Source organism: Cricetulus griseus, assembly GCF_003668045.3.
Source record: "Cricetulus griseus strain 17A/GY chromosome 1 unlocalized genomic scaffold, alternate assembly CriGri-PICRH-1.0 chr1_0, whole genome shotgun sequence".
NCBI lineage: Eukaryota > Metazoa > Chordata > Mammalia > Rodentia > Cricetidae > Cricetulus > Cricetulus griseus.
Genome location: NW_023276806.1, coordinates 71,266,607 through 71,337,380, shown reverse-complemented (window position 1 = coordinate 71,337,380; position 70,774 = coordinate 71,266,607). Strand labels below are relative to the sequence as shown.

The window sequence follows — 70,774 nt, the reverse complement described above, 5'->3', positions numbered from 1 at the left end:
GACACATAATTAGTAAGACATGGAGATTGGATTCCAACCCAGGCACATGGACTCCAACACCCTTAACAACTATAAGTGATACACTTTCCAATTGGGCTTCTTACTCATTAAAATCTATGTTTTAATCGACCTTTTCCATTCAAATCAGAAAAGGCATCAGAAGTTGAGAGGACATTCCATCAGCCATAAGGAAGGTTGAATACTCAGTATCCAAAACAATATTCTTAGCAACAGCCAAGAAGTTATTATTAGCACAACAAATAAATCACTGCAAATGACCAACCATTGTGTACTTGGAGTGGATAATATATACATGGGCTCAAAACTGTAAAGGCACAGAATAAATATTCCAAGAAAATGAAGCTTTTCTCCTAATCTTACCCATCATGGCTCTCTGCTCCTTACCCCAGAGACAACAGTGGTAAGTACCAGTGCATTCTCTTGATAACATGAGCTGTGTGGCTCCGTGTTACTTATGTATTTAATCATCATTTTTTTCAAAACTGCAAATGTCATGTTTTTCTCTTTCATTTAACAGTAGATGAGGTGCCTCATTTACTTTTGCAACTTGGAAATTTTGAGAATTCCAGGAGTATTGGCATTAAAGGTAGTCTCACTTCCAGCCCAAGCAACAGAAGTCATTCAGTAATAGTTGAGCGTTAGCTATGGCTCTCTCTGTTGGTGCTGTTGCCAAACACTAAGCTTCCCCTGGTAAGTTGGTAGGGTATATAATGCAGGGCTCTATAAGTCCTACAAACATAGAGAGTTGGATCCAGTGCTATGGAGTGATGCTGTGTTAGAGGGGCCAACTTCCAGGACACAGGACTTCTGGCTTATTTGGGACATTTTTTTGGCAGTCATAAATTCAGTAGTTCCTATGAATATTGGCAAACCAGGCCCCCCAAAAGAGTAGAAAACAGGAAAACATAATCAGAAATGGGAGTACATGTTTCACAGGAGAGGATGTGATGAGGTTCATACAGGTGGGACTCGGGGATGCAAAAAAGAAAACGCGGCAAGTCTAGGAGGACAAGAGTGTGTTTTACTTGCACTGTGATGGGAGACGGGTTGTTAAGGGTCTTTAAGCAGCTGAATGGCACAGTCTGAGCTACTCTGTAAGAAGACTGGCAAATGGCTTGCAACAGGAAGTGACTGAAGTGGAGGGAGATCCAGTCAGGAAGAGAAATGGCCACATTTTTGATTAGATGAGCTCACTTTTTAAAAATGATTTCTGACTAATTACAGAGCACAAGCATTTCTTTGTTTTTAATGTCAAAGCAGACACTACTTTGTAAAAGCTTCAAGTCAAATAGCAAAATGTTGGTGCATCTTTCAAATTAGATGCATTTCTTCCAATCACATAGCTCATCACAGTTTGCAGCAAGCTTGGTGTCATGGGAGGAGGAGAGCAACTGCACGCACTTAGTGACAGTGCTGCAGCTGTTTGTCATTATCAAAGAGAAGTGACAATGCCTTTTCCCCACAAAGACAATGAACCTTCTCAGAGTCTCTCTCTGTCTCTTCTCCTTCAACAAGGCTTCTAATGAGGTATGTTGGAAGTGGGTTTCTCTGAGGCCAAGTTTTCTCTCTAAGAACTAGTTGGGGCTTCAGGACAAAGCACTGAACCCCTGACCCCTTCCTTCCCTTTTGCAGCAGATGGGAGCCAGTTTCTCTTCCAGCCATCAGACAAGTTGAGGCCAAAACCCAATGAGAATTGACCTGAGAAAAAAGGACAACACAGATTGGACAGGAACCCATTTCCAGCACGATTCATTCTTGGGAATACAGAAGTGAGGCATGGAAGGAGGAAAAGTCACCTCCTGTGATAGCCACGGGTTAAAAATGATAGTGTCACCTCGTCCATGTGCTAAGACAGATCTTTCAGTAGTGCCTGTGGCTGCAGCAGGCCAGACCTCGGAATAGTCTGGGTTTGTTATGGGCAGGTCAGAACACTGTTTGTTCTGGTGGAGGTGTACTGGAAACAGTTGCATCACGCAGCCTCCATCCCTCCTCAGAGCCAATGCTTTACTGGCTTTTGCAGATGCTTGTGTGTCTAGGGTTACAGGTTGGGCTGAGCCCAAAAGGAGGAGCTTAAACCTGTGTGCAAAACCTGGAAATCTGACAGAGCACAGCTGGGAGCCAGAATGAGCGGAAAGAGCCCACGCTTCTGGTAAAGAGGCCCCGTGACCAGTTCCAGCCACTCTTAGTCCCGCCCAGGCTGGGAACTCACATAAATGACCATGGAGAGCCCAAAAGGTCACAGTGCTGGCTGTGAGGGGCTGGGAACACCAGGTCACACAGACATCATGAGCTGGTCCTTGCAGCCCCGGAGTTTAATTCTCTGCTGCACGCTTTTACTGCTCTCTCCAACGGGCCTGGCAGTAAGTACCCTTCAGGAGCCATATTGTTTTAAAATCAAAAATGGGTAAGGATCAGAGCCACTAGCAAAATGTCTGTGTTTTCCTCCCACAGTACATTGCTACCAGAGATAACTGTTGCATCCTAGATGAGAGATTCGTAAGTAGTTTCTATGTCGTCCGTGTCTTGGGACTAGAGAAGGATGGGAACTTCTTAATCTATTGGGGAATGGTTTAACATTTATGGATAGGATTTAAGACTTCGCCTCTCGGGCTGTTCAATTGCCTCCTTATTGACTTACAGGGTAGTTACTGCCCAACCACCTGTGGTATCGAAGGCTTCCTGTCCTCTTACCAAACCGACGTGCACAATGACCTCCAAGCTCTGGAAGACATCTTAGCCCGCGCTGAAAACAGAACCACAGAAGCCAATGAACTGATCAAAGCAATACAAGTTTACTACAACCCCAACCAACCCCCAAAGCCAAGTGAGAATGCCCACTGAGGAATTACCTTTTCTGCTTTTAGTTGGGCTGTTTGCTTAAGTTGTTTCTCTGTCTCTGTCCCTATGTTACAGATATGATAGACAGTGCCACTCAGAAGTCTAAGAAGATGACAGAAGACATTATGAAATATGAAGCGCTGATATTGACACATGAGACAAGTATTCGGTGAGCATCCGGGTTTTAATTTACTCTCCAAGGCAGACTGAGATTTTACTTAATATTCCACATTTCACAGAAAGTGATCTTGGAATGTATTTTTTATTTAAAATATCAAATTGGTATTAACCCAGTAGAGCTAAGAGCTTTTAGTAAAAAATGAGTTGTACCAGGTTGTGATTTAAAAAAAAAAATGATAATAGGGTGAGGGGAGAGAGAGGGAGAAGGGACTTACATGTGAAACAAGCTTGTTCCCTAACTTGAACTAATAAATAAATTTTAAAAAATGATAATAATTACCACAAAGGAGAAAAGTTGCTGTAGACATAGTCAAATGCCATCCTGGCCCTGTTTGCCTAAATGGCCCCCATGCCCTTAAAATGAAGCCGAATGCATAGGAATTGGTGTGTGAAAAATACAATCCTCTATAAAATCATGTCACCAAATCAACATTAAGAAATCAGAAAACAGAGACAGAAGAAGAGTCTTGGCTACTGTAGTAAATCGTGTCAAAGATGGAGTAGGAAGTAAATGTCTTGGAGCCACTTGACCATAGTACATGGACCTGCCATTATACCTTGCCCTCTGTCCTCACTCTTGGGTGCAGCTTTAACTCCGTTCCCTATTTTTCCCCCAAACTGAACTCACAACACTGTTGGAAACTGAGTTAGATGGTAGCTAAGGAGAGGTGGCTCCAAACATATTTGTCCTCTTTCTGCTGTCAGAAAGTAGTGCTTGTTGTTGCTACAATTGTCATTATAACTTCCATTACTTTTGCTCATCATTAAATTATAAGGAAACCATGATGAGAAATCTTCTAGAACAGAGGAGCAAAGTGGTACAACAGTTTGTCCCTCTTTTTTACTTCAAAGACAGACACCGTGGTTTATGTGTTGCTCATAGTTATCTGTCATGTCTGAATATTTATAAACATCCATGTGAAGAATGACCAAGGCAAAATTTTCACTTTCCCCAGATGTTTTCTAGAGATATGGAACTAGAAAGGGAAAGAATCTACTGCTTCGTGTATAGTAAAGTATCCCAGGGACCTTCCCCATGTAAGTCATAGAACAGATGGAAAGCCCTAAATGGCACATGTGAGCTACGGCTTAACCAGGCATACCACCCACACATTATTCCCTGAGCCCCCTTATAGAAAAGGAAAAACTCAGAAAAGCCACCTACAGTGACCTTTGTTTATTGACAGGGACTTTGTTATTTGTGTTCAAAGTTGAGACCTGCCTGCCCCATCCAATTCCCAATTACTCTCCTGTTGAAATGGATAGGGATTTGGATTTATTTTTCTTTTCTCAAAAGCTTCAAATTTAATTTTACAATTCAAAAATTTCCCAATTTCCCAAGAATGAAGTCATTTATCGCAAAGGAGTGCTGGAGAAAATAAAGCAGCATTTCTGACAGAAAAGAATAAAAAAATGTGTTCTGTTGAAAGGAATGCTTATCCCCTGTTACTGCATTGCTCTCTTCCTAGGTATTTACAGGAAATCTATAATTCAAATAGCCAGAAGATCACAAACCTGAAACAGAAGGTAGCCCAACTTGAAGATCAGTGCCAGGAGCCTTGCAAGGACACCGTGAAAATCCATGACACAACTGGGAAAGGTATGGAAGAAATTTACCCTGGGATCATGGTCATCAAAGCAAACAGCAAAAATAAAAGCAATTATGCGTCAATGTGTTACAAGTCTGGAAAGCATCTGACCTTAAACCTAAGGATTCCAACTGCCCTGGGTTTTCTTGGGTACACATCAATAATTTGGAAGGCATGGCAGTGGGAAAGGCTAGGGAGGCGGCTACAACTGTAAGCACCCTACCTGGGTTTCAAGCCACTGCAGCAGTTTTATTTGCTTCTTCATCAGATTGCCAGGACATTGCCAACAAGGGTGCCAAAGAAAGTGGACTTTACTTCATTCGGCCTTTGAAATCTAAACTGCAGTTCTTAGTGTACTGTGAAATCGATGGATCTGGAAATGGCTGGACTGTGTTGCAGAAGGTAATGAACAGCCTCTGACTGCATATATAGGCATCCTGTGAGCATCAGCCCACATAACTCTCACTGTAGCCTCTTTGTGGTGAACACTATTGTTGCCTTAACTTGTAGAAGAGATGCTGAAGCATGATAGCCCCTCAGTAATGAGTAATGGGCAGGATTTGCATCCAGCAGCGTGGCTCTACCTTGCTTTGCTGCAATACCATGCTGACTCTGCTGTCACATCTGTCACATTAAGCATATTTTTTCATATTATATGGTCACATAAGCAAAGTCCTTTAGTGACAAGGCATGAAAGTGTTCTCTTTCCTCAGATTAAGAGATAAGGCTGCCCATTAACAGTAACCCAAAGCCTCTCAGAGGATGAAGCTGGGTGGCTCACAACAAAGCGGTATTTTGTTGTTGTTGCTGTCATCATTGTTGTTTTGTGGCATCTTCCTACCTAGTACCCACTGCAAAACTGGCTCCTTTAAAAAAAAACTTGTATACTTCCTGCCATCCTTACAGAGTCCCCTGCAGGACTGTCTGTTGGCAATGTGTTTGAGCAGTGCACTATAGTACCAAGTATGAATTCTGAAGACTTCTGAGGGTCTTCAAAAAACCTGCAGCAAAAACAAAACAAAAAAAAACTAAAAACAAAGAGGAAAAATACCCCTATCATTAATGTAGAATTAAGGATGTAGCAGGTGTGTGTGTGTGTGTGTGTGTGTGTGTGTGTGTGTGTGTGTGTGATGTGATGTGATGTTTGTAGTCCTCAGAACATCATTGTTCTATTTGGTAGGTGATGAAATGGAGGCAGCTCACATGAGGTCATTTAGCTGGTTGTTGGCTGTAATGATTAAAGTCTCTTTATTCAAGAAGACACCAAGGCAAAACACAGGCCAGAGCTAGGTTATAGAACCCAGCAAGCGCGGCCAGAACAAAAGGGTCCCGGGTCCCCACGTGCAACCCCTTAAGAAGCTCTCTTACGTCACCCCGGCTTTCCTTCACCACGCCCTTATGGGCGAGTCCCGGGTCCACCTGGTACCTGTCCCAGGACTATTGGGGGGGGGGGGGCTAGGGTGTCTCCCTACAGTTGGCAGAATCATAACCTCCATGTTTTGAATATTGTTTCTCTGTATGCACCAATCATCCATTTTCTCCTCTTGTCCATGCTGTTGTACACTAGAGGCTTGATGGCAGTGTGGATTTCAAGAAGAACTGGATTCAGTATAAAGAAGGATTTGGACACCTGTCTCCTACTGGCACCACAGAGTTCTGGTTGGGGAATGAGAAGATTCATTTGATAAGCACACAGACCACAATCCCATACACACTGAGAATAGAGCTCAAAGATTGGAATGGCAGGACCAGGTATGCTGTGGAAGGGGCTTCCACTTTTTGTTGTGACGTTTTGCTGCTAATGGACCCTTTGCAACTGGCAATGGAACAATGGCAAAACAACCTGACAAATGCAGAAATTGTATCCAGGCTCTTTCCTAGGAGGGTATTTGGTTCTAGGACAGCCTGAAGAGTAAGCTAAGCTAGGTCTCCCCAGTGTGGATCAGAATGCTCTAGAACAACTTATATACTTGGAAACATTGAGAGTGATTGATATGGGGTATTAAATGTAAACCAGAGATTGTGTGTGCAATTACACTCAATCAAATCCAACCATTCAGATTTCCCACTCATTTAATGATTCATCTTAAATGGATCACTTCCAAATCAACTGATTCTTGTGGTGACCTCCAGCCTTACTAGACTGAGAGATATCTGGATTTTGGGTTTTGAACACCTAATTTAAGTGAAAAATTATACAATCTTCTTATTATATATGAAAAATGAAATACATTCCAGTTCCAAACTCATTTTTTTTTTATTTTAGTTTAACCCCCCAAACTATCAGAGTCAGCGGGCCTTTTTCTATGTGAGCATCATCTGTTTCCCAAGTATGGGATATTGGGGAAGAGATCAGATATTTTTGGGAAATCTCTATTTATTCTCTCTGTTCAGTGTCCTTCACAAATTTTCCCAGAGGCGGTCTCTCTGGCTCTTATGGCACTCATTTCACGTATCACACAGAGTTCATGGTTTCTGTGATATTCTAAAAAGTCTCTTTTTTTGCCAGTACATCATTGCTTTGTAAAAGGAGAACCTTTCATGCCCTCACACTTCAGGTGGTACTGATGGATAATGGAACCCGTCTCCTTCAAATCTGGAGCATGAGTTCACACATTGTAGATAATTATTGTGATGCGTGATAATGTGTTTGTAGTGATAATAAAAGTTAAATAAAAGTAGGAATGATTAGATTTGCCCAAAAGTTTTCCTTGGATCTTAAGGTTCTGTAACTAAAAGTCAAGCATGTGGGTTTTAGTTTTTCTAGGATTCACTGAAGGCGTTTAGATCCATCCTGGATGGTGGGGATGAGCCCGGGACTGGTACACACAGCCATTGCATAGATTTGCAGAAAACTTCACTCCATTTGTCTGTTTTAGCCTTGTGACTCAAGGTGTCCTATCTCCGTTCCATCCTCACAGCACTGCAGACTATGCCATGTTCAGGTTGGGTCCTGAATCTGACAAATATCGCCTGACCTATGCCTACTTCCTTGGTGGAGAAGCTGGGGATGCCTTTGATGGCTACGATTTTGGTGATGATCCCAGTGACAAGCATTTTACATCCCACAATGGCATGCAGTTCAGTACCTGGGACAATGATAATGATAAGTTTGAAGGCAACTGTGCTGAACAGGATGGATCTGGTTGGTGGATGAACAAATGTCATGCTGGCCACCTCAATGGAATTTATTACCAAGGTATTTTTTTCTTCAGTTATGAGTAGTGTATAATAGATGTTTAATGGAAGGTGATAAACAGAAGCAGAGAGGTGAAGTATTATAATACACACAAATTTTTAAAAATTTTATAGCTCTTTATTTGAAATCAGAGTAGGATAACATTAATTATCCAACTGGCATTATCTTAAATAATATTAAGCTTTTGCCTACAGTGGTCACCTCTATAGTGTCCCCCCACCATTCCTAGGAAATACCAGGGTTTTGTTATTGTGCAGAAACTCTCATCGTCTGAGTTGGGATTTGACACAGTTGCGTATCCTTTACACCTGCCATGTGCATGGCATAGATTGACTAGAATTACCATATCTGTACTTGTGGACACATTACCTTGGCTCAGCTGTGCATGAACCCTGTGTCAGATACAAGCAGTAGGTAGTGAACAGATGTCAGGAAAAATGAAATAAGAGGCAAAGAAGTACTGGTGAGATCAAAGATACATAAAAGCTAGAATGAAGAGTGTAGCTAGGAGATTGTAGACACTTGTTTTAACGTGGGGGAGGTGATGGTTTCTGTATGGTGGAAAGGGTTTAGAACACTGATTTTACTGACAACCCAGCAGCTTTAAATGGAGATACACCAGGAATACTAAGGGGTTTTTTAAGAAATTAGAATATAGCTCTGTCTACTGCTGAGAAACTGCATGGTGATATGGAACAACTTTCTAGAGATACTGTCTAAAGGACTTAATAACATCTTCTATTAGCCAGAAGATCATGCTCTCATACAGTCAGACCACTTAATCAGGAATTCGTAGCTCCTACCATAGTAACCTAAATGCCTATTGGATTGCCTCCAATAGCTGAGACAGAGAGACAGCAAGACAGCGATAGAGACAAATGGAGACAAACACAGAGAGACCAAGAGAGATATAGACAGAGAGACAGACAGAGAGAGGTGTTCCAGCCCTGGCAATAATCAATAAACTTAAAGTATGTATGTGATCAGGAAAATGTCTTGTTGGTTTTTAGACCTCTGAGGATGTTTTCAGGCAGGAGGAAATGCTGTAAATGTGATAATTCTAATGGACTCTGAGGTATGGAAATGTAAGGATAAAAGACATGCACCTCTGACCCTTTGCAGGTGGCACTTACTCGAAGGCATCTACTCCTAATGGCTATGACAATGGCATTATTTGGGCCACATGGAAAACCCGCTGGTATTCCATGAAGGAAACTACCATGAAGATAATTCCCTTCAACAGACTCTCCATTGGAGATGGACAACAACACAACATGGGTGGATCCAAACAGGTCAGCGTGGAGCATGAAGTTGACATTGAATACCCATAAGTCATCTGTCTAGAAGTTTTAAAGCATATATACAAAGAGTTAACTATTAACTTCTATTAGCCTGTACAAAGTTCTAATGATTTCCTCAAATTTTCTTCCACATACTGTTATTCTATTTAATTTTAGTTTTTTCTTAAAATGATACAGTCCTAAATGGAAATGAAAATCCACCTTGGGCCATATTTCTAAGTTACTAGAATCAGAGTTATTAAAAGTTTATTTGAGGAGACAACATTTTGTTGGACCTTCCCCCTAAATATTAAAACTAAAACTACTGTTTTATTTTATGATCACTTGTAATTATTTTGTTGCTGTTTCTATTATTTCTTAAGTATTTTAGTGAATTCTAATAAAATAAGAGAAATTTTTCTAACTTAGCATGTATAATTTTCCCATCTGTCTTACCTCTACATCATTCATATTTAATTTTTCCCTTTAAACAAAAACAATTATATTTTTTAATATATCTTTTGTTTCATTATATATTCATAGGTTGGAGATGTTTAAAGAACATTTCAAAGCTGGTTTGCTTTTTTAAAGGACTTTATCCAAGCAGAGAAATATAATATTTTTCTCATGGGACAATGGACTTTCAAAGCCTCACTTCATTTTAAAAAGTTAACGGAATCCATGTTGAAAACTCCATTAGCAGTTTTATGTTGGCAATAATGTATCTACATGCATTTCAATAAACATTTTTTTCCTAAGAAGAGATATTTGGTGCCTTGCAAAGCATGACTTTCCCTCAATTATTGTTAGTTGCTGAGTTTACTTGCTATGCTACACATAGTGCCTGAGCCAAGGGGAATTGAAAGGAAACAAAATCCACAGCTCTTGCCCTCCAAGGGGTGTGTGTCTCTCAGAATTCGGTAGCTCAAACACACTGCTAGAGTTAGCTATTGGGGATTGATTCTTCTAGAAGAACCTCAGCTCCAAGCACATGTAGCCAATACCTCACATAGGACTGTCATCCAGAGCAAAAAGCTGAGGTGACAAAATGTCCATCTCACAGGTGAACAAGAAGGTGAAGAGAAGGGCCATTCACTCATTCTAAATTAGAGATAATTGAGATCCTGGGAGCTTGAGTTAGCTGGCACATCCTTTTAGGGATCAGCTGAGTCTGGGAAACTTGTACCAAGCTACTACACTGACTACTTTACTCATTGAACCAAGAAAAGATTGGCTTGTGGTGAAGTCCTCAGCTTTAGCTTTGGAGAGTCTTGCTTTCCACAATTTTCTTCCAAATTCGCTCATTTCCTGGTTCTTGTGACTCCCCATTTAAAAAATTCTGTAGAGATAACACCATTGCTTGACTTACTAGAATGAGTGTTAACTTTTGTGGTTAATTTCAAAAGCCAATGAGTTACAGAAAATGTATGTATTATGATTAACTTCAAATTTATACTTATTTGGTTATTAGTATACTGGTGAGTCCTGAGGGCTACAGTTTCAGAAATAAGGCATGAGACATATTTCTAGACTCAATTAGAGTATGTCTCTGCAGGTAATGGAAAAGTTTAAACATTTGTCTTGATAAATAAACAATGAAACTTCAAGTGCACAGACAAGCAGCATCCCTCTGCAGCTCAGAATCACTGGTAACTATTGCTCACCTCCCTCCTTCATTTCTCTGAGCACTGGGATGCTTCAAAACGGGGAAGCTAACTTCCAGGTCCCAGTGTCCCACCTCTTAGCTCCTGAAGGAAGCTTCCAAAAAGGAAAAGGAATACAGACCCAGGACAGTGGTTGAGCTTTTGGCGGCATATGTGACATCCTAGGTTCCATCCTCAGCACACACACACACACACACACCCCGCAAGAAAGTTGTTCCCATGGCTTTGAGTCATACAACTGTAAGGAAGATGTCTTGTGTTCACAGGCAGGAATAATTAATTACTTATTGGCAAAACACCATGGTATAAAATATACCTTTTCCCAGTCCTTTTTGTGCAGCTGTACTTTATGAGCAGGTTTCATGGGTGTGGGTGTGTTAAAGATGCATCAGAATTGAAAGGCTATAACTAGCCAGGTGTGGTGACCCATATCTACAATCTTAGCACTTGGGAGGCTAACACAGGAGGATCATGAGTTCAAGACCAGCCTGAGCTATAAGACTGCTGTCCCCACCCCACCCCCAAACAAGCTCAAGGGGTAAAAATAGAGTAGGGAGAGGGAGAAGGAAAAATGAAGAGGAAGAGGGTGGAGAAATGTACACCACATCTGAGAGCTTCACAAGACCTTAAATTCTTTCTCTCTGGCCCACATCAGCATGAATTAACAAAGGCATTTTTGTAGTAGACACTATGGTTTATTCAGGTGGTCAATGTGGAAAACTCAGGGGCACATTAAACTCTAGGAGAAATTTCTAGCTAATAGTTCCTTATTAGTTTGGTAAAGCTCGGTCTAGCTGATGGCTCAGTGGGAAATGAAATGCATTCCCAGGTGGTGGTCTGCATCTTCAGAACCAACATGGAGCCAAACTCACCTATACCTATCTGTAATCAGGGATATGGAGAGGCAAGACGAGGCTTAGGGCCTTCACGGGCCAGCCAGCCTGGAGAACAAGACCCTGTCTCAAATGATGTAGGAGGTAAAGACCAACACCACACACACCTCTCACCTCCACACACACACCCCAGCCCATACACACTACCCACGATCATATGACCATGTACATGCGCACGCGCGCACACACACACACACACACACACACACACACACACACACACACACACACTCGAGAGGGCAGCAAATGTTAAAAAAAATAGAGTGAGGTGAACATATTAAAGATCATAAATGCAGTCAAAGTAAATGACGAATACTGAGTGATGAGGGACTATACTTCATGTGCCTCTTTGTGAAGGTGCTCACTGTGGGAGGCAGAAGCTGAGAGACTTGTATTCTTAGCACACCATTTCTTTTGGCCTATTCTGGGTCAGAATCTAGATTTAATAATTGTTATTTATTCAGATTTTCTTTCCTTCCTATCTTCCCCTTTCAGTCAGTGTAGTAAGTCTAACAAGTATTACTTTGCCTACTCGATTTTGTGCTTATCATAGATTGTATGTGGGTATTGTATGTGTAATTGTAGATTGCATGTGTATATTGTTTTAAGTCAACAAATGATTTTTTTTCTATAAATCAGTAGTACTGAGACTGAGCCTCAACTTATCTGTAACTAGTCTGCTTCGAGTACAAAAAAAAAAAAAAAAACAGGATTATCATGTAGAAGAGACTTTTGTCTATATTATGTTTGCTTAGTTTAAGTTTATATTTATTGAAATGGTTTTGCCTTTTGTATCTAGCAAAAATTGAGACTTGTGTTTTATGTAGCTTTTTGGTCTGTTTGTTTTTCATTTGTTTGGTTTTTTTTTTGTTTGTTTGTTTGCTTGTTTGTTTTGAGACAAGATTTCTCTGTGTAGCTCTGGCTTTCCTGGAACTCACTATGTAGACCAAGCCTACCTCAAACTCAGAGATCTGCCTGCCTCTGCCTCCCAAATGCTGGGATTAAAGATGTGTGCCATGGCCTGGTCAGAGAGAGATATCCCCACCCATCTACCCATCAATGAGTAATGGGACATATGTCCCCATTACTCATCTGTCATGTGGCAGGCATGAGGGGGTGTCCTCTCTCAGGTGGGAGAGATGGCCCTGAGGTCATAAGAGCAGGAGAGCTGGCCCTGCCCCCTCATTAGCTGTGGTACTCAGAAGGGACTTGGCCGCATCGTAGAGCTGGCCCTGGAGTAGGTGGAGGAGAACCGACGACCCCTGCCCCTTGTTCATCGATGCAAGGGTGAAATAGCCAAGGCAATGCTGGGAAACTCACCCTGGTGGTGAAGACAGGGGAGAGCTGGCAGACTGACCAACCCTGCAACTACCCAGGTCCAGAACCAGGGTTAAGGATTAGCCCACCCCATCTGTGATCTGCTGGAGCATAGGTGTGGAATGGGGGTGAGGAGAGAGGGTCCTGTGGACCCAGGGCTACAGGATCTCCAGGACACAAGGCAGCAATGGGATGTCCAAGAAGAGTCCCAGTGAGGGCCCAGTGTCAATAGTACAGAAGAAACCAGGGGCCACAAACCAAACCAATGATTCTTTGCAAAGAATGCCTGCAAGTTAAGATGTATGGATGAAGGGGTTTACTGCACTGTGTCACACTGCAGCTTCCATGATGAGATTTTCCCTTTCTCCCTTTTTTTCTTTGTTTTTTATCTCCTATTTTATCTTAAATTTTATTTTGTTTTGTTAGGGGTGGGGCTTGCAGGGAAGAGGGCAGATATGAGGGGACAGAAGATGGGCTCTGGATGCATGGTATGAAAGACACAAAGAATACACAGAAAAGAAAATTTTAAAAAGGAGGTGTGCCACTACAGCATGCTGTTTTATGTAGCTTTTAAAAGTTTTGCTTATCTAGTAACTTATTTCTACTGTATTATATAAAAACAATACATCTATACCTGAGTAGAATATTAATAAGATATGGTTCTTTACCACAAGCAGTTTGAGAATCTCTAAAATCTTCATTGCTCCACTCTCCCCTTTCCTCCCAGTCTCACTCCCCCTTCTCTTTCCTTTTTCTTTTCGGTGGTGTGAACATCCAATTCAGGGTCTCGCACAGCCCAGGAGAGTTCAGCCCTGCAGCTGTGCCCCTTGTCCAGTAACTTTGTTGTTGTCGTAAGATCATCCCCCAACAGGAAAACTGCATGCTCCCTCGCCCCCTGGGGTTCCTTTTGAGTCCAAGAGTTATAAAGTAAATGTTATTTGTTTTCAAACGTATAACTTTTCAATTATTTTTTAAATTGCCATTTAAAGGCCACACTATGACCTGAGAACATAGCCTTGATTATCTTGATTTGGAGGAAGGCAGAGTTTGGCAAATTATTTTGGGGAAGAGGCTTGTCACTGAATTAGTCTACCCCATAAAAATGAACATAGCTCATAATCACTCTCCAGTATGATCTGCATAGCAGAGGCCTGTTTATCGTTATTTCCTTTAAGAAGGAAAAAAGAAACAGGCCAAATACAAATGGATTTACTTAAATTCACTGGTTTGTAAACATGTGCTTTGGCCCAACGGCACCTCAGCCATGATTGGATTATTGTGAAGTGTCACAGGTCCACCCATCTGAGCCATCAGGATTGCATTCTGGGAAGGCTGCTGGCATAGGGTGAAACTCTTGCGTATTTCAGTTTCACTGGGAAACACCGAAGGCAGAAATTGAGGTGAGTTCAGTATTGTGGCATTCACTCAAATCTACTAACTGGGTCACAATTGTGTCCTGCAAATGTAGACACCAGGTCTTTCTTTGGCACTGCCTCCTACCAGTCAGGTCATCACTAGATTTTCTCTTATTGGCAAGTGGAGGAAACTCACCATAAGTCTGACTTAAGAGCTGACTCTCCTTAAGCAAACATGGTAGGGCAGATTCCACTCTGGGATGATCCAGGACACACAGTTAAAATGTTACAAAAGAAAAAGAAAAGCTAACATTGAGTAGACTTTGGACTGGAGATATTTTTTCTTGGTTTTTGTTTTCTTTACATTGTAAAGCTGTGGTTAGGGTCACATGAGAGAATGTAGGAAATTGTTCCAATAAACAACAACAACAAAAGCTGAGTTTTTTCTTGCTGGAAACATTAGTATTGCTGCATGGCTTTGAACCTGATATTAAGTTTGGAAATAGAAATTTAAAACAACTTTTTGAAGCAGGGTCTCATGTAGCCTAGGCTGACTTCAAACTTACTGTGTAATCAAGGATAACCTAATCCTCTGGCCTCCACCTCATGAGTGCTGGAATGTGTGTGCCACCATGCCTGCAGATGCCCCAGGGTAACATACTTCCTTACTTGCCTTTATTCTGAAGGTTTTAGTTTTTTTTTTCAATTTAGAAAAATCTAATTTTATGTCCTTGCCAGAAATGTTGAAAAATGTCTTCCATGTAGGTTTCTCTGTGGTATTTCTCAGTATTCTTGCTGTTGCTGCTGAATTTTTATGCAAATACAACATTTCTACAAATTGGTGAAACCAGGTCAAGTAGTCCTTCAAAACTGGGCCACACCTTCAGAGTAGAACTTGTGTTTAGAATATGTTAGGCTGTCCCCAACACCACATAACAAACAAAATGCAATGGACCTTGGCAATTATCATTACTTCCCTTTGCATGTAATTCTTTTATTGGGACAATCCTAAGTGCCTTGTATATATCGTTTCTTAAAATTTCAGTGTAATATGTTCACAAATGTTAGGTTTTTCTGTGTTAATTTTTGTCTAGGTGAAACCAGAAGAGTTTGCCGACTATGGCAGACTGAAGATGAACACTTAGAATAAAGCCATGTTGTCTGAATTAAGGCATCAACTGACTGAAGGGACCAGCCCCCCATTTCGGCAGCCATGACAGTAACACGTGCTTGCCATAACCTTGTCTTGGTCACTTAGAGGTCAGACGCCTGCCTCCTGACAAGGAACCAATCAGAAGTTAGCTGGTGGCGCTATGCTTTACGACCCTGGGTGTACTTTACAGACAAGCACACAGCAATGACGCACAGAGCATAGCAACCACCCTGGGAGGGCCTATAGGCCATAACAACCGGTTGGCCAATCAACACAGGGCAAGCCCTCCAAGCCTGGAGGGCACACCAATCCTGAGCTTGTTCGTACCCCTAGACACTCCCCTTACGCTGCCCTACAAGATTTCTAGGGAGCTCCTAGGAGCTGTCTTTTTCAAGCCATCCGCCATGGCGGGTGGGTGAAAGACCCAAGCTAACATGGGGTTAGCTCGTTAAAAAAAACAGTAAAGCCTCATGCAGTTTGCAGCAAGCTCTCGAATCCGTCTGGTAATTGAAGTGACCGTGGTCGTGGCCTGGGACCCCGGATACCTGAGTTTTCTGGGGGTCTAACACTGACTATCCGTAGGATGGCTGTGCTTTATTTTGATCTTTATATTTTAAGTGTATGGGTGTTTTGCCTTCATGTATGTCTGTGCACCACATTTTTGCAGTGCCCATAGAGGCCTTAAGAGGGCATCAGATCCTAGGAGACTGGAATTACAAACTCTTGTGAACCACCATGTGGGTGCTGGGAATCAAACCCAGGTCCTCTGGAAGAGCAACCAGTGAGTGCTCTTAATCACTGAGCCATCTTTCCAGCTCCATGACTGCACTTTTAAGAAATAATGTTTATGTTTTAATAGATATCAAGTGTCAAGAATGTGACAAATCTGAAGAAAGCACATTGTAAGTAAAATATGTAATTAATAACGCAGTTAAAAGAAGCAGAAAAACTCAAGGGCTCCATTCTTTTTTTATCTTTTTTCCCCCCATTTTTAATTTAAATTAGAAACAAGTTAGTTTTACATGTCAATCCCAGTTCCCTCTCCCTCCCCTTTTCCCCTGCCCCCAACTAACACCCTACCTATCCCATGCCCATTCTGCTTCCCAGAGAGGGTGAGGCCTTCCATGGGGGAACTTCAGAGTCTGTCATATCCTTTGGGATAGGGCCTAGGCCCTCCCCCATGTGTCTAGGCTGAAGGAGTATCCCTCTATGTGGAATGGGCTCCCAAAGTCCTATGATAGGGATAAGTACTGATCTACTACAAGAGGCCCCATAGATTTCCGAGGCCTCCTCACTGAAACCCACTTTCATGGGATATGGATCAGTTCAAAGGCTCCATTCTTCCAGATCTTTCTCTCCGCACCCCCCCACCCCCGACACACACTCATAACTACTCAGTGGGAACTTTATTGAAAGAGCTTATGTAAAAGACCATTGACAGTAACCTGAATGGAGAGAGAATGAGAAGAAGAATGAGACTGAGGATTAGCCAGATGTAGTAAGGCAAGCCTGTAATCCCATAGTTCCCCATTAAGGAAGGGAAGAAAGGATGATCCTGAATTCAAGGACAGCCTGTATCAAGGCTACATAGTGAGACCTTGTCTCAAAATACTGATAAACAGTCATCCAGGGGTGGTGGTACATGAAAGGTTCAGTACATGCCATTGATCCCATCTTTCAGGAGGCAGAAGTAGATCTCTATAAATTGAAGGCCAGCCTGACCTACATAATGAAGTCCAGGATAGCCAGGGCTACACAGACACTGTCTCAGAAAAACAAACACAACAACTAAAAGGCCCAGAGTCAATCCATAACAACTACCTCCCCAAATAATGATTGATTACTAAATTTGTTAAGTATTATTCATGCAAATGCCATTGATCTGGCGAGAGTTCCATTTTAAGAAGTAAGGTATACTTATTCTGAATTAGGAATATTAAAAGGAAATGTAGGGCAAGAGAATCAAGCAATGTTAAAACAAACAAACAAAAATCACCCATTAGGTCTCCTCCCTTTCCTATGTGTGATTCATAATCATTTCTTTGTGTTTAAGGAAATTCCCATTTCCTTACTATTACTATAACTCCCAAGAATATCATCTGGATCCAGAGCATTGACAAGTTCTAAAACAAATGCCTTCTTCATCACTCCTACATGGGTCATCGTAACCTCATTGGCCTTTCTCAGTACATAGCAAGGCAAAAAACAAAGTTTTGTAGTAGGTGAGAAATACAGGAAGAAGCAGGTCAAACAAAGGCACGGAGCTAAGCACTGCTGAGCTCTTAGGTAAATCCTTACTAGAACCAGACTGATGTTGTAAAACCCAGGCCAACCTCCTGGATGCTTAGTCACAAAAGCCAAAATCTCCTGTTAGGGTCAGTCCAAAAATAGGAAGCGTTTTATACTTTCCAGTTGTTTTAGCCAAGTATCTCCTGGTAAAAAGTAAATGTACATATTCATATAGATTTTTATGATGCAGGATATGAATTCCCATCAAGCTTATAAATTCTTGCTTTTGGTTATTTGTAACTGGTAGAATGTTGCTAGCTGTAAAAAGGGATCTAAATCAAATATTTCCCACAGGACTAAGAAAAACAGCGTGAATTTCTAGGGAGAAAGCTATTAGAATTATGCCACAGAAAATTTCTCTGATTTATTTTTTTGCAGTTAGAAAACTATCCGTCTTGTCATATGCTCTTTGAAGTGATAACTATTGTGTTATTTGTACCCTGTGAACCTGCATGATTTTAATGTCACAGGAAGTGTGATATGGTAGAAAAACACCCCTGAATAATAAAGAACCAGGCCAAGGAGGCCCACCCAAGTGCCTATTTGAGGAACCTTGGACTAGAGAGAAAATGAGGACATTTTGATTACAGACTATTGGATCTTCTAGAACAATTAAAGGTGCCATTTCTAAGGATGCTGCTGCAATTGTTCGGTATCACTCTCCACCATCTGGTGCTGCTCTGCTGTCTAATGTGATAAAGTACCATGAAGAAAAGCAATGCAGGGCTGTGGGAAAGCACTTTAGGGTGGCTACTCCTCAGGTGAAGTGATCAGAGAAGGAAGAGGGAAAGGAGGAGTGGGGGGAAGTGAGGGGGGACAAGGAAAGAGGAGGAGAGGAGGAAGGGGAGGAGGAAGTGCCTTTTGAACACATGCTGGGATAGAGTTAGGAAGTGAGATATGCAGACACTCCAGGGGACCATGGAACAGCAAGGACACAGTCCTCAGGTGACATCCTTGGAAATGCTTCCACAGGCTCCACAATGATGGCTTTCAATGAAATTGTCTCTGTTAGTCTGCTTTCAGGAAGATTATTTATTTATTGTTATTTATTATTATTATTATTAATTTATTGTTTATTTACCTGAAAGGAGCTTCCTGCAGGCCTAGGGCAACTTTTGAGGGGGTTTCCTGTCCCTGTCGTGCCTGGCATTTTGATGATATAGTATCTGTGGGTGAATGTTTACCAGCTTCCCGAGGAATCACTGTTGTCTGGAATCTCAATGGGCTCTAGGATTTCCTCTGAGCTCTGAAGCTGACTTGAAAAAGCTGAGGAACTTGCCTCAGACATTGCCTCCAGGAGAGCTTTGATCTGTCTGTAGCAAGCTTCACATACCTGAGCTGCTCTGTTTGCAACAGAGGAACACATTCATGCTTGCTTGCTCAATGACGATCTGTACCTTTTTTGAGAAACTATAAAAACAAGCAAAATATTTTGATTTTTCAGTTTGTGATCTAGTGGAAAAGATAATTAATACCTCTATAGTTATAAAGGCCACAGTGATAACTCGTATAAGAAAAGATAAAGGAACAAGGGACTACATTTATTTGAGTATTAAAACAGGACTCCATAGAATGTCCCCCAAACACTTGGAGCTCAGTAAGCTAGGCACTCAATAAACATTAGTGACTGCTATTTCCAGGAGTGGCTTTACAGAGCAAGCAGGATCAGACTAAGTAGGACTGCTTGCCAGCCAATGGGATGCCCCGTTAAGTTTGAATTTCACAAGTATAGCAATAGCATTCCAGTAAGAGTATGTTCCAAATATTACAGAAGACATACATATATTGCAAAAGATACACTGTTTGTCTGTCTGAGATTCAAACTTAACTAGCCATTCTCAGTTTTTATTACTAAATATAACAAACTTAAGTCAAAGGCTTCTGTTAACTTTATTGAATCATGACTGATAGGTAAAAATTGTGAAATAATTCCCCTTTGAGATAATTAGCATATGTATTCACTCATTTGATTATCTTTTCCTTTCCTTCTTTTCTTATTTCCCCCATTTTTCATCTCCTCACCAATACTGTGGACCCATCTCCGGGTTCCCCATTTCAGGTTTCACACAGAAGTGAAATCATGTCTGTTTAGTTTCTTTGTTATTGTTTTGCTTAAAAGGAAGAAAAGAGAAATGCTGAGACATGAGACCATAAGACTATAAGTTTATTATAAGGCCCGTCAGAATGAGGAAACTAAGAAGAGGAACAGGGTAAATGACTGACCGCCAGGGCTGGTCACCATAGAGAGACAGAGCGGGGAGGGGGGGAAGAGAGAGGGGAACAGAGCATACAGAGAGAGTAAATGGGCAGGGGCCTATCTTTTAAAGGGGTCCTCTGCACCTGCGAGCAGACCTAGTTCCCATGGAACCTTGGGCTGACCAGGGTATTGCCTGTTCAACCAGGTAACAGGGGCAGGCCAGCATAATGCCTGAACCTTTCATTCTTTCACTTAGCATATTTCCCCAAAGACAGGTTTCTCTTCTTTTCACCAGCTGAACAATAATTTCTTGTATTTACCCTTTTCTTTATCCATTCATATATTGAGGGGTATTAAGCTGCTTCCCTAGTGTGTAATTGTGAATAATGCAGCAAAAATCTGTTCAAAATCCAGCTAGTGCTTTAGGGGGAGGATAGAAGTGGGTAGGTGGGTCATACGGCAGTTTTACTGAGAACTGGATATGGAGATGAAGAGCAAATGAAGAGAGTCCATGCCCAAAGACAAAAATGAGGAAAGAAAGAGCACTTTCCACAGCATTTCTGTTCTTCACTGATGGCTACCACTTACTACCAGGCAGTGGTGGTGACCACTACTCTGAAGGCCTTGAGATAATTCACCCATTAATTTATTAACATGTAGTAGGTTGCCATTGCCCTCATTCTTTAAATGAGGACACTGATTCACAAGGATGAAAAGTAAACTTCATACAAGCACAGAGCCAGGAAAATGGAGCTAGGATTGTGGAGGTAGGTGTTTGGCCCCAGTGGCTGCTGTTTTGACACTTGAATGGAGGAAAACCATCTGTTTAACATAAGCTTACTGTAAGCTTTCAAGTCGTTTTGAAAGTAGGATGAACTCTGAATCCTACACACACAGTCAAATGTCATTGGTTAAATCTCTCCTTCACAGAAGTGACAGCCAGAATGCCCTAGAAACCCTCACCTTCCTTTGGGTGTGGAAATGATTCATCTTTGTACCCTCAAAGTCCCCCCACTTCCTGGAATGTGGAATCTTCCCCCAACTGCTGGCTGCACAATCAAATGCTACCATTTGCAACAACTTATCAGAAGCAAACAAGCTACAGAGAATTGAGCAAGAATTTCCGGGATACCAACATTATGGTCAGAGCAAAGGATGCCATGTGAGCTTTGGCTCTTTGAGTAGGACAAAGGTGATGATTAACCCAGTCTCCTGCAGATTTAAGTAGGATGGGAGCTAAGAGTAGAGTCATTCCTCCTTTCTTTCAGCTGCAGTGCTCCTCATGAGCCATCCTCATACTAAGAAAAGATGCTTTCCCTGAAGGTCACCTGCCTCATCCTGAGTGTGGCCAGCACTGTCTGGGTATGTACTTTCTCTTCTGTCATTGTCTGGTATTTCTCCTACAAGTAGCTTTGAGTTTGGAGTCTACCAGGTCTATTACATTAGTTAGACTATTATATACCAGGTCTTCATTCTACCCTCTCTATAAATGCCAGGCCATGGAGGCAAATGCCTAGATAGGCTTGACAACTACACAGGGTCCTGTGATGTTGAGGAAGGCCATAGGAGGGCATAGTGAAAACATCATCAAGGGAACCTGACATCTGTCACACAGGCTGACTCATTTGTGAGATTTCATCTTCCAACATGGCACTTTTGTTTGTTATATGTTTTCATGGTGCTCGGGATCTATTTAGTGTCTGGGCATGACAGGAAAGCTTTCTACAGTGGAGCTACGTTGCCAGATTGCCAGCCTGGTGAATGTCCCCACACCTTTTTCCCTCTGAAGTCTGTAGACATCATACTAACAGAACAAATCATTTGGTAGGAATTGTTCTCTAACTTGTCATTTCTGGCTGTTTGTCTATGATAAACAGCATGTTTTAGGTTTGGTATAGCTGTTCTGTAGGTTTTCGTAATGTTGAGGACTGAGTCCAGAACTTTCTAGATGCTAACACACATTCTCCCATTGAGCTACATCCCCAGCCCTAAAGGTAGTTTTTCTATCTTTTTGAAGACATAAAATGTAAAAGGCAAATGTATTACCTTTGAAAACACACAGAAAATTCAGAAGGAGTTAGTTGTGAGGCAGTGTGTTCTTCGGAAAGATTTGTGCTTTTTTTTTGGATAATCTCTAAATACTGAAATAATTTCAAACTTAAAGACATATAAAATAAAGAAACCCAAAACAGCAGGGCTTTGGAAGCATTATAATTTATGAAACATGTCAATTATGTCCAAGAAACTCAGTAACACCCTACTTAGTTACCCAGGGTACATATTACTTTGGTTGCCTTCTTGGCTCACCATTCATACATCTTGAAATCAGAGAGTAAGAATAAAACATTTTTGTGGGAATAAAACTAAAATCACCAGCTAAGGTGATGTTTCTGGATAATTCATAGCTCTATTATTTTCCTTAACTCTTGTTGGTTTATTCAATTTCTGTCTGCTTTATTGTTGCATTATTTTATTCTGAAATGCAATTGAATTTACCATTATAGTTCTTATACAAAAGGATTCCACTTGTTCTTTTAAATGAATTGTTCATTCCTTTAATTATGATAATTAGGGTTATTTGAATTTTCACAAATGAGAATGAGACTGCATTGACTTAATTATAGGATGAACTACCCCAAACTAGTGACAGTAAAACTCTTGGAAGTTAGTAGTACAGACTGAAAACAATGAAAGCCTAAAAGCCATGTTCATCCATTAAACCATGAATTCTTGTTGAACAAAATGTTTTTTAGTTCATCTGGCTTATAGCTGAGAATTTTTAACCCTGTATTTCTAATTATAAGGTGTTCAATAATTGGTAGTTGCTGACTACTGCTTTAACTGTTTATTATTTTCATTTTGAATGGAAATCTACAATTGCATGATTGTAGTTCAAAACACTGCCAAGTTTTAACTTCCTACACTTGTGTTCTTGATAAATGCTTGTCTGAATCATGGACCATCTCCAAAGGTTACCATAGAAACCTGATAAAGAAAGGGAGAACAAGTGCAAGAGGACAGACATGCAGAAAGAAGACTTACAGGAGAAAGAACTATAATTTTTCATCTATGGCCATGAAAGGAAAGAAAATGATGAAATTTAACTGATTTTGTTAATCCAGATCATTTTTTTTGTTTTAAACCCCTGACATTTAGCAGGTGCTTATTGAGCATCAATACAATTTTAAAAACAGTTCACAGCCTGTGTCTCCTTTACAGCTCATAATGACTCTGTAGAATAAGTAGAATTTTCATTTAATTGTCAGAAGATGACAGGCTGAGGAGGCAGACGGCTTTGACTTTTACCTCTGCTTTTTCTTCCTTGGGCATGTGGACATCATTAATGTTTCCATAAACAACATCATAATGGCTAACATTGCTGCCTCTGCTCCTTTTTGGATGTTTCCTTGAAGGCCTCAGACACTGGGGGTGAATTTATAGAAGAAGGAGCAACAGGGCGTGGCCCAAGAGTTGTGGAGAAACAGCAGAGCCAATGCAGAGAGACAGACTGGCCCTTCTGCTCTGACGAAGATTGGGTAAGCAGAGAGTATGGTGAGCAGGGTTCCTTCCTTGTGGGACAAATAGCTACAGGCTCACTAAGTGAGTTCTGGAAACCTTTCCCCATCAGAGATAATGTAAGGGTAACCTAGCTCCTTACATGCCAAATTAGAGAGAGAAAATAGAAAGAAAATTAGTCCTAAAGCATTATCTAGTTATCTCTAGTGGGATAAACAAACTGGATGCCTGAATAGTGGGACTTGAAAATTCCCAGATCCTTGAGCAAGACTAAGTGGACCTTCATTCTGGAATTTCCCTATGGCCTCTTTACTAGTCCTTCGAGCTACTTTTAAGTTAGTGGATACTTGGAAGAGCTGGGGAGGGGAAGCTTCAGGTAATGTTTTAACAAAACTTACTAGTAGCTAAGAGAGAGACCTTTCATATAATCCCCTGTCCTTCATTTTCAGAACCACAAATGCCCTTCTGGCTGCAGGATGCAAGGGCTGATTGATGAAGTCAATCGAGATTTTATCAACAGAATAAACAAGCTTAAAAACTCACTATTTGATTTTCAAAAGAACAACAAGGATTCTAATTCGCTGACCAGGAATATTATGGAGTATTTGAGAGGAGACTTCGCCAATGCCAACAGTGAGTAGTACATATTTGGTTCTCAGACTTTCTAGCAAAAACAAGAACAAAAATCCCCAATGATAACATTTTCCTTCAGCTACTGTGATTTCCATTCCAAAGTACTCAGCATGGAAGCCACTTAAATTGAAGGTGGTGTACATCATTTCCACAATCAGAGAAGTTAGCTTAGATTTTTAACTTCCCATATATTGAAAGTAAGGAGAGGTAGACCATTCAAGTAGATACTCTGCTTGTGGCCTACAGACGAGGAAAGGAGTCTCAGAGGTCAAGGGACTTCTCAAAGTCACAAGGTAAACATCTGCTCCAGATTCTGCTGAGCCAATTATATACTAAGATTTGAAACACAGGACCATGCTCAGTCTTCCCCTGGGACTTACCAGGGCTAGGAAGTACTGTGGTCACTCTAAGCACGGAGAGCAAGTCCATGGGAGTCCCAGTTCTTGTGGCCTTGTTTGCCTCCTTCTGTCTTTATGAAACACAGAAAAATGTAATATCAACGGTGCAGCACTAGCTGGCAGGTGACTGATCCTGGTAATGCCCAAAATGTTTAGAAATGATTTCAAAGTTCCAGGTGGAATGAAAATCTCAACAGAAATATCTAATAATAGATTCAAGTCCCTTGAATGAAGTTTCAATCAAATCAAACTCACTACTTACAGAACCTCAGTTTTAAAACTCCAAAGTATTTTCTTCCGGATTTCTAGTCACGAGTGGGACAGTTTGACTAATACCCACGGATGGCTTTTGTATGGAACAACCCAATTAAGCCTGAAACTTGCAGATTGCACATCCAGAGAACAGACTATAAAGAAGTAAAGTGTGGAAATATTTATAAGCAATTTCCTTTGGTGGGGAGGAGGTTAAGCAAATCAGTCTGCAGCCAGTTGAATACACTGAATTTTCTGTTTCAGACTTTGATAACACATATGGCCAAGTGTCAGAAGAGCTGAGACGCAGAATTGAGGTCCTGAAGCGAAAAGTTGTAGAAAAAGCACAACAAATTCAAGTTCTGCAGAACAATGTCAGGACTCAGCTGATAGACATGAAGCGCCTGGAGGTAGGCATGAGACCCTGGCACCAACCACTTTGTCTTTGACTAAGAAAGAAAAGGAAGACACTAGTCTTCTGAGTGTCAACTAAGTTCATTATCACCCAAAATAAAAGTGTCTCCCGCCACAGAGGAGAAGACAGAAGTACAGAGATGTGAAGGAAATTCTTGAAGGGAAAACAGTATATTTCAGAAGAACACTCTCTCCAGTCTGCCCACCACATGCTGACACCTTGGCTTCCACATCTTGGAGGCTCTTTACTGAGAGCTTCCATTCACAGAGATTTGTGTCTTTCTTTTTCCCCATTCAAATTCTAAAATGGATCCAAATAACTCCCACTGCATAACCTCCCTGGCCCTACACAGCTGCCAGTGAGGATACCATGATAAGTGAAAGACAAAGTGTAGGACTGATTTTTCTAGTAGTCAAAGAAGTGAAACCCATTTCCAAAATGTAAACCAATTACCAGATACTCAGCTATCTCAATAGGCATAATTCATTTCTCTTTCTTCCTCTCTTTAGGTGGACATTGATATCAAGATCCGCTCTTGCAAAGGGTCCTGCAGCAGGGGTGTAGCCCGTGAGATAGATCTAAGGGACTATGAAGGTCAGCAAAAGCAGCTTGAACAGGTCATTGCTAAAGACTTGCTTCCTTCAAAAGACAGGCAGTACTTGCCAGCAATAAAAATGTCTCCAGTTCCTGACTTGATTCCCGGAAGTTTCAAGAGCCAACTTCAGGAGGCCCCTCCAGAGTGGAAGGCATTAACAGAAATGCGGCAGATGAGAATGGAGCTGGAGGGGCACGTGAAGGGTGGGGATTCACGCGGTCATCCTCGAGGTGATTCTCCAACACATAGACCAGGGGCAGAGGCCGAAAACCCAACCAACTCTGGACCTGGTGGATCTGGGTATTGGCGTCCTGGGAGCTCCAGACCTGAAAGTGATGGAAATCTGAACGCCGAGGACAGGGAGTTTGAGGGAAGCTCTAGACCTTCAAGTTATAGGCCAAGTAGCTCAGGCTCTGGGAGCGCCATGCCTAGCAACCCTGACTGGGGTGAGTTTTCAGAGTTCACAGGAAGTAGCAGCCCAGCAATAAAGAAAGAGTACCACACTGGTAAAGTGACCACCTCTAAAGGAGATAAAGAGCTCATGATTGGAAACGAGAAAGTCACCTCCACCAGCACAAGCACCACACGTCGTTCATGCTCTAAAACCATTACCAAGACTGTGACAGGTCCTGATGGTCGCCGAGAAGTGGTCAAGGAAGTGGTCACCTCGGATGATGGCTCTGATTGTGGTGGTTCCGTTGACTTAGGCATGACCCACGGTTTTGGTGGCAGATTTGATGAGTTTGCCCAAAGGTTCCCCGACCAAGCTGCCTTTTTTGACAGTCACTTCGATTCACTCTCCTCTAACTTCAAAGAACTTGGCAGTAAGACCCATGCGGTAGGCTCTGATTCTGGCATCTTCACAGACTTAGAAGACCCGAGGACCCATGTACCTGATTATTCTTCCAGTAGTAAAACCTCCACTGTAAGAAAACAAGTCACCAAGAGCTACAAAATGGCAGACGAGGCAGGAAGTGAAGCCCACCATGAAGGAGAGACTAAGACCACCAAGAGGGCCCGTGCCAAATCGCGTCCATCAAGAGGTATCCACACTTAACTTTCGGGAAGTTCTGACACCCTAGATTAAGTTAACCATTTCTGCAACGTGCTCATCAGACACGCTGCACCTCTTTCCTAACCTTCTACAGTACCTTGTTGAAATCATACTTGGTTTTTTTGATCAGTTTTTCATGCTAGACTGTACCTTCCATGGGGGCAGGGACTTTGTGGTGTGTCTATCTCTGTAATACCCAAATGCCTAACAGTGCAGTCATTTCTCAATAAACATATTTTAAATAAATGAACAAATTCTTCTGAAACTCAATTCTGAGTCTGTTTAACCGAATTCATTCAAATGTGTGCTGTTGTGACATTCAACTCACTAACCATAAATTTCATCTTATGTCTCAGTTGACATTTTAAATCAGGTTAAAAATTTGTTCTCTGAGTATTGATTGATAGACACTTAGCTACCTTTGATGACCATTTGCTATTAGTATGTGCAAGCAATACTTCAAATCCTTAGAAGAAACTTTGCACTTTGAACACATAAGTATCTTTACATGCTTAAAATTGCATCTCAATGTATGTGCAACGTTTTTCCCATGGGAGGAGGGAGGGAAGGAAGGAAGGAGGGAGAGAGGGAGAGAGGAAGGAGGGAGAGAGGGAGAAAGGAAGGGAGGGAGGGAGGGATGGAGGGAGAGAGGAAGGGAGGGAGTGCAAACAAGCAGGCAGGCAGGCAGTATCTATCTTTAATCTGGGGCAATGCCTTTCTTTGTAAAGTAAAATGAGAGTAATTTCGTCCAACCAGCTTAATTTTTTTTTTAGACTGTGATGATGTCCTCCAAACACATCCTTCAGGTGCCCAAAGTGGCATTTTCAGTATCAAGCTACCTGGATCCAGTAAGATTTTTTCTGTTTATTGCGATCAAGAGACCAGTTTGGGAGGATGGCTTTTGATCCAGCAGAGAATGGATGGATCACTGAATTTTAACCGGACCTGGCAAGACTACAAGAGAGGTTTTGGCAGCCTGAATGACAAGGGCGAAGGGGAATTCTGGCTAGGCAATGACTACCTACACTTACTCACTCTGAGGGCCTCTGTCCTCAGGGTGGAATTAGAGGACTGGGCTGGAAAACAGGCTTATGCAGAGTACCACTTCCAGGTAGGCTCTGAGGCTGAGGGCTATGCTCTTCAGGTCTCCTCCTACCAGGGCACAGCTGGAAATGCTCTGATGGAAGGTTCTGAGGAGGAGGGAGCAGAATACACCTCACACAGCAACATGCAGTTCAGTACCTTTGACAGGGATGCGGACCAATGGGAAGAGAACTGTGCGGAGGTCTATGGGGGAGGCTGGTGGTACAACAGCTGCCAGGCTGCCAATCTCAATGGCATTTACTACCCTGGGGGCACCTATGACCCCAGGAACAACAGCCCCTATGAGATAGAGAATGGGGTGGTCTGGATTCCCTTCAGGGGAGCAGATTATTCCCTCAAGGCTGTTCGGATGAAAATCAGACCACTGGTGGAACAGTAGCTGAAGAAGTGGGGAGTTGGGACTCTGTTTTCTTTATTTGATTAACAAAGAAGAAAGAAAATAAGGAAGATGGAGTCAAGAATCTTGTCAACTTCTTACAAATTCCCAGGTGCTATTTTATTTTTCTTTGTACTGTAGCTAAGTGTAACTGAGATGTATTAGTGCTTTGGATAATAAAATTATACATTTTTTTCACCTTTAAATACCTCTATGCGTTTCAAAGCAAGGAGATGCCAGGGAATAGTCATTACACCAGGAAGAGGGAGCCAGACTGGGGCTCTTCTTGACCATGATGAAGGGTGCTGATGTAGGCTCCCCAGTCAGAGGCCCATCACAAGTGGAGACGATAGTTCACACATTAGATTTTGTGGGCTTTAAGCTGACCTTTGAGCTCTGACTCAATAGTCTCCTATGCTTGCAGGTCTCAGCTCTCCATCCACATTGTGTTTTGAAACTGGGTCTCTCACTGACCCAGGAGTTTGCCAGTTTCTCTAGACTGGCTGGTCTGTGAGCACCACAGACCTGACTGATGGGGTTACCAGGGTGTGCTGCTGTTCCTAGCTTTTTGTGTGATTGTTGGGGATTTGCATTTGCTCAGGTCTTTACTGACTGAGCCAATGCCCACATCCATCAGTTTTTGTTGTTGCTTGTGTTTTGTTTTCCCACTGTGGTGACTAGTGAAGCTGGCAAAGAAAGAGCACTTAAGCTGCCCTCCCCACCACCGTCCCCCCCCCCCACCTCCACAGCAACAGTGGCTGCCTGCCTCTCAGATTATTCTTCGTGTTAAATGCTATTCTTGCTTTCCTAGCACTCTCACGGCTTCTAAACTGGAGTTGGTTGGAAGAAAATCACCAGTCCTTCCCCAGGCAAAACCCTAAAGCCCTCTCCCTACTTATAAAAGAACCGTTTTAAAAAATCAGTTCAATTTCGTTTATTATATTTGCAACTACCAACATTTTTCTGATATGATGATAACTCCAGATTCCACTCTTGGTTTGTTAACAGTAAGAAAATGATATTTTAAGCTGACCAAGAGTAAGTACTGAATTTGAAGATTGAACTGGGTATTGGGGGGGGGTCACTGTTGAATTACCTTCTAAAAACTCAGCTACTGGTTTTAGAGTGCAAGAATTACCATTCATCACTTCTTGAGGAGGGGAAACTTCATTAATCTTTCCCTGAGGAACTGATAGGGAATGGACTCGTGAAACAACATAGTGTTTGAGGAAGCAAGATATCACTAACCACAGAGGTTAGAGGTTATCCTCAAGGCCCCTTACCTGATTCCAATCTAAGCAAGAAGGACTACAAGGTTCAGCAAGTCAAGCACAGAAAGACAAAGCCACCCATTCTCATCTGGAAGAAGAAGGGGAAAAAAAAAAACTGACGGATTTCAATGTAATTCAAGTCAGCATAGTGCTAAAGTCTATGTTATAGTGGTTACTAGCAGAGGTAACCTATGCCATGGGGGTAACCTCGTGGAGCTAACCTTTGCTGTGGGGATAACAGCAGAGCTAGTCTATGCTATGTAGGTAATCTAGCGGTGCTGCAGGGCAGGGGTAGCCTTGCAGAGTCCACGTAGAGGATTCAGGAAGCAGGCATAGGTATCTTCAAAGGTGATGCCTCTCCCTTCTTGAACATTAAAACTGAAATTTTGAATACCACTGCCACTTATCCATATGCACACAGGACACACATGAAATTTGTGCAAACAAGGTGCCACTGGCAGGTCACTACAGGCCAAAAGCCATGATGCAACCTAACATACCAAGCCTGAGTAGGGTCCTGTGTCAGTCTGAGTCACCATAACTATGTGTTTGTATGTATGATTGGACGGTGAGATGAGAGTGAGTGGATGCCTATAATTTCAGCACTCAGGAGAATTAATGCAGGTTCAAAGCCAGCCTGGTCTACACACCAAATTCCATATCAGTGGGGGGAGGGTCTGTAATAAACGAAAGGCTCAAGCAGCAAAAGTGTCCCAGAGCTTTTCTCACTTGATACAGACACACATAACTTCCCTCTGAGCATTTTGAGAACAGAGAATGTATGTTTAAGTCAAAGCATTTGACTTCAAACACAAAGCTGACTAAAACATTCATGAGCTGCAAGAACACACAATCACTCTAACATATATGCAGATATCACCACCAAAGATTGCAGTGCAGGCTGATATTAAACACACATGAAGCTAATAAAGCCCCCCCCCCCCCCCCCCTTTACAAAAACAGAGAAAAAACCAGTGTTAAAAAATAAAAAATTTTAGAAGCTAAAGGAGAAATGCCTGGGGAACTGAAAGGCCTTTCTTAAGGACACAGCTTTTGTTATTGTTGTTCTGGGTAGTGTTAGACCCCCAGAAAACTCAAGTACCCGGGGTCCCAGGCCACGTTCGCGGTCACCCCAATCACCAGGCAGATTCGAGAGCTTGCTGCAAACTGCACGAGGCTTTATTGTAATTTAACGAGCTAACCCCATGTTAGCTCGGGTCTTTCACCCACCCGCCATGGCGGATGGCTAGAAAAAGACGGCTCCTAGGGCCTCCCAAGAGATCTTATAGGGCAGCATAAGGGGAGTGTTTAGCCCTCCCAGGGTGGTTGCTATGCTCTGTGCATCATTGCTGTGCGCTTGTCCGTAAAGCACACCCAGGGTCGTAAAGCATAGCGCCACCAGCTAACTTCTGATTGGTTCCTTGTCACGAGGCAGGCATCTGACTTTCTAGTGATTAACTTCTGATTGTTTCCTTGTCACGAGGCAGGCATCTGACTTTCTAGTGTCTAGGACAAGGTCATAGAAGCACGTGTTCGGCCATTATGGCTGCCAAAAGGGAAGCTGGTCCCTTCAGGTAGTTAAGAAGCCAACTAACGCAAATGGAATATGGCTTGATACTCCATCCCCAAACTGACAAGTAAAAATTCAATCATGCAAGCATCCTGTATTTTTAATCATATACTAAAACTCCTTATTGGTTCTTTAACACATAGTGAAACAGTAAAATGACTGTCTGCAGCTGAGATTTTTTTATTGTAAAAATCAATGTTAATGTGATTTTAATGTTCCTTCATCAGGCTTATGAGATGGCTCAGTAGGTAAAGGTACTTGCTACTGAATCAATCTGCTGACCTGAATCCAATCTTGGAACAAACATGGAAGGGGAGAACTGATTCACTCAGGTTGTCCTTGACTTTCATACATGCACACAGACACATGTCAGAAGCCAGCCTTGGTCCTTATTTACATAAGCCTGGCGACCCCCATGCCCAGCTAGCCGCCAGCCAGTCTAGTATCCCACCCATCAGGTTCTGGGACCTGGCCTGAGAAGCAATTAACACCTACCTATTCCTTCCCCCACTTCCTTAGGTTAGTGCTTGAAGTAAACACAGGAGATTCCAGATACCTGCCCTGGCCTGAGAGCAATTAACATTCATCCCTCCCCCCACCTCCTTTTTCTCTGCTTCCCCCTTTTTCTTTAAAAAGCCTCTTGGTTTCAATAAAGTCAGACCTTGACAAAAGAAAAACCATGCTTGGTCTCACTTCTCTTTTCCCCCCATTATTTTCAGGCTTGATCTACCTGGGACTCACGAATTACCGGAGCCCCGCGGGCTGAGGCAGACACACACTAAATACACATAATATCTTTAAAAAGAATATCCTAGAAATTGCATTAGAAATCTGAGCAAGTAAGACTGTAAAGTGCTTGCCACATAAACTTGAGGACCTGAGTTTGATTCCCAGGAACCCATGTCTATAATCCCAGCACTTCTACTATGAGGGGGCAGGTAGAGACAGGAAACTCATTCAAATCCCCCTTGTCTGGCTAGCCTAGAATATGCAGCATGGCAGAAATCAGAGGGACCCTGACTTAACAAGGGGCATGGAGAGAGTGTTCTCAGACCTCTACATACAGGCCATGGCATGCTCATGCCCTCATTTTCTCTCCTCTCTCTCCTCTCTCTCCCATACATACACATGCACACTTGCACATGTGCACATTCACAAGGACACACACACACACACACAGAGAGTGAGAGAGAGAGAGAGAGAGAGAGAGAGAGAAAGCAGAGAGAGAGAGGAGAGAGAGAGAGACAGAGAGACAGAGAGAGACAGAGAGAGACAGAGAGTACAAAAGTCTTAAAACCCAGAAAAAAAAAACTATTCCTTAAATAATCCTTGTCTGAGAAAAAAATAAGTTGTCATTCAAAAGAAAATAAAAAACTATAGTAGAGTATTGAGAAAATAAATCTAGATTAAAATACAGGGAAAGGGCCGGCATTGGTGACGCACACCTTTAATCCCAGCACTTGGGAGGCAGAGGCAGGCTGATCCCTGTGACTTCAGGGCCAGCCTGGTCTACATAGTGAGTTCTAGGACAAGCTCCAAAGCTACAGAGAAATCCTGTCTCAAAAACAAAACAAAAAGACAGGGAAAGCACAAAAGCTAAATGTCATTAAATTTCAATCTATTAACATTGTTGGGTTCTTAAATTTTGCTTCCTTCAGCTCACAGTATCCGACGTGGAGGATGAAATCCAGGGATCCTCCCCCAGAAGCTTTCCTAAGGCTTATGAAAAGACTGCCATCAACAGTACAGGGCTACCCTGCTGTGCACGCTTTCTTTAGTTCCTTAGAGTCTTAGTCTCTTGCTTTCAGATACATGGGCAGTCCCAGTGCTGCAGACCAGCTAAGAAGCCAAAGCAACAGAAGTAGCATTTAACATCTTTTCCACTCTGTGGTAAGTGAAGAACACAGCTAGGAAAATAATGTTCCTAGGGTGGGATGCAGTGGGAAGCCAGGGAGACCCAGTCCACATTGTGTTTCTATGAAAGACAAGAGAAATTGACATATAATTTGAGATTTTAATGCATATTTATAGCAAAAACATTTCAAATACCATTTCCATAAAGAAAAGTCTCAACCCTTTGAGTTTCATATTTACTGAACTTCATTTGATTAGAAACTACCTGTCAACTTGAAAATAAATCTACTTCTACCTTCTTATTCCCAAACCTGGAGACAGACAACTAGGTATCCAAATGCACACACACACACACACACACACACACACACACACACACACACACACACACAAAGAGAGAGAGAGACAGAGACAGAGAGACAGAGAGAGACAGAGAGAGAGAAAACAAAATACAAAATCAAGTTTTGTTTTTTTGTTGTTGTTGCTGTTGGTTTTTTTTGTTTGTTTTGTTTTGTTTTTGAGACAGGGCTTCTCTGTGTAGCTTTGGAGCCTATCCTGGCACTTGCTTTGTAGACCAGGCTGGCCTTAAACTCACAGAGATCTGCCTGCCTCTGCCTCCCAAGTGATGAGATTAAAGGCATGTGCCACCACCGCCCAGCTCAAAGTCAAGTTTTGATTGCCTCATTTGTTCTAAGTTACTTTAAAGAATATATAGCAGGATAAACAGATCATTGTCTTTCTGAAGTGATTAGACAGGTGATGATATAATAATAATAATAATAATAATAATAATAATAATAATAATAGAAACAAAAGCTACACTCCCACCAAATCCAGGTAACCCCATTTCCTGAACACCTCCCACTATCTAGATTAGGTTGACCTGTAGGCATGTCTACAGGGGTTGTCTTTATTATATTAATTGATACGGAAAGACAGAGCCCTTTGTGGGTGTTACCATTCCCTAGATTTGGGTTCTGGGCTGCCTTAAAAAGAAGAGAGTGAGCTAACTACTAGAAACATTTGGGTTCTGGGCTGCCTTAAAAAGAAGAGAGTGAGCTAACTACTAGAAACATGCATGCATTCACTTTCCTCTGCTCTTGTCTGTGATTGTGATATGTCTGTTTTTAATTCCTGCCACCTTGGCCTCCCTGTTGAGATGGACTATAAACGCCGGTCGTTGGTGGTGCACGGGCCTTTAATCCTAGCACCCGGGAGGCAGAGGCAGGCGGATCTCTGTGAGTTCGAGGCCAGCCTGGTCTCCAGAGCGAGTGCCAGGATAGTTTCCAAAGCTACACAGAGAAACCCTGTCTCAAAAAACAAAAAAAAAAAAAAAAAAAACAGTAACCAGGAGACCCCAGAAGCTGCTTTTTGTCCGTGTGTTTTATTGTTCTAACATAACAACAGAAAGACACTAGGACACTTAGCATTCACTGAAACAGTTTGGGATTATGATGTTTAGTTAGTAGCCATGGTAATAATAAAAGCTCTCTGTCGGTGACAGACTTTACACAAAAAATGGTTTCTGAGATAAAATTGATTTATTCGGTTGGGGATTTTGTTTATTTGGTTTTGTTTGTTTGTTTGTTTGTTTTGTTTTGTTTTTGAAACAGAGTCTCTTTAATAATTTAATATTTAATAATAATAGAAACAAAAGCCACACTCCCACCAAATCCAGGTAACCCCATTTGGGACAGCTCTAGCTGTCCCAAAACTATGTAGGCCAGGTTGGCCGAGAACTCACAGATTCATCTGTGTCATCCTGCAGAGTTGCTGGGATTAAAGGCATGGGGTACCACACCCAGCTTGTTTTTAACTGAGTGTTTTATAAATCTCAAGCATAGAGAAATATCCATAATTAACTGAAGGCAAGAACGGGGAGGGCCTTAAGTATCACAGAAGGAAGTGTTGCGATGAGGAATTTGCACCTGGGAAAGAGAGTTGATTTAATTCCTACACGAAAACTGGGCACTGTGTCTTTCACTTCATGTGGCAAAGGCAAGTAAATCTAAAAGCATTGCCAGATTTCCTGTATAATGGCTGAGCGGAGATCTAGCTGTCCACGAGCTCATTGCTGAAGGTGGGTGATGGTGATTGCAACAGAGTACAAATATTTGCTAAGCTCACCTTTGACTCAACCACGAGGTTTCTGACCCTAAGGTTGCATGCCTACACAAGTGGTTGCAAAATTGTGTTAGGCATCTCCTTTGGAGAGATCCAGCACACGTAGCAAACAATCACTAGGTATGGGTGAAGGACGAGGGGTATTCATTAAACTGGTCCTGAAATTGCTCTTATGTCTGAGCATTTCAAAACAAAATGTTAAGGCAAGAAATAAATATAATCTGAACAACAAACTGTAACACGCTACTCTTTGAGCACATTTGCCAGAGAAGAGAAGAGACAAGGGTTATGGTAATTTTAGATGTATAGATAACCAATGGATATACTTCAAAGGAATTTAAAGTCCAATTGACAGAGTTGCATGAGCTTAACAGATAAAGAAAGTTTTACCTGATTTTGGCCTTTGGAGGCATGTTAAGAGCAAGTCTCCTCTTAAAAATAGGCAGTTGGTCCCCTATGAAGTCATGACAACTTCAAGGATGACCATGGGCTCAGCAGTGCTCCGTGGTCACAATAGCACTAGGTCAGAATGAAAAGGCCTCTAAGAAACAAACATGTCGGTAATTCCAAAATCCAGCCAGTGCTCAGAAACTCTTCAGTGTGTTTATCAAAAAGCAGAGGATCTTTATAGTAAATAAAGGTTAGTTCTTGTAAATCTCTTTTTTTTTTAAAGAAGCCTACAGATTGAGCTGGGCCTGGTGGCCCAGGCTCTGATCTCAATGTGACTTTCTAGATAGATTTGCACGTGACAGATTATGCAGGAGGCACCTACTTCTGCTCTTTGACCACTGAAAAGGGACCATCAGATCAGGTCTCTGCTTCTGTGGTTCGACTGTGGCTTTACTTTAGGCTCCAGGAACTAATTCTGCCCTCTGTATTTGTTCAGGGGATAGAGCAGAGCAAAGGTCTGAGCATCATGCGTTTCCACCTCCTTTAACTCACTGAACTTTTGTACTTTCAAAACTCTACCTCCAGGTGTGTGTGTGTTTGTGTGCCTTTGTTAGAAAAACAGCCTGTATATTATTAAAAAAAAAAAAAAGATGTCTAAGGCATTGGCAATCTTGGGGTTTATTCATTCAGTGTTTACAAAATTACAATTGGTCCATGCTGGAATCAAATGTTGAAGAAAAGCTTCTTGCGGAAATAACGCCAACAGCCCAATGGCAGGTATTCACTGCTAAAAGGTGAGCAATTTCCAAAGGCTTTCAGAAAGTTCTGAGAGTGAACAGTTGACTGGGGGATTTCAAAATCAAGAGCAATTTTTCAGATTGTGTTGGGGGAAACACACTACTGTCTGGCCAGCAAGATGGACACAGGAGTGCAGGTAGTTCCTCAAGACTCTAACTTCCGGTGTTTGAACATTTCTTTTTTTTCAGGAGTGGGATTGTTAGATCACCAAATTAATTACATTTTCATTTACTTTAGGAAGCCATGTTTCGTTCCCTTTATATTCTCACTAACAACAAGAAAGGGGTAAATTTTGATATATGAAGTTACGCTAACGAGGAAGGTTCTAGAGCTCCCCTGTAGACAGAAATGCAGTATTATGCACTTAAAGATGTCAATTGTTGGTAGACAAGGAAACAAAACACAAAGACACTAGTAAAGTTTAGGAGGTTATGGCTGCGATAACACCATGTGTGTGAGGGGCATGTGTGTGCATGCATGCATGCAGTATACAGATTTGGTTTTAGTGTAACTATGTACGAACACATGTAGGCAGGCTTTTTGTTTTGTTTTGTATACGTGTGGGAAATGTAGGTACATAATGAAAGGGGCAGGAGACAGTAATGGGAGATATTAATGATCAGTCTTGCCTCCAAGAGTGGAGGATTTGGGTACAAAGCAGTCAGACACTGAGTGGCAGGTGTGGCATAGACTGTGATGGGTAGAATCTGTGGCAATAAGGCTCCAGAACCTACAAAAAGAACAGTCTGAGGATGATGGGCAACCTGGGTCTCCTCATCCACCATTTCCTTATGAGACATGATAAGGACTTCATCTAATTGCTTGCTTAGACTCTGGCCCAAGGTCCTCTTGAGAGGCACAACAGTCATTTTTCCATGGAACAATATGCCATTTGACTCTTCAAATGTTCAACGCCAGCTCAGTAGACATCTGAGATTGGGTAAATACTTTCCTGCCCTACAAATTCAAATCCTGATAGCATGGACCACAAAATAAGAAAACATTAATTTATGACAACAGGGACTGGTTTAGGAAATAACCTGTTGGAAAGTTTTTTGGTTTTTTGTTTGTTTGTTTTCTTTTTTCTTTTTGCAAGATACCTTAAGAATAAATAGGATTTTGAAACCAGACTTATAAAACATTGGCTTTAGTATCTATAATGCTTTTCTCCAGCAGGTGTTTAGTCTGAAAAGCTTCTTAGTCAGCTGGAGTCAATTGACTCTATTTATTACCATCCTTTTCTCTAGTTCTCTGCAGGAAAGGTAAATGAAGACTAGAAATGAGGGCTGGAGAGATGCTCCACAGTGAAGACCTGACTCCAGATCCTACATCAGGAGGCTCACAGCCACTGTAACCCCAGATCTGGATGAATCTGACCCCTCTGGCTCCTACAGGCCCGTGTACTTATGGTGCACATATATCCACATGCATTCACATAATTAGAAATAATAAATACAAAACTTTAAAATAAAAAGAACACAGAAATCCATGTGCTGTTTTCAATGTCTTTATCCTATACCTTTCCCAAAAAGACACAACCATTGTTTTGAGTTTTAGTGGATATAATATATCAAAGAAAATTCCAATAACATGATGTAAAAAAAAAAAGTCACACATAGAAGAATAAAAGTCTACATTTGGAGGTCTATTGCTGTGGGAAGAAGGGCCTGATCTTCATAGACATCTTCCTCATTGAGTACCATGATCCCTTCCAGTTCATCCACACCACACCATCATCTGTGCCGTGCTTGGACATGTCCCAGCTGTAAAGACCACCCCAGTAGTATCTGCCATTGGGATTGGCTGCATGGCATCTGTTATACCACCATCCACCACCATCTTCTCTTGAGCACTGCTTTTTGGGATCTAAAGCTAACCTGAAAGGAGATGAGTCTGAGTTATGATACACACAAGGACCACTGTCAATTCAGTTCTTTGGAGCGAACCCACATGAAAGTACTGTGCTCAGCTATATATGGTTCTCTTTCCCTTGAGTTCTGTATGTAAAGCTCAAGCACAGTAAAGGTCTTCTCTGTCCCCTAGGAAGAAAGGGAAACAGCTGGGCCTGTCTAGTCTAATCATGAAGGGATGGAATTGTTCTATTCTGAAATGACTTACCTGATACTGTAGTATGAGAGACCCTGAGATATGAAATGATAGTTTCTGTGGATGCATTAGTGAATAAGAACACGGATGTGTATATACATGCACAAAACTCAGAGTTGTAATCTAGTTGCTGTTCTATCTTTGAGTGGCTGTCTGGCTTGGGGTAAATTTATATCTCTAAATTTGATCTGAAAGATGATACAGACGATGCCTGCCTTAGAGTTTGGATGTTTTCAACTGATATGTAGGGAGTTCAGGACAGGGGCTGCCTGATACACACTTTAAGTGACCAAGTACAGACAGTTGTTTATAATGTTCAGTACATTCATGATGCTGAGTAATGGTATTATTGGGGACTTTTTTGTTGTTGTTGTCATTTCAAGACAGGATTTTTCTGTGTAGCTTTGAAGCCTATCCTGGCACTTGCTCTGGAGACCAGGCTGGCCTCGAACTCACAGAGATCCGCCTGCCTCTGCCCCCCACCCCCACCCCGGGTGCTGGGATTAAAGGCGTGTGCCACCAACGCCCAGCTATTGGGGACTTTTAAGATAGGAGCAGAGACTGCAGTGCTTACCAGCCATCGTTGTCCCTGTCGTATGTGCTGAAGAACATGCCATTGTGGATGGTCATGGTTCTGTTTTCCCCCATCAGCTGAGAGGCTCCGTCCATGAGGGCATTGCCAGCAGTCCCTTTGTACTTGTCCACTGAGACTTGATACTTGTTAGCCTCGTTCTGCACTGTGAACCCTCCATAATGTGCCTTCACTTTGTCTCCTTTCCAGTCCTCCATTTCAATCAGAAGTTCTGTGGGTCCTATCCTGGTAAGCTGGCTAATCTTATCATTCCCAAGCCAATATTCACCTGGAGAAAACGAATGTAAAATATCAGCAAAAAATGAAACCTCCACCAACCAAGCACTACTCTTCTGCCATATCTTTAGCTCCCACATTTAATTTTTTATATTTATTTATTATGTGTGTGTATGCATGTGTGTATGCATGTGTATGCATAGTTAAATTCTTATTAGCATACTAAAAATCTAAAAACAGACCCCTATCCTGGATATTTTTAATGGGAGAAAAACTCACTAAACTAAAAGGATTTTATTTTGCACTCTAAGTCTTTACCTGGCAAGCCACAGTACTTCTTCCCATCATCATTGGTTGCAATATTACCAAATCCTTGTTTGTATGGGTCCCACTGCCTGCCAAAGTCAACACTGCCATCCTGACGGTTCTGTATGACTGTCCATCCTTTAGTTGACAAAAAACAAAATCAGTCTAAGGTAACCAGTAATAACATCACTCTGAAAGGAAAGTCTGAACACATTGCCCATTTGTTTTATTTTATACTTGCTTATGTTTGATTCTCCGAGTAGCTATAATAAGGAAATATGCATGAGGAGAGAACTCATAAACTATTTAGAAATGTCAAGCACTGCATGTCACCTTAATGCATGCATCAAGGATCTTTTAAAGTGTTTCAAATACCAGATTGGATTTCAAATCAAGTGGCTCCTTGCCAGTGTGTTGTAGCAGAGCCTTGTTCCCCAGCATCCAGGATAGTTACAGAATATCAGGTCAGTCACTGAGGAGTGCTTACCTCCATTTTCTGTTTCCATGTCACAGTAGACTCTGTATGGCTTGATGGAGGTGTCAGGCTGAATGAGATACATTTCAGATGTCTCCCCTCCTTTCCTAATGATCTCCTCACATTCTGCAAGAATGCAATGCTGCATTAGGTTCAGGAACAGTAACAGCCTCCAGCTACTTACTCTTGAATAAAACTGTACTGGGTACCAAGGGCCACTTTATCACAAACACTTGAGAATAATGTTCTATGGTTGGACCTTCTTCTCATGAAAATCAAACTAAATTTTGAAGAATTCTGTCAAGTGAATTATAAAGCTCCCTTCCATCCCTACAAATAGATCACACAGGATTAGGAAACACCTCCATCTTTCCATGGACCTGTCATCTGTGTATATCACATGCATACACACAGTAGAGACCCCTGGAACCTCCACCCCCATTACAGTGGATGCTACTCAGCAGAACTGGGAAGAGCTGTCAGTCAAGGCTGAATACCACAAGCAAAGGATACAACCAAAATATTCTAGATTATCATTATATTCGGTTGGGTGAAAGCTACTCTGTTTACTCTCTAGTCCTTGTGTTCAGAGAATGTTAGATCTTCTGGAACTCTGTGGCATTTATTTACTGACTGGTTACCTTTGCCAGACACCACGGGGATATTGCAGCTGACAGTGCATGGGGTACGGCAGTATTCCATCTGAGCTGAGATGTCAGATTCTAGTTTTTGTATTTTGCTTCTCAGGTTCTCCAGGATGGAGCGGAGCACACGAAGATTAAGGGGGATATTATCATTCACGGTCTCATCAATATATAATCTCTGGTCTTCCAGAATGGAGGAATATTCATTTATGACATTTTCATTATCTGGAAAACCAAAATGATGTAGGAATGGTCAGAATTTTTTTACTACAAGAGTATATCCAACTATATAAATATGATTTTGGTTTTCTGAGAATAAATGAATAGACTTTGAGGCATTATCAAGCAATCAAGACTGTTGAATTAAGAGACATTGCTTGTTTCATGGCATATATAAATTGGCATACAGCCCTACTGCCATTCCAGTGATTTGCCCTGGATACAAACTAAAGATCATATTTGGTAACAAATACAACAAGTTGTGCCTTTTTTTGGTCAGCAGTATTTGAAAGCTCCATCTCATCAGCTAATATTATAGAGCAGAGGCACTTGGCACTTGCACAACCCATCTACAGAGCCTTGGGATTTGCAAGAACACTTCAGGATTCTTTGATTCCTAAATGTCTATACTTGGGTGAGCTTCTCTGAAAAGCCTATGCCATGCTATGCCCCAACTTGCTCCTATCCACCAGGTCCTTAGCCCTCAACGTTCATATGCCAGATGTCACTACTTGCAGGTCAGTTATATCACACTGACCATTTTCATATTCAACATCTCAAGTGTCAAACTTACAAACACTAAGTTTTTATTCCATGCATATTACCTTCTGAGTCACAAGACAAAGTCTAATAGAAACCTAGAAACCATAGTGACATTTCTCATAGAAAGTCATTGCAGTGAAAAGCAGCACCAAGATTAATACTTGAGGAATGCTTGTCTGGAAAACTGCAGATGAAAGTGCCTGAGGGAGGACCCAGGGTAAGGAAGGACAGAAAGAAATGAGTACAAGTTCTGGTTGACTTCGGAAGTTTAACTGTACACAAGTGTATATCCATAGTTAATGGTTTCAATATTATAAATGAGTCAGGTAGAAGCCCCCAGGATGGCTACCTTTAGCTTGTGCCTGCTTCTTTTTCCACATGTCTTTTAGGAGAGTCAGATACTGGAAGGTGGTGGAAGAGGTCTCAGAAACCGACTGTATGTTGCCATTTAACTCAGCAACACTGGCCTTGATTGGCTTTTCCTGGTTTATCAAAGTCTGTTGCAACTGACACCCTGTAGGACACAACACTCCCTGTAAATGAAGGAAATAGCTGGCATTAGAGTATGAATATTTGTTTAAAATGTACATTAGTGAAACTTTGGTGATCTCACAAGTCAATTAAAAAACTTGGTATTTCATTTTCCTTATGGAAGACCAGAAACCTAAGAATTGTCAGAATACTCTTATAAAGGATAGAAATAGTCCTTACCACTAGAAAAAAATGTAATCAGGCTATGAAACTTTTACCCAGCCTAATGAAGAAAGTAGACTAAGTACAAGAGAAAAGGCAATGTCCAAATACCCTAGTTTGTTATCTTATGTCCAGATCCAAGAGTCCAATGAAGGAAGGGTGAGGGTTTTTTGTTTTTTTTTTTTCCAGACAGGGTTTCTCTGTGTAGCTTTGGAGCCTATCCTGGCAGTCACTCTGGAGACCAGGCTGGCCTCGAACTCACAGAGATCCACCTGCTTCTGCCTCCCGAGTGCTGGGATTAAAGGCGTGCGCCACCAACGCCCGGCAAGGAAGGGTGAGTTTTTTAAAAAAGGACTCAATCAAGTTCATATTTTGAATTTTCACTCTTAAATAAACAAAATAGCAATGATAGAGATGTTAATTCGTGAAATATTAAGCTTTCTCTGTACAGGAGACGCACCCTGCAAAAAACACTAATGGCCCTACCAGGTTTTGGTCGGCATGAAGACAGCCTCCTGCATCAGGGGCTTTTATTTCCATTTTCTTCTGACTGGCAGCAACTTTGGCTGGACGGGCTCGATATCCACCTCCACTGATAGGAGGGGGGGCAGGTCTCAGGCTAGGAGCCGCTTCCTTTCTCCTGTCAATCGGTCGATGACCACGGACAAGGACGCCGTCCTACAGGAACCGGACAGGAACACACGAATGTTAGAGACGCTGTGAGAAGTTAACTATCCCACCCTCTGGTTCTGTAACTGAGGTAGTATAAGCCTGATGATTTGCTACAGGCCTCTCCACTGGCTGGATCAAATGATTTGTGTCTCCTCAAGTGGAGGACCAACAACACACAAAACTACTGCAAAAAGCTAAGGCAGTTTTATAAGGGGGTGATTGAGTGGGGGCTAACACAAAGCTACCCCAGATTGTGAAATCTAAACTTTGAAACACACAGAACTGTCAGGAATCTAGATGATCAACAGGAATGAATATTCTCAACCCACTTGGGTTAGTAAATTCCTACAATTGTTATGAATCATTTCCCCAACTTTCAACTTTTACAAACTGATGATCAGGCTGAGTCTAATACGAACATATTTGAGACAAGATGATCTATTTAAAGAAAACTTACTACTAAGACAATAACAACTCTAACACATTACAGAGAATTAAGATAGTGTGGGATAAGGTACTGCTTGGGTTCAAGTCTTGACCTGCACTTTGAACAAGTTACTTTACTCAAGACTTAGTTTTCTCATTCATAAAATAAGGATCAACCACAGCTTGTATCTGCCTTATAAGATTATTATGAAGATGAAATCTGTTTACCCGTGACACCCTAGGAACTATATTTGGCTCATTTTAATTCACATTGTTATTTTCAGTGTGACTTCTCCACTGCTAATTCCTCTTCTAGTCTCAGTTTTCAACAAAATTATGTTAAGCTGTTCTTTTGAAACTCCCCACATAATTTATCAAGCATGATGTTGTTCCCATACTTAATTTCTAGAGTTTATAGACTGCATTAAATATTATTTGCTACTTAAAACTCTTTAAGAAGACACTTAAGTGGGAGACATGCAATCAGATACAAAGGTTTTGGCTTGGATTGAACTTGTTTATCATTTTTCATCAGCAGCAGTTTTACTCTGACGGCTGTATTTGCAGATGAAGAAACCACAAAACCTGGAGCAATAGCTGAGCTCTCTTGCAGTCATACACATCTAAGTCATCACACGAACTTCGTCTGAAAATTTACTGTCATTTATTCATTAAATCATTATATTATTTTACATTTAGTGGGGTGGTGCAAGGATTGAAACCCTGCTAGTTTGACTTCAGATTCACTGGCTTAATTACTGATTAAATCTCTGTCTCTGTGTGTATGTACCTCTCCCTTCCTCCTTTCCTCCTCCCTTTCTGTATGTATATATACTGCTATATATTTTTAATGGGTGAACACTGAGGATGATATACATATTTCATATTAAAGACAGGGTTCTAATCAGAGCTTGTCTGCTCTAACACAAATTTAATGAAATGTGTTTTTGTTCACTGCAAATACCATTATGGGAAAAAAAAAAAACTACTGACTTGTTTTCTTGTTTTAGAATGTTGTACACAGGTGACATTGATTGTCTGGCTTCACTAGAGAAAATAAACGACAAATACTGAAAGAACCAATAGGGACACGGGTTAGGAAAGAGCACTTACAGAAATAACTAAAACCAGGAAATCCACTTTGGAGCTTAAAAAAGGATTAATTAATAATAATCTGAAAGCACTTTTGAAAATGTACCCAAACACATCCTTTATGTTTTTCTTACCTAACCCAGACAATTTTTTATTTGTATGATCAAACAATCTGAATGCTTACATGCCCCTTAATCCAAATGATCCACAGTGAACCGATCTCACTGCAGTATTAATGTGTATTCCAATTTCTATTATAAATAATATACTACAAAGTAAATTTCATCATAATACATTTAGTAATACAATTTAAACTATTTTCTTAAATACACTTCTATGTGTATTTTTATGACATCAAGGTAATACTAAGTTGGTAAAATTAATTCTTGGACTGGGTATGGTGGATCAAGGCTTTAATGCAATTAAGAAGCTGAGTCAAGCCGGGAGGTGGTGGCACACTCCTTTAATCCCAGCACTCCGGAGGTAGAGGCAGGTGGAACTCTGTGAGTTTGAGGCCAGCCTGGTCTCCAGAGCGAGTGCCAGGATAGGCTCCAAAGCTACACAGAAAAACCCTGTCTCAAAAAACAAAAATAAAAACACAAAACAAAACAAAATGCTGAGTCTAGCCAGGTATATGACACGTTTTATCCCAGCCCTAGAGAGTCAGAGGCAGGCAGATCACTATGAGTTCGTGAGGCCAGCCTGATTTTACATAGAGAGTTTCAGGACAGTCAGAACTACAAGTGAGAGCCTGTCTCAAACACACAAGCTGAGGCAGCAGGACTGCCACAAGTTTGAGGCCATGTCTCAAAAAAAAAAAAAAAAAGAAAGAAAAGAAAAGAAGAAAAGAAGAAGAAGAAGAAGAAGAAGAAGAAGAAGAAGAAGAAGAAGAAGAAGAAGAAGGAAGAAGAAACAAAAGAAGAAGAGAAAAAGAAAGATAACAAGGGGAAAAACACTTCTATCAGTAAGAAAGTTATGCTATATATTAATAATGACAACAAAAATTACCTCTATCATAGTTTTTAATCTGAAAAAACCCAAAACTTGATTTCCTGATTTTAAAACTATAATTCTTACCCATATTCAATAATTTTGGGAGTTATATATTATCTTATCCAGCAAGAAGCAAACAATCTACCATTTTTTCTTTCAAAAGACTAATCTTTCACCATCATAGACCTATAAATTTAAAATATTATCATTATAACTGTAATAATGTATTGCAAGGACTAAGTAAATACATATAATTAAAACAAGACAGAAAAACACATTTCACATTAATTAAGCCACTTTCACCCTGGAAAAATAAAGGTGATTAAACCATTAATACATTACTTGTTTTTCCTATGAAATATGTTGAAAGTCAGAGAGGTCCCTGGAATTAATGACACAGTGTGTAAGCACAACCAAGTCTACCTTAATTTAAATAACTATTTACCAAAATTATGATGCCATTATTTTATATTAATAATACTAGTAGCAATATAATAATATCTGTTAAAAAAAATCACCGAATCATCGTAGTCATCATCAGCAGCTTGAGTTTGAACTGAGAAAACACACAGCAGCAGCAGCCATAGATGCCTCATGGTTTTGGAATTTTTAGAAATCCCAAACAGTCAGTCTTTCTTTGCCTGCAGACTTAGCTGGAAGACTGTCGATCTTATATATAATGGGTCCTCTCCCAGGCATGACTTTAGAAATGGTTACCTCCTGTTAGTTAATATTTGACCTTTTGGGTTACTTGTTGGCTGAACTGATTTATCATTTGAGCAACATCTTCCCAGCAGCCTTGTTTACCCGTCAGACGCCTAATGTGGACACAAGGAGGTTCTTCAATTCATTGGATCAGGGGAAATGATGGGAAATGGGGGCATTCTGAAAAGAGCCCCACATCGGAGGTCTCGTAAATTGTGATTAGTACAGGAGTTCACCAAGGATGTGCAAGAAAAAAGTTTAATGCAGACAAAAAAGTTTAATGAGCCCCTACTCAAAAGGGGCTCAGGAAAAATATAACATCAAAAAGAAATCCATGCTCATGCCTTTGGGCAGTTGCACAGTCACATTTGAAAGAAACCACTGAAGTCAAGAGTTAGTATCATCATGTGCCTGTCCTTTCTTCTGGATGTTAATCAGAATTATAAAACAACCATTGTCTATTTGGTAATACACAAACATCAGAAGAAAACTAAAAAGCCCTGGTTTCTCTTCTATTTCTGCCCTGACCAGCTTTTGTATTTTGCCCTTTTTTTATGGCTAAATTTTTAAATCAATTCTAAATACTATTATCAGATTATAGATTTCCATATTAAAATTATCATTATAGTAATTGAATACAAATTAACATTCCATGAATTATACTATGTATCTTATTTTGTGTTATATTTACATGATATGGCATCATTTTAACATGTGTAAAGTCTTCATATGTCTCTTTCAGTTAGTAAGGCCATACAGTAAAAGTGGCCTGTTTTCATTTGTCATTTCTCATAAGCCTCCACTTCTGTGTTACTTGCTCATTTGTTTGCAGTAGTAAGAATCAAGAACTAGTCCACCTACCTAAATCACATGAAATCCAAAGTCAACAAGTCATGTTTCCAGCTAGTGCATTGCTCAAAAGTATTTCTGGGTTTTGTACGGAAAGTGAAACATTCTCATAAACTTTACAAAACAGTTTTATAAGAAAGATAGTAAACGATCTGAATTTGGATCATGAGAGTGTTTGAAATGAAGTTTTGAAACAGAGACACTGAATTTCATCTCTTGACAATACGGTATGTCAAATTCTTTTAACTTAGGCTGTAGAAACAAAGTCTCAGTTTAGATAAGGGAAAACAGTGATTCTTTCCCAATTTGTGCTTCATTTATCAGGATGAGTAAGCATTCTTTCAGATTCTTTTTATCTTAGTTTTTCTTTAAAATGTACAATCTAACAGAAAAATCAAGTTTGGATATGTGTTTTAATCAAAAAGAGATGTGAGAATATATCTTCAAATTATAACCAGTAGGAAACACATCTTAATGCTTAATGATCGGAACAGGATTTCAGCACTATGACATTTATATGTTTGCTGACTTTAAAAGAAATATCTTGAAAAAGGTTAATTATGTTTTGAGATGTATGGTATGACTATATTTCCAATCTCTGACCGGTCTTCTCCTAGTGATAGTGCTAATTGTTGTGTAAGTCTGTGCATTTTTAAGTGTCTCTACATATATGTAAGGTAGATCTTGTTCAACATGAAAGTGGAAGTTCCTTCAACCATCTCTCCTTGCTGCTTAGACTGGCATTCTGAGATTTAACCATCATTCTCCACACCATGCCTGTAAGCCTTCAAAAAGACAGGTAGTGAGAAGCAAGGCAGGAAGAGAGGGCATTCAAATCATTAATCACAGAAGAAACATGTGAACTGGCCTTCGTAGATACATGCCTAGCTGATGTTCCTTTGTCATATTTAATTCTTAAAACCACTACCTTCTGCAGGTGATGGAATTGAGGCTCAGAGGTCAAGTCAACTACCTACAGGCACAGAGGTGGCAGGTGATGGTACCAAACTCAATCAAGTCTATCAAGTCAGTCTAACTCAGCAGACTTTTTTTTTTCACTAAACCACACTGCCCAATGGAATACAAGTGCAAACTATAGCGTTTTACCTGTACCTTATGTTTGCCATTGTTGCTGTTTGGGACCACCTCATCTACGGTTAGCATAGTGTCTCTGATTGGCATACTCATTCTTACTTCTTACTTTCATTCATATTTTCAGGCTTTTCAGCCTGGTATATAATATGGGCATGGATGTTCATGCCCATGTGACAGATGTAGATGATACCTTATAACATTTTTTTCTCTAGAGTTATTGTAGACAGGTAAACAGCACTCCAACTTGTCTAATAGCCCCAAGCAGACGATTCCATTTCAAGGAGAAGAAACATACAGAAATAGTTAAGTATTTTTGCACTCTGCTGCCATTGGTGGACAGGGAAGGGAGTGCTGCTTGCTAAGCCAATAATGCTGTGTTTTTCATATTAATTGATCTCGTTATGTAAACCAAGGGCAGTTGATCAGTGACAGAGAAAACATGCCCCATCCTGCCCAGCTGCTTCCTGGCACCAAAGACAAAGACTTGTGAGCCCCAGTTATCAAGACACACTTTTTGTTACTTTTTCAGTTCAGGCAAGGCCCAGCCCACACCACACAAGGCAGTTTGAGCTAAGTAGCAATTTTCGAGTTCCTCCTTTATGGCAGGTGTCACTGAGCAATAGAGACAAGGATCCTAAGGAAAGACAACAGATAGAAATCAGTATCAGAAAACTGTGCTGCACCCCCACAGAACCAGAGGAAGCTTTTGCGCAGTGACTTAAGTACCAACTGTCAAAGAGAAGATGGCCTTTAGAGTGAAAAGGGCTTCTGAACTTGCAACGGGAGGCAGGTGCAGAGTAGCAATGACAGCTTGAATCACATACCTTATAACTGAGGTATTTCATATCTATCAGTTGAGTGAGTTTATGAATGTAGGCATGAATAAATAGGTACATATCAGGGATGCTGCTTGTCTACAGAGGCATGATTGGAAATGTTACAGTCATTAGTCTTTTAGCATGTTCTCCTTGGCTCCAACTGAAGAATCACCGTCCAATGAAAATTAGCTCTGGAAAGTTGGAGGCCAAATGGAACTTCCGGCATAAACATCAGAACAGTGTGGCTGGGACACCTGTCCTCCTCAATAGGAGACAGCATGTGGCAGGGATGAAGAGAAGGAGGTCACTGTGTCTTTGGACAGGCTCTCTTTTGTTGACCTAGTAATGTCAGCTTCCCTTGAGCGTGTAGCTGATAAGACACATGAGCAGCAGAAACAACAGGGCATTTTCTTTTCTGATCAGCTACAGAGCACAGGAGTCATAGCAAGAACAAGATGTTCCTGGGCTGCTTTTATCTTGAGACTAGAAACACAAAAGTTTGGTGGTTGTCTTTGGAGTGCCAGAGTGGGACTACAGTGTCAGGATGATGACACTACAGGTGACCAAGAGTGAGCATGCTATCCTTACCCCATGCTAGCCCTATCAGACTCTTAAGCAATTTGAAATCTGCAAAGGAAGTAAGTAGAGCATCAGGTCCATTGGCTTGATTTTACATTCATGGCAGCACCGTAGAGAGAACACTCAGCCACTGATGTTCAAGAGTGATAGCATTTCTCTGCTTAATCATTTGATTCTCCAGTTAAATCTGTTAGGCCCACAGGTCCTTCCCATAATACCTGGTCCCACTTTACCTTTATCATTGGTCAACAGCAAAGGGTACACTATTTGAAGGAAGATAAAAAGATTTTTATTGTTGAGTGAGAATAGCTTGGTTAATGAGGAAGGGATTTCCTAAAAATCTGCATGATTGCTTTCACACATACAAATGCAGCATTCATATTTATATTCATAAGTAATTTGTCATGTTTCCTCAAAGGGGGGAAAAAAATCCTTTTCACCCTTATGAAGAGCCATAGTGACATCTACTGTTCACAAGAGGCAGCTCACGATGTTAGCTAGTGCAGGGACTCCTTCCTTCCTTTTTCCTTTCCTTTCCTTTCCTTTCCTTTCCTTTCCTTTCCTTTCCTTTCCTTTCCTTTCCTTTCCTTTCCTTTCCTTTCCTTTCCTTTCCTTTCCTTTCCTTTCCTTTCCTTTCCTTTCCTTTCCAAGATGTGGCCCTTTAGCCGGGCGTTGGTGGCGCACGCCTTTAATTCCAGCACTAGGAAGGCAGAGGCAGGCGGATCTCTGTGAGTTCGAGGCCAGCCTGGTCTCCAGAGCGACTGCCAGGATAGGCTCCAAAGCTACACAGAGAAACCCTGTCTGGAAAAAAAAAAAAAAAAAAAACCGCAAATACAAACTACATCAAATATTTTTACACAGAACAACATTTTACCTGGGTAAAAGACAAAACTTCAATACTTTAGCATCAGGCGCAATAAAATAAAAAGTTCTCTATCGTTTTTTAAAAACTGCTTAGGATCTCCTTGTTATTAATAAGCATTAAGCTTCCGGGAACAGGTACCGCCCCTAAGCAGGGCTTAAGGCTACCGCGCTCCCTCTGCTCCCGCCCTGCTCCTGCAGGAGCTCCAGCTTCTGCGAGACCCGCCCCTCCGCCTGGAGACTCCGCCCATTCCCGCCTAAGCCCCGCCCAGCTCCTCCCGGCGGAATTTAAGATTGGGCTCTCAGACTCGAAGCTCCACTCAACTCCGCCAAGTCCTGCCCTCGACCTCTAAGACAACGCCCCTCTCCCCTCTCCGCGCGAGGGTGGCCAATGCGCGTGCGCGGGTGGCGTCACATCCGCCGACAGACCCCCAATCTCCGGAAGGAGCTGCAGAATAGTGGCGGCGATTTCTGCGTCCATCATTTGAGTTTCTTCCCTGCTGGAGGAGTGAGCTAACCCGGGGCGACATGGTGGAGGTAAAGTAACGCCTGGGGGTCGTTTATCTCTGGAGCTTTGCTTTGCCCACGAACGTGCAGGGTGAACGTGCTGGGAAAATAGGGAAAGGAGCTTTAGCCAAGGTTGGTGGTCCCGGGATTTCGGGGCGAGAGAAAGGCCAATGACATTTCGAATCCGAGGTTCGGTCGGCGGGAAGCCTGAGAGAACCTTGAAGTCCCTGTGTGTCCCTGGGAGCTGGCGCTGTCCTCGGAGGCGGGCCTTCCGTGGATGGGATGCTGGTCCAAGCTCTTGTCAGTTACTGTTACTTAGGTTCTACTGGAGTAAAGCTTGCCCTTCTTCTCTTTGGTTTTTCGAGACAGGGTTTCTCTGTGTAGCTTTGGAGACTATCCTGGCACTCGCTCTGGAGACCAGGCTGGCCTCGAACTCACAGAGATCCGCCTGCCTCTGCCTCCCGAGTGCTGGGAATAAAGGCGTGAGCCACGAACGCCCGGCTAAAGCTTGCCCTTCTTAATTTTCTGTTTGTTTTTTTTTTGCATATCCCAAGCGTTTCTTAATTTCACCCACTGCATTTCAGCTCCCCTGCAGTCTTCCTAATCTAGCCCAGCATCTTTTGCTGGGACTGATGAATTAGCTTCTAGCTGGTCTAAGGGCTGGTGCTTAGCGAACACACTGAAGGAGTGTGTGGTTCGCTTGTCTAGCATGCGCAAGGCGCTGAATTCTGTCTCCAGTACCACAAGCGTAAATAAAATATGAATTGGTCCTGCTTTTCCTGCTTAAACCTCCTTTCTGGTTCAGTATTACTAAAATAAAAATGTAGGTGGTGACAGCAGTCTGAACCTCACCGGCCCTTGATGCCTCATTTTAGGGAGAGGGATTGGAGATAGGGTTTCTCTGTGTAGCCCTGGCTTACTTGCATTCGTTTTGTAGACCAGCCTGGCCTCAAGCTCACCTGCCTCAGCCTCATGAGTGCTGGGATTAAAGGCATGTGCCACCACTGCCTGTCCTTGAAGCCTCATTTTGTACTACAGCCCCAAATCCCACAGCTTTCACAACTGTGCTGCAGTTCTGGCATTATTTGAACACCTTTGCAGTGGCGTTTTCCCTCAGTTTGCATGGTTCATACCTCTGTTCCGTGTAAGACTGTCTCCCTTTCTGTTTAAATACCACCTCATATAAATCTTTCATAATTATCATTTCTATTTTTTCTGTGACTCATCCCATTACCTGTTTTCATAGAGCCTCCCAAAATGTGGAATTGTTTTCCTTATTTTTGACTGTTATTTCTTGAGCACACTACATGCCAGTTACAGCACGAGCTCAGTAAATGTTGATTAAACAAATTACTATCCTAGGCTTCATTCACTTGCTTTGCCCAAAGCTCCAGCCAGACAGGAGCCTTCTCATCTTTGTTGTTGACTGCTGTACTTTGTTACAGATTTGTGTGGAGTGTACATCCTTCTGTGTATTTAACATAACCATTCTAGTGTGGATAAGAATGTGTGCTTCACTTGCAGTTGGATGTGTGATTTTGGTTGTTTCTTTACAGGAGGTGCAGAAACATTCTGTACACACACTGGTGTTCAGGTCATTGAAGAGGACCCATGACATGTTTGTATCTGATAATGGAAAACCTGTGCCTTTGGATGAAGAGAGGCAAGTTTTTATTCCTTTTTAGTAGTAAAATATTTGAACTTTGAACTTTTAATAGTGGTAGAATAGCGCAGAGAGAAGGTGACCGTTTGTTGTTGTTGTTGTTGTTTTTTTTTTTGAGAGAGAGAGAGAGAGAGAGAGAGAGAGAGAGAGAGAGAGAGAGAGAGAGGGTAACTTTCAAAGGTCTTAAAGTGGTACTGACACTCATAGGATACTTGGGCAAGTGGCTTTTAGTCATAATATCAGTAGAGTTTACTTGTTATTTTTCTATTTTATCTTTTTTTTTTTTTTTAAAGATTTTACTTACTTATTATGTATACAGTCTTCTGCCTACATGCCAGTAGTGGGCACCTTAGATGTGCCCTCTTAGATCACCTTAGATCTGTAATGAGATCACCTTAGATCTCATTACAGATGGTTGTGAGCCACCATATGGTTGCTGGGAATTGAACTCAGGACCTCTGGAAGAACAGTCAGTGCTCTTAACCGCTGAGCCATCTCTCCAGTCCCTTGTTTTATCGTTTACAGTAAAAATACCATTAGCTAGTCATAGAAATGCCCACTGTAATGGTTTTAAGGAGAACAGCCCTAATAGGCTCATGTATTTGAATGCTTGGTCTGTAGTGGGTAGAACTGTTTCAGAAGGGTTAGAAGTATGTCACTGGGGTCGGCTGTGATATTTCAAAAGCCCACACCATTCCCAGTTAGCATGCTCTTGCTCCCCCAACACCCATGCTTGTGAATCAGATAGAAGCTCTTAGCTGTGCTCCAGCAACATGCCTACCTGTCGTCTTATGCACCCCAGTATGATGCTCAAAGACTAACCCTCTTGAATTATGATCCCCAGATTAAATACTTGGTATGTAAATTACCTTGGTTATGGTGTTTTGCCACCGAAGTAGAAAAGTAACTATGTTACCCAGTAATTCAGAGCATTCCTGTTAGGTTATTTTATTTTTAATGAATCACTTTGAGTTTTCAGCTTCTTGCTCTGGAGCCTTGATGAGCTGAAATTGTACTTGCCCAGTACCTACTCCCATCTTTACTCCTTAGTAGAATGAAGACTTTTGAGCATATTTTGGTTGTCACCAGCCTTACTCTGGGATTGTGTTGTTTGTAGTACCCTTCTTTGTCCTTTGCTTTTTCTTTTGTAATCTACTTGATCCCCCTCATTTTATTTATATTTAATCTATAAGGTGTATTTTTTAAAAATAATATAAGTACATTTCTCTTTAAAAGGCTGAACTAATTTAGTGCTTTCATTGGGTCTGACATTTTCAATAACTAGTAAAGGTGTCTGCCAGACATTTTCATATATTTTAAAAAATATATTAGTGTATGCCTTTAATTCATTTGGACCCTTGAGGTCTCATCAAGAAAGCTTACATGTTTATTGGGCAAACTAAGGTCCTACTTGTGTTTAATGAATGCTATATGATAGATTGTGAGAAAAAGTAAATATATATGTATGGAAACGCATTTTGAAATTTGGTACTTTTTAAAATACTGTTTAACTTGAAAAACATTTTGTATCTGTGAGAGCAAGTAAAGTATTGGTTTATGTGCTTGTTTTCTGGCTATTGAATATTTTCATTGGTGAGTGTGTTTTCAGTATTTAAAGATGCATTTCTTGTTTCTAATTTTTAAATAGTCACAAGCGGAAAATGGCAATCAAGCTTCGTAATGAGTATGGTCCTGTATTGCATATGCCTACTTCAAAAGAGAACCTTAAGGAGAAGGGACCTCAGAACGCTGCAGATTCATATCCTCATAAACAGTATCCTGCCAATCAAGGTGAATCAGGGTTACATGTGGATTTTTAAAATAGAAAAAAATGTTTTCTTAATGCCTCACTGGGAAGACTGATTATGTTGCTGTTACTGTGGAAGTTTTAATTGCTCATCATCTGGAGTAGTGACTAAGATTTGTACTTGATGACTTCACTAGAAAACAAAATGTAGTACAGTTCTTAAGAGGTAGACAAAGTTACAGTGGAGTCTACAGGGAAAATTGAAGTTTATTATTAGCCTGTGGGGAGACCATCTGTCAGAAAGATGAGATTATAAGGAACAAAGAATTCTTGTGTCCATGTGAAACTATTTGCTTTGAAGAACCACCCAGGTAGTTGTCAGTGAATGGGAAAACCTGTATTCCCAGCATGGCTAGCTAAAAATGCATGCTCTTTCTTGATTTGGTAACATCTTACAGGCAAAATGACCAACTTGCTTGATTTCTGAGGCTTCAATTTAGTTGGGAAGGAAAACTGTAGTTAATATTAATAATTCATTTTTAAAGATACTTGAATAAAGATAAATTCACTGGCAATGACTTTATTATTTATTTATTTTTAGGACAAGATGTTGAATATTTGGTGACAGGTACACATCCATATCCACCAGGACCTGGTAGGTGACAATAAGGCTGTACTAGGTCTAAACAAATGTGTTATTGTTGGTTTAGACAAATATGCAGGTACCTAAATTTAAGCATATGGAGTAGGTATGGCTGAAGCAAGCAAGTACACATGTATGTGTACATGTGTAGACAGGTTTATATAACTGCTATTTGCTTATAAACATACTGTCTCAATAAATAGAAATTTGACTTTATTAAATAATCTTGAGTTGCTCTTAATGCCAACCTGCTTGTATTCAACCAGTATTTATTATGAAGTAGTTAAAAGCAAAGACAAGCTGAACTTAATCAAGATTATTATACTGTCATTGCTTAGAAATGACTTTGTTTTCCTCCAGGTTTGTTTTAAGTGCAAGTAATTAAGGTCGATAATACTGAAACTAACTGTTTTTATTTAAATAGGTGTTGCCCTGACTGCTGATACTAAGATCCAAAGAATGCCAAGTGAATCAGCTGCACAGTCCTTAGCTGTGTCTTTGCCAAATCAGGCCAGGTATTACTTATGCTTTAGTGACACAGATCTTCACCATTTCACCATTTGCAGTTTTTGGTTGTTAATGTGTGTGCCTGTGGAAGCCAGATACTACTGACCTACCATTAAAAAGGAGAGAGAGAGAGAGAGAGAGAGAGAGAGAGAGAGAGAGAGAGAGAGAGAGAGAGAGAGAGAGAGAGCGCAAGCACGCACATACCATAATGCTCATGTGGAATGAAAGGACAGCTTTGGGAATTGTTTCTACTGTAGGCTCAGGGGTTGAACTTAGGCAAGTGAAGCAAATGCCTTTACCCACACTGTACCATTTCACTGCTCCTACCTTTATTTGTTTAAGGTCTTTCTTACTGTCTTGGAACTCAGCAAGTAGGCTAGGCTGGCAATCAGCAAGCCCTGGGGGTGTGCCTGTCTTGTTCCCAGTGCTGGAATCACAAGCACATGTCACCATGCTGTTTTTTTTTTTTTTTTTTTTTTTTTTTTTTAAACAAAGGTCCTCATGCTTGCAATAGCAAGCACTTTACCAACTGAGGTGTCTCCCAGCTGGCTTCCAGAATTCATCAAAGAAAAGTTTGTGCAGAATACCTAATTAGAGAGGTGCTGAGTAATTATTTCATGATCTTTCTGTTCTGCAGAGTTGATGCAAATCGTACTGCTCCTGCTGGAAGTGAGTACCGACACCCAGGGGCTTCTGACCGCTCCCAGCCCACAGCGATGAATTCCGTAAGTCTCTTGGGTCAAAAGAACTGTAGATTTCTAGCTTTTGGAATATGATTCCTTCCTTTCCTTTAACTTTAAAGTCTTACTCAGATGCTGAAATCAATAGTGTCCTGGGATCTGTTAATAGAAATAGCAAACTGAGATAGTCCTTAACATTTATTTTATAGCACTAAAAACATAGCTTTGATAAATTACTAGTTTTTGTTTTTTGTTTTTTTTTTGAATCCAAAATCTTGTTTCTTAACATTATATATAGTTTTTAAAGACAATATTGTGATCTTGGTATTTACTAATCAGTCTCAAAAATACAAGGAATAGGGCTGAGGAGATGGTTCAGTGAGTTAAGAGCACTTGCTGTGGCTGTGTGCAAGCACAAGGACCTGTGTGTGACTGTGTGCCATGTGTATGTGCATGCACACACAAAATAATTAAATTTTAAGAAAACAATTTTTATAGTACTAAGGTATTTTTCAACTTCAACAGGGTTTGTCCCTAGGTTCCTGTATTGCTTTTACTGCTGCCAGTGAGTGAATCAGTTATCATTTATTTTTTTTAACTTATGTTTCCTTACTGTAGTTACTGGGAAAGTGTTACCCTAGTAGTAGCATCCAACACACACACAATACAAGGCATGTTCTGACCCTTGTATGACTTTATGTTATTGTGGACTGTACTGGTAATGCAGGTTGGTATGATTGCAGTTGGGTGCTATTGGTTTTGTGATGTTCTGTGCAGTCCCTTGAGAGGAGTACAGGCTTTATTTGCACTGTGATGGAGTTCATTTGGCAAAGACCACATTTCAGAGCAGATCTCTGTTCAGGCTTTCTGTTTCCTTAGAATGATATCATGTGAGTTTGTTCAGGATAGGGTCTCATGTAGCCCAGGCTACCCTAGAACCCTGTGTAGCTGAGCTAACTTTGACCTCTCCTGATTCTGCTACTCTGCCTCCTGAGTTCCTGAATTGCAGGCTGGAGATATACCCAGATCTTCATGCATAATAGGCAAGCAGTGTCCCAATTAATACATCCCTTAGCCCAGTTTATACCTCCTAAGGGTAGAATTTCATAGCTTTCAATATAGTTTTGGATTAATGGGGTGATGCTGATGGTAGCTTCTTAGGTTGTGCATTCTTTATTCGAAGTGCTTGGACTGCAAGTGTTTCAGATTTTAGGTTTTTTTTTTTTTTTTTTTGGCTTGGAATATTGACAAGCATGTTTTAAACTTAATTACACATTTTTTTTGACATTTCATAAATGTAAAAATGCATTCTGATTACTCTCTCCTTCCAACCCTTTAGCCTTCCTCAACCCTCCTTTGTACTTCATGTCTTTATGTTTTGTTTAGTCGCCAACTGGGTTTAACCAGACTTTGTGTAGACCATGGGTTTGGAATTATCCACATGAGCTTGCTGGACTCAGTGGTAGATACACACCTGAAGAGAATGACTCCTCTCCCAAAATCTCAGTAGTCAGTAGTTCAGCAGGTAGGGGTAGGCCCCATGTACCCCTCCCTATCCACATCTGTCTGTTGATGGGGCTAGTCTTCTGTAGGTCCATCGCAAGATTACAGTGTCTGTGTTAGGCTCAGAAGGTGGCATTGCTCAGCTCTCCTCCCTATCCTTTGGCTCTTAGATTCTTTCCACATCCTCATCTGCAGGGTTCGCTGAGCCTTAGAGGAGAGGGTATAAATGTCTTACTTAGTGTTGAGCACTCAACTGTTACTTGCTGTCAGAACCTTGAACAGCCATGAGTCTTCTGCATTTATGACTATGACCTGAAAGAGAAATTCATCTCATTGTGGCCAGGAGTAGCATTTGTCTATGGGTATAAAGATAGATATATAGAAGACTTCCTAGCCATATGTTTTTTTGATCAGGTTTATAGTACCATGTATGGATTCCCTCCTTTGTAGCAGACCTCAAATCCAAGCAAAGAGCAGCTAATTACTCCTATAACAGTAATGCCACAAGTATACCAATGGCCACGTCTGGCCTAACTAGTTGTTATTGAAGTTTATAGGAGTCAAAGCTGGTTAGAACCATTGATGCCTTATCTCCTCTGAGAGCCTGTGCAGCACCTTCCCACTCTGTGAAAGCTGGCTAAGGAGAGTTTCCATTTCAGTTCCATCTTGTTTTCTCTGTATCTTGCAACCCAGGTGTGTGGTGTCTTTAACAATAGAGTCTTAATGTCTAGTTCTGGTGGGTAATATATTAGCATATATATTAGCTATTGCACACTCAGTGTGATACCTAAACTAAACGTGGCTGTTGGAACATTTGAAAGTTTAAATTTTTAGGTTAAGTATGCTCAACTTTTATCAGGTTGTGTATATTTTGAAATAATATTTAATTACTATTAGAAGATGGAGAGATAAAGGGAGGTTACCAAGTTTTTGCCTAAAGTTGATCAACTGTGGTTGGCTCAGTTGGGTTTGGAACTCCACAGTGATGTCTGCTCAGAGCTCAGGATTCTCTGTCTGCCTCAGGTGGTTTTTTAAAAGTATGGAACATACAGAGTTCTGATGGAGCTTTATACTTTTTTTTTTTTTTTTTTTTAAGGTTAAGAAAGGGTATTTTAGGTGTCTTTGTCTTCAGTTAATGGGGGGAAAAAAGAAAAAAAAAAAAAACCTTTTATATGTCCTTTCAATTTGTACTTTTGAATTGATGGCTTGAAACCTTCAATATGATAGCTGTAATAGTTGTGTGATCTGTCCCTCATCTAGATGATTATGGAGGCTGGCAATACCAAGAATTCTGCATTAATGGCTAAAAAAGCCCCTACGATGCCCAAACCCCAGTGGCACCCACCATGGAAACTCTACAGGGTAAGTGGGTCTGTACTTCCTTCTGCCTCGGTGCACATTAAAGGTTTCCCATCAGCCAAGAATGAGTTTGGGAACTTAGGGAGTGACCGAGGGGGTTGAGCTTTGGGCACTGTGCTTAGATGTCCAAGTGAAGCTGCTTAGTGTCTTGTTTCTAAATAAAATACAGTGTAAAGTATTGGTGGAAGGTACTAACTGTGGAGACCAGATAAGAGAGAAGTGTTTTCTGTGACAGAGAAGAAGATTCCTTAGAAAGATGTTTCTTTGACCAGTGGTCCTTCCAGCTGTAATAAATTATAAGATGACTCAAAATTCATCAGTTCAAAAATAAAATATGAGATAGAAAATGGACAGCCAGCATAAATTGCTTTTCAGACACTGTACCTTCTATACTTAATGTGTGGGTCTAATGGAAGTAACAGATGAGGATTTGAGTAACGACTGCCATAATCATGACACCATCTCACAGAGCACCCTGTACTATGGTAGTTATACACTCTTCTACTCCTGGCAACTGCTGATCCATTTTCTGTTATTATACTTGGCATCTTTAAAACAGAAAAACTATGCCATGAAATTGCAAGTGTATAATAGATGTTTCTTGATAATAGTGTCCTTCACTCAATGATTTTGAGATAAATTGCATCCCTTTTTCTTGGTTAGTAGTATTCCCTTGTCTAGATATGCATCAGTTTCAGTATTCATTTGCTCATTGAAAAGAAATTAATTTTGCTTGCTCTAAAATATGTAACTCAATTTTATAGAACTAATATTTGAAGGCGATGCAGTTCAAATCTGGGTTGTGGTTAACATTGGATACATTTTAAATAATGTATGGATGAGTCTACTTACTTCATTCTTTTGTTATATAGGTTATCAGTGGGCATCTCGGCTGGGTCCGATGCATTGCTGTGGAACCCGGAAATCAGTGGTTCGTTACTGGATCTGCTGACAGAACTATTAAGGTAGTAAGGAAGATGTTGGGTTTGTTTCTTAAGTTACTTCCTAGAGAGGATGATGTTATAGGTTTTTTTAAGATTGCTACATGCTGTAAAATTTACTGTCAAAACTGGTAACAATGCTGTTTTGCAAAGTGGCATTCAAAGTTGCTTTGGAAGCATGTTACTAGCCTTTTGTTAATTCTGTGTAACTGTTACTGAAGGAACTTTTCATCCTGGTTACAAAATGAACTCAGAGTTCTCTGTAGAGGTAGATGTAGTGAAAAGTGGAATAAGAGAGCCTAGACTGGCAGGTAGTACTATCACTGGTGGACAGACCCTCAAACGGATTTATTTTCGTATGTCTTTCTATTATTATTATTATTATTATTATTATTATTATTATTATTATTATTGAGTCTTGTTTTTCTCACATAGCATCATCTTGAAGGTCTATTCTTATGAAAAATTCAGGATTTTTAAATGGGTAGAATGTGCATATAATTCTATAAACTGTTCCTTACTGCTCAACATTAAAATTTTTAGTTTGATAATTTTCATTGGAATAAGCTTGCATTTGTTTTACATAGACTGCTTTTTGTATATTGTATTTTTGTTTAGATAGTCTACAAATGTTAGGACAAATGTCTTAGAACTGGTATGGAAAGTGCAAATTTCTTTCCAAAGTTAGTGAGCTGATAGTTGGTCCATCATGCTGACCACATAGCTCGTCAGAGGAGTGCACTTAATGTGAGCACTGGAAATGGACAGACACACAGACATGTAGTGAGGGTGAATATTTTTATCTTTGGTACTTTTCTGGATTAAGTTGCTATTCCCTCAGTATGGATAATGCTGTGTTGTTGGTATTTTCACAATCAGTAGATCTTTTTATGTATTGAGAGTAGTAACCTCGTCCTTGTCACTTTTTGCAAATACTTACCAGTCTGAATGTGCCTTATTTTCCCTCTTATATGGAGAGGCATCATTTTAAAGAGTCTGAGTGTTCTGATTTTGTGTGTGTGTGTGTGGGGGCGGTAACCAACGTAAAGAAAAACAACTATTTGATTTCAGATTTGGGACTTGGCTAGTGGAAAATTAAAGCTGTCATTGACTGGCCACATCAGCACAGTGCGGGGTGTGATCGTAAGCACAAGGAGTCCTTACTTGTTCTCTTGTGGAGAAGACAAACAAGTGAAGTGCTGGGATCTTGAGTATAACAAGGTAAGCTTAGAGCAAAGGTGTTCAAACTGCATGAGCCACAGTTCATTGTGTTTATACTGCACTACTGGGATTGAATCCAGGGCCTTTTGCAAGCCAGACCAACTCTCTGCCTTGGAGCTGTATCCCCAGGCCCCAGTGTTGATCATTCTAATTTTATAACTCGGAACTTCTGCTTTTATCTTCAGGTTATACGGCACTATCATGGCCATCTAAGTGCAGTGTATGGTCTGGATTTGCATCCAACAATTGATGTCCTGGTGACTTGTAGTCGAGATTCAACTGCCCGGGTAAATGAGATGTAGCTGTGTGCTAGTTGTTGGTGTCTGTATCTTCTCATATGCAAACTTGATATTAGCATGTTATTTTCTCATAAAGAACAATAGATTCTTGATTTATCAACAGTCTGGTCTCTTTTAGGATTGGTGCCTTCTCTGTTTGTTCTGTTTGCTGTTGTCAATGTCCTGCCACTGAATTGTGACAGCTTTGTATTCTTGGCCTGTGGTTCCCAACCTGAGGGTCTTGACCCCTTTGAGGGTTGAACAACCTTTTCAGAGGGGTTATAAGACCATTCTGCTTATCAAATATTTACATAATTTACAAAATCATAATTTACAAAAATTATGATTCATAACAGTAGCAAAATTATGGTTATGAAGTAACAACAAATAATTTTATGGTTGGGGTTTACCACAACATGAGAAATTGTTTTAAAGGGTTTCAACATTAGGAAGGTGAGAACCACTGCTCTAGGCCATCACAATGTTTGTTCATTACCAGCTTAATTCTCTTGTCCCATTGTGGGACTAAGCTGATAGGTCAGTATCCTGATCTTTAGACTTCTGTCTTTCCCCATAGCACGTGGATCATTGTCTCCCATTTATGCATTCTCTTCGTTATGTTCAGATACACTGGTGTGGAAAACTTAGAGCTCTCAGGTATAAATATCTATTATTTTTCATAGCATGTTGGTTATATTTTTACAGATCTGGGATGTGAGAACAAAAGCCAGTGTCCACACTTTGTCTGGACACACGAATGCAGTCGCCACTGTAAGGTGCCAAGCTGCAGAACCACAGATAATTACCGGTATGCTAAGCTTCTCCACCCTACTGTCTCTTCATACCAGATGCACTGCCATTCAGCGCTGTAGCTCCTCCAACTCCTGCTTTGTGTTGTGTTCTAGTGTCACTTTGTATTTTAATCATGGCATTTGAAACTTATGTGTTAGGTGTTATGAAAGATGTCTATAAAACTGCCATTAGATAGTCAAGTGTTGCTCTAGAGTGTCATGACTCTCATTCTAGGGAGTTAAAGTTAGAAAATACCCTGCCACCAACATCTTCAGATCTGGTCTTACTTGAGTCTTACTTGAATGACTGGGACTTTACTGTGACAAAACATTCTTTCACTTGGTTTTGTTAATTAGAAATATAAGATGAAATAATTCAGCTTTTCCTTTCCCAGCCACTGGGGGATAAAATTACATGTTTGGTTCATTTGCTATTTATATATTTTGATAGGTTAATCAGGTATTTATTTTTCTTATTTTTAGATTTATTTGTAGAAGTGCTTTGCCTGCATCTGTGTATGTACATTATGTGTGTACCTGGTGCCTACATAGATCAGAAGAGAGTGGCAGATTCTCTGGAACCGGAGTTACAGATGGATGTGCATCACTGTGTGGGTGCTGGGAACCAAACCAGGCTAAGAAGTGCTATTCAACACTGAGCCTTCTCTCTAGTGCCTCAATCAGGCATTTTAAAAAGAACTAGATATAAAGTAAAACTGTAAGGAAAGTATTCACAGTGGTAGGACTTCTACTTAGTGTATGTTTATGTACAGAGGAGTGCTTTGTGTTTACTGTATTCTAACTTGTGGATTCTGTCATTGTCTCTCTGTCGTGTCCGCGCGCGCCCCCCCCCCCCGTGTGTGTGTGTGTGTGTGTGTGTGTGTGTGTGTGTGTGTGTCTCTCTCTCTCTCTCTCTCTCTCTCTCTCTCTCTCTGTACTTGTATTCATGTGTGTGTGTGTGTTTTCGTTACAGGAAGTCACGACACAACAATACGATTGTGGGATCTGGTAGCTGGAAAGACAAGAGTAACATTAACCAATCATAAGAAGTCAGTCAGGGCTGTGGTCTTACATCCACGACAGTAAGTATGTTTTGCTAATTAGCTTTTCTTTCTCCATGCCTTAGTGAACTCCAACATCAGCACTGCTTTTGCAGTCCTGCAGCCTGTGCTGCTTTTGGACAAACTTTCTTTAATTTTCTGTCTGCTGCTATTTTACTTCACGCCCTGTATAGAATGAAGGAGGAAGTCTCTACATAGTGACAAATAAGACTAAGTCATGCTTAAAACTGCATGTTAAAGTAGGAGGTAATAATGGCTGAGTATGTTTTACTTTTTACATGTCATAGATGGTGCCATATATGGTATCTTGTAATGTCTGAGACAGACACAGAATAGTTTAATCCTTTAGGAAGAAGTTAATGTACAGGAGGGGAAGATCGAAGAAGAGCCATTAACATTGCAGTCATGATTGCCAGAGAAGTCAAGCATACAGTCACAAGCTGTTCCTCAGATCCGGCCACCTTTAACTCACCCTCTGCTGGGCCCTTTCCCTCCTTTCTTGTCCCCTCTTCTCCTTCCTTTTATTTTTATTTCTCTTTCACCTTCCCTCTCTTCTCTCCTTTTTCCCCAAAATTATCATAGAGGTTTTTGCCCATTGCATGTGTACGTTGGTTGTGCTAATTTAGTGTAGAAAACCGGAAGAAATGAAAACATTACTCTAGGATTTAAAATGCACTTCTGCAATTTGAAAGACTGGTGGAACTTGGGATGGAGATACTGATTTTGCAACTTGATGGACTTAGCAGTTTACTGAAGCTGTCTGTCTGGGCCAGTAAGCAGACAGTGATTTTTTGAACCTGGGAGATTTTTGTTGTTTGTTTGATGCAATGTACTTTTCCGTTAATTCTTGTCTATCTTTGTTCTAGTTACACATTTGCATCTGGGTCTCCAGATAACATAAAGCAGTGGAAATTCCCTGATGGAGGCTTTATTCAAAATCTCTCTGGTCATAATGCAATTATTAACACGCTGGCGGTCAATGCTGACGGAGTACTTGTATCTGGAGGTAAAGCAAGGTTTTTACGGTGTGTTGAGTTTGCCCTTTTGTCAAAGTGGGTGAGTTACTTTCAGCATTACACCTATGTTGTAGTGGCACTCACTTGACTAGGGTGTATGTACCTATCACAGTGTGTTGATAATCCATGCAGCATGTTGTGTAGTTTAGTACTCTTTGAATTCCCATGTGATAAAGATAGGAATTTATGCTAGGAATTGTCCCATGTTTGGTTGAATTTCAAATGTTATAGAGCCTTTTATGGTCTATAGTTGTGAATTAAACACAAATGAGGAATTTGAGTGTGGTGTGTGTGTGTGTGTGTGTGTGTGTGTGTGTGTGTGTGTGTGTGTGTGTGTGTGTGTGGTGTGTCTTTGTATTGCTGATGTGATGCTTAGATCATGGATCATCTGAGCTGTTGAAGGGATAGAAATCTAACCACAACTTTCTTTCACAGCTGACAATGGCACTATGCACCTTTGGGACTGGAGAACTGGCTACAACTTTCAGCGAGTACACGCAGCTGTACAACCTGGGTCTTTGGATAGCGAATCAGGAATATTTGCTTGTGCTTTCGATCAGTCAGAAAGTCGGTTACTAACAGCTGAAGCTGATAAAACCATTAAAGTTTACAGAGAAGATGAGACTGCGGTAAGTGCTACTTTCCATGTAGGTTTCTTTATTTCAGTTTTTTTTTAATTTAACTTTATGTTTGGTATTTAGAGACAGGGCTTCAGATTGTATCTCTGGCTAGCCTGGAACTCACTTTGTAGCCCAAGTTGACTTTAAGCTTGAAGCAGTCTTCCTGCCTCTGCTCCCAGATCCTGGGATTATGGGCATGAACAGGCACACCAGCTTTTACATGGCTTTTTAAAGTAAAAGAGCTGCCATGCCCATTTAGCAAGGACCTTCTCACTTGATTACCAGAAAGATGGTACTAAGGGATTTGTCATCCAGGCCTGTTGGCTTAAGGCTTCTGTGTGGCTTTATTGGTGTTGGTGGTTCCATTGTTCTGTTACTTTTTAAATCTAGTTCTTAGTACAGTTGCTGGGAAAATGATACATTAATAGTAGCAAATAATAGACTTCTGTGGAAATGAAATCTAGAATTACAACATTGGTGCTGCTGTAATATCTAAACAGAAATCTGACTTCAGGTGAAAACTCTAAACTGAACATGTGATAAACCCACTCATCCTTCATTAGACTTGGCTAATGCCAGAAGTTTGTCAGCTGTTTCTAAAATCCTTAAAGATCTATTAAACATGTCCTGCCAAATAGTGTGATTTAGTAAAGACAAGGTCTTTTTATTTAAAGGAAAGGAACTAATAAAATAACACTTTATTTACTGTTCTGTTTTTAGACAGAAGAAACTCACCCAGTCAGCTGGAAACCAGAAATTATCAAGAGAAAGAGATTTTAATGGGCACTGTCTTCATGGTTGTCCTTTTGTTCATAGCCCGGCACTTACGAGGATGTCCAGTCATTTGTGGAAGCTCACTTGCAGAAGTCATTGCTGCTTTGTATTTTACAATAAATTGCTCCCTGTGTCCATCACCTCTGTTTTATTTCTAAAATAAACAGCTTATGGTTTTAGCAGTAAAATGCAAATATCAAGAATGCAGGTTTATTGACTGTTTTGTTTTTGTTTTTGTTGTTTTGTTTTGGTTTGGTTTTTTTGAGACAGGGTTTCTCTGTGTAGCTTTTGGAGCTTGTACTGGAACTAGCTCTTGTAGACCAGGCTGGTCTCGAACTCATAGAGACTTGCCTCTGCCTCCCAAGTGCTGGGATTAAAGGTGAGCACCACCACTGCCCCAGCAATGACGAATAGTTTGGGATTAAAAGATTTAAGTTCTTGGTGGGGCATGGTAGTACATGCTTTTATTCCCAGCATTCGGTTGGCAGAAGCACACAGTCCTGTGTTTGAGATAGCCTGGTCTATGTAGTGAGTTCCAGGTTAGCTAGGGCTACAGACTGTGAGGGCCTATGTGTTTGAAAAGAAAAAAAAAAAAAAAAGGGAGCTCTTAATCTGACATATTCCAAAGCAGGTTTGTCTGTCTGTTCTGCACTGTGTTCTGGTCCAGAAAAGGCAGAAGCCTCCAGTCTTAGCAGCTTGCTGTAGAAATGCTACTAGGTCAGTGATTTGGGGGGAGCTCAAAGGCACAGCTCTTCATCATTCCTGGGAGGCTTGATGATGTCATTCATCGAGAGGCATTTGAGCTGACTTTAAAGTGGGCAGGGTTCTTGTTGGTTAGGTTGGTTTGTTTGGCATGCTGCAGATCAAACCAGGGCTTCACAAAGCTGAGCATGTGTTCTGCTATTATAAGACCACCAGAAGCTCAGGCCTCCAGGATCTCAGCCCAGGACCAAAGTCACCCCAATCACCAGGCGGAATCGAAAGCTTGATTCAAACAGCATGAGGCTTTATTATAGTTGTTTAACAAGCTAACCCCATGTTAGCTCAGGCTAGGAAACCTTGGCGGATAGCTAGGAAAGACAGCTCGAAGTGTCTGCATAGAGATCTTATAGGGCAGCGTAAGGGGAGTGTCTAGGGTTATGCACAGGCTCAGGATTGGTGTGCCTCCAGGCTTGGAGGGTTTGCCCTGTGTTGATTGGTCAACTGGTTATGGCCCATAGGCCCTCCTAGGGTGGTTGCTATGCTCTGCGAGTCATTGCTGTGCACCTGTCTGTAAAGCACACCCAGAGCCACACCAGCTAACTTGTGACGTGGCAGGCATCTGACTTCCTAGTGACCAAGGGAAGGTCAGACAAGCACATGTTCCTCTCTTATGGCTGCGGAAAGGGGCAGGCATATGACCTTAGTGACTAAGACAAGTTCAGACAAATACATGTTCGGTTGTTATGACTGCCGAAAGGGGTGCTGGTCCCTTCACAAGCATCCTCTTAAATAGCTTTCCAACAGTGGGGGTGATAGCAGAAGATATCTATTATCATGTATAAAGCTGATATCAAATATTTCCTTTAATCCCAGAGACAGTCTTAGAACTGCACATCCTCACTAGCCTCTCACTAGTCCCTAGGCATGTATACAAGCCCTCAGACATTCCACAAAGGCCCCAACCTTCCTGCACCAGGCTATTTCACTAGCTCTCAGAATAGTTGTGGGCCCACCCAGGGCCTAGGTCTATTGTTATACAGACTAGGAGCCATTCTCCACCTTGACCAGGCCATCAGGAGGTAACCAGCTGGCATCTAAAAGATAATAGCTTTGAGCTCCTGTAATTGAGCTGAGGCTTGCACCCAAAATATATTTTGGGCCCCAACATTTGCTGAATTCCCAGTCATCGCCACATCACAGAGCAGAGTATACAAGGATAAAAGGCCAAGTTTGGGAAAGACATATGCTAAATGACCAGAGGAGCTAGGAAACAAGGAGGACCCCAAGAGAAGATTGCATAGTCCCTCGAAGAAGGGGATGGGGACAAGAAACCCTGACAAAATTGGAGCCCGGGGGCAGTGAGAGGAAGGGGAGTCTTCAGTTGCTGTCCGAAGCAGAAACAGACACCCATAGCTAAGCACTGAACCATATTACTGTAATTCAGTTGTGGACAGGGAGGAGGGTTGAGCAAATGAGCCAAGATGGGGATGGAGATGAAAGGGGAAAATTAATAAGTCTAAAACCCAGACTCCAAAGACCCAAAAGAAAGCTCTGAGTTCCCAAAAGATAGCTCAGCAGACAAGGTTAAAGCCCTTAGACCAGAGGTTAGATGGTCTAACCCTAGAATGGCATTCACCTTCCTCTGGATAATTAACAAACTCATTTCCTCTGCAGCATCCTGCTTGATTGTAAACATACAATCTTTTGTCCTGTCCTGTGTAACCATGGAAGTTCTGTAATCTTAGGGCTTCCAGCCTTACAATTTTCCCTTGTAAAAACACCCCTCAGTTGAAAGTGGGCACTCCATTTGTTCCCAAAAGAGTGGGATATTGCTATAGCTTGTATCCTTGAGTCAATAAAGTGTAAGACCCCCAGAAAGCTCAGGCCTCCAGGGTCTCAGTCCAGGACCTCGGCCACCCCAATCACCATTCGGAGTTGAAAGCTTGATGCAAACTGTTTAACGAGCTAACCCCATGTTAGCTCAGGCCTTTCATCCATCCACTATGGTGGATGGCTAGGAAAGACAGCTCGAAGCATCTGCATAGAGATCTTATAGGGCAGCATAAGGGGAGTGTCTAGGGGTACGCACAGGCTCAGGATTGGTGTGCCTCCAGGCTTGGAGGGCTTGCCCTGTGTTGATTGGTCAAATGGTTGTTATGGCCGATAGGCCCTCCCAGGTTGGTTGCTATGCTCTGTGCATCATTGCTGTGCACCTGTCTGTAAAGCACACCCAGAGCCGTAAAGTATAGCACCACCAGCCTACTTGTCATTGGTTCCTTGCCACAAGGCAGGCATCTAACCTCTTAGTGACTAAGGCAAGGTCAGACAAGCACATGTTCAGCTGTTATGGCTGCCGAAATGGGGAGCTGGTCCCTTCAAAAGAAACCTTTGTCCTTGCATTGGGTGAGTCATTTCCTTGTTGGTGGGTTCTTTTGGGGTTCTGAAATCTGGGCACAACAGAGAGACCTGCAGAAACAGAGGATCTGACCTACTGATAGAATGGAGACCCTAATCATAAAGCTGGGGAAACAACATTGGACCAAACCAAACCTTCTGAATGTGGGCACCAGCTAGGAGACCAAGACAGTCTATGGCTCCTTTGACAGCGGAGCCAGTCTTTGTCCCTAGAGCACAAATGGACTTCAGGAGCCCATTTCCTATGGAGGGATACTATTGCAGCCCAGATACAGCAAGGAGGGTCTAGACCCTCCCCCAAACAATATGACAGATTTTATAGGTCCTTGGTAGAGGGCCTCACTATCCCTGGTGAGGTGGATAGGAGTTGGGGGGTGGTGGGTTGGGTGGAGAACATGGGAGGAGGGGGGGCTAGAGAATGGGGGGATGGATATGTAAATATGAGTAAATATTTAAATGTAAATATGTAAAAATAATAAAAAATGAAAAAATAAATAAATAAAATTACACTCCTCAAAAAAAATAAAAAATAAAGATGTCTAGTCAAAAGGTGTCTTTTGATTAGCAGAGAGTTAGGGAAAAAAACAGTCTAAGTTGATTTAGCTTATCTATTTTTGGCATTAATTTGTTGAGTGCTTCTTTTAGGGTAGGCAAACACCAAACAAAATTTAGCAGTAGTACCAGCAATGTGATATGTCATAAAACATGGAGTCCCCTATCAGTGTCCTGCCCTTGTCCTATGGGAGTGCAGAAGGTGGTTCTGGCATTCTTATCAGACTTCAAGGACCTTTATGGGGTTGCCTCACCTAAGCTTAATGAAAGGGGAGGAGCTGGAGGAAGGACATTTTCTGAGGTTGAGAGGATGTAGTAGGGTCTGAGAATAGCCAGGGTTACCACTAAATAGAAACAAAACAGGGCTGGGGGGCTATGGTTATGGGCTGCAGAGGGAGTTAGCATGGCAGATGGTGCCCTGCTGGAGAAGGGCCTTGTGTGCTGAGCTAGGTGTTAGGATAAATCTTTCCACCAAAAGCTTCCTGAACCCCACCACCATGTGTGAGCTTTACGCCAGCCGCCCACCCGAGTTAGGCACAAATGAATACACAGAAACTTGTAATAGGTTCAAAGCTGCTTGGCCAACGAATAGGATTCTCATCTGTTAGCTCAGTCTCAATTATCATAAATCTATATATTTTATAAGACTTATCGGACGCCTTATTGGCGTCCCTCCTTGCCGGTGGATCACATTGTGCTGCTGGAGCAGGAGCGGAGGGGAAAAGAGGGCCCTTCCTGTTTCTCCTTCGCTTAAATATGAGTCTCCTTGCTATGTCACTTCCTGCCTGGATCACTACTTCTCTACCAAAGAGGGTTTCCCAGAATCCTCTTTGACTCCTAGTCCCGTCTAACTTGCTGTCTCATTGGCCAAACAGTATTTTATTTAACAATCAACAAGATAAACATACACAGTACATTTCCCCATCAGTTAGGGGTTTTGTTCTTTATTTTCCAAATAAGGGTTTGGCAGGTAGAAGTCATCTAGGGTCACTGAACAAACTTCAGGGGATATTTATGTGAAGTGAGATTAATGGGTGAGATGTCTCAGAAGGATAGTTGGCTTTCTGTGCCCCCAGTTACATAATCATATATTCAACCAATCCAAGATTGAAAACAGCATCTGTATCAAGTATGTACAGGCTTTCTTTATGCCGTTGTTCTCTAAATACTCATTGTTAGAACCAACACCAGGCTGACCCTCCCACACACATGATGGGTGGGGCACGAACACCATCACCACGTCACTCATCACACATTACGGGCCTGTATGAGGACTCTGCGCATGCGTGGGACCTCAGCGTGCATGCACGGTTTTCCCTTTAAAAGTTCCACCTACCCCTACCTCTCTTCTCTCTCTTCCTCCCTTCACTTACTCTCTCTCTCTGTTTCAGGCGGTCCTCTCTCTTCTCTCTTACTCTATGTTCGGCTCTGTTCTTCCATTGCTCTCTTCTCCCCCTCTAGCTCTTCTGCTCTAAAATAAACTGGTTAATGTGCTCTTTAAAGTCCATGTCCATCTTTCCAAATTGTAATTTAAGCAAAAGAATAGCACTCATCATAACAACAGCTTAAGTACCATTTACGTGTC

At 41.3% G+C, this 70,774-nt stretch overlaps 4 protein-coding genes across 5 annotated transcripts; 3 read left to right on the top strand and 1 right to left on the bottom strand.

The window, feature by feature from the left end:
- Positions 1 to 2,306: 2,306 nt before the first annotated feature.
- Positions 2,307 to 9,158, top strand: Fgg (fibrinogen gamma chain). Its single transcript, XM_027392943.2, has 9 exons — positions 2,307 to 2,381; positions 2,473 to 2,517; positions 2,662 to 2,845; positions 2,935 to 3,028; positions 4,509 to 4,639; positions 4,897 to 5,030; positions 6,196 to 6,380; positions 7,550 to 7,827; positions 8,950 to 9,158. Exons 1-9 carry the CDS (start codon positions 2,307 to 2,309, stop codon positions 9,156 to 9,158), a joined length of 1,335 nt encoding a protein of 444 aa, XP_027248744.1.
- Positions 9,159 to 21,283: 12,125 nt separating this feature from the next.
- Positions 21,284 to 28,321, top strand: Fga (fibrinogen alpha chain). The gene is made up of 6 exons (XM_027392945.2): positions 21,284 to 21,337; positions 23,389 to 23,511; positions 23,941 to 24,124; positions 25,039 to 25,184; positions 25,699 to 26,827; positions 27,612 to 28,321. The coding sequence occupies exons 1-6, from the start codon at positions 21,284 to 21,286 to the stop codon at positions 28,319 to 28,321; spliced, it is 2,346 nt and encodes a 781-aa protein (XP_027248746.1).
- Positions 28,322 to 37,942: 9,621 nt separating this feature from the next.
- Fgb (fibrinogen beta chain) lies at positions 37,943 to 45,898 on the bottom strand. 2 transcript variants are annotated; one of them, XM_027392947.2, is made up of 8 exons: positions 45,821 to 45,898; positions 42,606 to 42,797; positions 41,776 to 41,959; positions 40,662 to 40,889; positions 40,033 to 40,146; positions 39,558 to 39,683; positions 39,006 to 39,291; positions 37,943 to 38,202 (listed from the first exon to the last, which is right to left on the bottom strand). In XM_027392947.2, the coding sequence occupies exons 1-8, from the start codon at positions 45,896 to 45,898 to the stop codon at positions 37,971 to 37,973; spliced, it is 1,440 nt and encodes a 479-aa protein (XP_027248748.1). In that variant the 3' UTR covers positions 37,943 to 37,970. The 2 variants fall into 2 exon arrangements, with proteins under 2 accessions (XP_027248748.1, XP_035307186.1); XM_035451295.1 differs by having other exon boundaries at positions 41,776 to 41,923; positions 42,747 to 42,797.
- A 4,694-nt stretch (positions 45,899 to 50,592) lies between these two features.
- Plrg1 (pleiotropic regulator 1) lies at positions 50,593 to 65,714 on the top strand. Its single transcript, XM_027392946.2, has 15 exons — positions 50,593 to 50,746; positions 52,273 to 52,379; positions 54,028 to 54,170; positions 54,728 to 54,781; positions 55,194 to 55,284; positions 55,914 to 56,001; positions 58,720 to 58,821; positions 59,691 to 59,783; positions 60,831 to 60,980; positions 61,166 to 61,267; positions 61,964 to 62,066; positions 63,023 to 63,131; positions 63,977 to 64,116; positions 64,562 to 64,755; positions 65,467 to 65,714. Exons 1-15 carry the CDS (start codon positions 50,738 to 50,740, stop codon positions 65,524 to 65,526), a joined length of 1,545 nt encoding a protein of 514 aa, XP_027248747.1. The 5' UTR covers positions 50,593 to 50,737; the 3' UTR covers positions 65,527 to 65,714.
- Positions 65,715 to 70,774: the final 5,060 nt, after the last annotated feature.

Excerpts from the sequence above, each read along its gene's own strand:
- Fgg (XM_027392943.2), top strand. The coding sequence starts at position 2,307 with ATGAGCTGGTCCTTGCAGCCCCGGAGTTTAATTCTCTGCTGCACGCTT. Across the intron at positions 2,846-2,934 it reads CAACCAACCCCCAAAGCCAA|ATATGATAGACAGTGCCACT; the intron begins GTGAGAATGCCC and ends CCTATGTTACAG. Across the intron at positions 4,640-4,896 it reads CCATGACACAACTGGGAAAG|ATTGCCAGGACATTGCCAAC; the intron begins GTATGGAAGAAA and ends CTTCTTCATCAG.
- Fga (XM_027392945.2), top strand. The coding sequence starts at position 21,284 with ATGCTTTCCCTGAAGGTCACCTGCCTCATCCTGAGTGTGGCCAGCACT. Across the intron at positions 23,512-23,940 it reads TCTGCTCTGACGAAGATTGG|AACCACAAATGCCCTTCTGG; the intron begins GTAAGCAGAGAG and ends CTTCATTTTCAG. Across the intron at positions 25,185-25,698 it reads TAGACATGAAGCGCCTGGAG|GTGGACATTGATATCAAGAT; the intron begins GTAGGCATGAGA and ends TCCTCTCTTTAG.
- Fgb (XM_027392947.2), bottom strand. The coding sequence starts at position 45,898 with ATGAGGCATCTATGGCTGCTGCTGCTGTGTGTTTTCTCAGTTCAAACT. Across the intron at positions 42,798-45,820 it reads ATGATGACTACGATGATTCG|GACGGCGTCCTTGTCCGTGG; the intron begins GTGATTTTTTTT and ends CGGTTCCTGTAG. Across the intron at positions 40,147-40,661 it reads CCCCGTGGTGTCTGGCAAAG|AATGTGAGGAGATCATTAGG; the intron begins GTAACCAGTCAG and ends GCATTCTTGCAG.
- Plrg1 (XM_027392946.2), top strand. Across the intron at positions 55,285-55,913 it reads TCTTTGCCAAATCAGGCCAG|AGTTGATGCAAATCGTACTG; the intron begins GTATTACTTATG and ends TCTGTTCTGCAG. Across the intron at positions 58,822-59,690 it reads CACCATGGAAACTCTACAGG|GTTATCAGTGGGCATCTCGG; the intron begins GTAAGTGGGTCT and ends TTTGTTATATAG.